The 72,089-nt window shown below is 42.4% G+C and overlaps 1 protein-coding gene across 1 annotated transcript; it reads right to left on the bottom strand.

Moving 5' to 3' along the window:
- Nucleotides 1-31,644: 31,644 nt before the first annotated feature.
- On the bottom strand, nucleotides 31,645-68,188 carry TMEM47 (transmembrane protein 47). Its single transcript, XM_034754626.1, has 3 exons — nucleotides 67,735-68,188; nucleotides 49,111-49,251; nucleotides 31,645-35,392 (listed from the first exon to the last, which is right to left on the bottom strand). The coding sequence occupies exons 1-3, from the start codon at nucleotides 67,958-67,960 to the stop codon at nucleotides 35,214-35,216; spliced, it is 546 nt and encodes a 181-aa protein (XP_034610517.1). The 5' UTR covers nucleotides 67,961-68,188; the 3' UTR covers nucleotides 31,645-35,213.
- Between the last annotated feature and the right edge of the window lie 3,901 nt (nucleotides 68,189-72,089).

Below are 72,089 nucleotides of genomic sequence, written 5' to 3'. Positions count from 1 at the left end.
AAGTCTGCCCAGGTTGAGAACCTGTGTTCAAGAGTGTAGGAGGAAGGCAGCAAATTGTCTTGAGTGGCCTCTGAGGAACACCTAATTTGCGAATCCCAGTAGGGCTTAGGCACCAAGCTGTTGGGCAGTGTCAATTTAGGCACTTCAGGGGCTTTACTGGCAGAAACTTAGATGCCCAGGGACTTTAAGTGACAGCTGAGCAGTGGTTTTGTGATGCCAATGACACCTAAATGTTGGATTTAGGTGCCCAAAGTGGCAGTTAGGTGCCTAAATCCCTTTGTGAATCTAGCCCTCTGTCTCTTTCTTCAGTTCACCAATAGCCAGCACAGAGAGCTCTTTGGGTACGTCTATACTTACCTCCAGGTCCGGCGGTAAGCAATCGATCTTCTGGGATCGATCCCGGAAGTGCTCGCCCTTGACGCCGGTATTCCTGCTCAGCGAGAGGAGTATGCGGAGTCGACGGGGGTGCCTGCTTGCCGCGTGTGGACCCACAGTAAGTTCGAACTAAGATAGTTCGACTTCAGCTACGTGAATAACGTAGCTGAAGTTGCGTATCTTAGTTCGAAGTGTGGGGTTAGTGTGGACCAGCCCTTTGTCTCTAGAGCGCTAGCCACAGATTATAGGAGCAACATCCAAAAGGAATGTCAGAAACCAAAGAGTGTTGTGTGAAAAGAAATAGACTATTAGCAATGGAACATTTCAACTCCCCAGACAGAAACTAGAACACACTACAGTAAATGCAAGAATAAAATCAATGAATCAATAACACACTATATAGAAAATAGAACTAGAAAGGGAGAGATTATATTATTTGCTTTTGGAGAATACATGGGGATACAATTCAAGCTGTAGAAGCAGGTATCCATAATTAGGCCAATTTTGTAATTAAGACCACAGTGAGCCTTGCTACTGTAAATACGATACGGATAACTTTTAACCCAGCGAGTTTTGCAAGACTTGCTGGGTAAATCAAATAAAATAAATCAATGCAGGCAAAGGGGCCCAGAGGGGAAATCTATATATAACTTATTTTTTATACAGGAGAATTGGGGCACCTCGGTGGAAAGAGAAACATGTCAATTAAGCAATCATCACGATTATCAATGGCTCAGAGGACTAAATGGTGCTGGTACAGCATATATCCTCTTTTGTTTTATACATTGCTTCAAAAATAAGCTCTGCACAAAGTATCTTAGAAACTATATTAATTTACGATTGATTTGTTTAGTTTTAGAGGCCATAACAGAGCTGAGAAGAAGAATTAAGCACTCGGCAAACAAGGGGGGCCACACAGCAAGAGACATATCCTCTCAAATACCAATTTGCACCTGTGAACTATTTCAACAAGGCTTGTAGACAATACCAGGTGTGCCATTTAAATTGATTTTTCACAAGCTGGTGTGCCAGTTAATCACTGTTTAGGGTCACTGAAATGCATTGCATTAAATATATCCCCTGGTGTGCCATTTATAAGGATCCCAATTAAGTGGATTCTATTGTATAGCAACCTTCAGACAAGACATCACAAATCATTCTGAGACTCCCATACAAGCATTTGTTTGTTGTGTCTGCTAATAAATTCAGTGGGATTTTTAAAATTCAGTGTGAATTTCATGAATGTATTTAGATTTAAATAACAAAAAGATTGCCTGTACAAGATATTTAGGCGCCCTGTCATAATTTAATGGTGCAGCAAGGCCATAACCCCAGCAGCATTAAGAAACGAACGCATAACTGGAACAAATAACTCAATTCAGTGGGCCATTTATAAACAAAAAAACCACCCTCATCTTCACCCCCCATCATTCTGGGAACGTATCCTCAACCCCCACGAAAAAAACAATTTAGTAGATGGGTTTTGCAGCATGGCTGGAAGGTCTCCAAATTCAAGCTATGGGTGAATAAAGCCTGCAAAATATAATAAAATGTCAGGAAAGGAGACTATGGAAGGCTCTCTTTAAAAAATTAGTAAGACAAAAAGGAAGCTGGGCAAGAACCCAGTTTACTGTGAGTGTGTTATACATTGACTGACTGCTGTCTTTCAAGACTGTCTCATCTGTCTTATGGCTGAAAGGAAAAAAGGCAAACAAGTACTTTGCTTGCAAACAACTGATGCACGCTGACTGTTTAGAAACACTGCATCATTTAGCATCTGAATCCTACGGGTGAAAACAAATACCTTAAGAATGAATGTTTCTGAAATGTAATTCCTGCCGCCATGAGAAAAGGGAAGATAACTGGCCATTGAAAAAGAGAAACACAACCCTGAAGGAAGCCCTCTTTCTAGGCTTGATCCTGTTCCTTATGAAAACAATGAGAGAGATGTCATTGCTTCAGTGGAAGCAGGAGCAGGCCTATCCTCCAATGGGAGTTGAGTGCACTACATACCTCCCAGGAAACACTCAATACATTGCAGGATTGAGCCCCAAATATAAGATGCAGACTGGTAAAAAGACACAACATATAAACATTGGTTATTACATTGGGGAAGGAGGGTAATGGGGCCATATGAAAGGGTACACAAAGGTGCCAGGTAAAGCTGTTTACAGGGCCAATTTACAGCAGCTAGGAAAAATCATACTATATCTATACCTGTTATCTTCCTCTTTAAAAAAAAAAAAAGTTATACGCAATTTTGTTTATGTTTTTTTTTCAGATTGTCCAGACAACCCAAGTCCATTTAGCTGAATGTATATTGTTGTTTCACTGTTCTGTAAGGAACTGATCCTTTTTAAAAAGTCCAAAATTCACAATAGAAAACATTGCTAAATGGCCTTAATAAGCCGGTAAACAACTGCAAAGAGATAAAAGTAAAACCTTCTAGAAAGTCAGCAATTCAAACCTGACATGATACAGAAAAAGTCTATATGATTAGTGACCAAATATGTTTGTATTCAGTAGATTAAAGGAGATTTCCCTTTCCACAATACAATTTTGCCTGATTTCCTCCTATGAATTGTCAAGCATAACCAATACTCTCTGGCTATTAAATCAACAGCTTCCTGTGCACACATCTATGCTTCCATAAATCTACCTTACACCAACACCAAGATTTTAAAAAGTAACTGGTCATTTTGGGTGCCTTCATTTTTGGATACCCAACTTGAGAAAACTTGATGGGTTCAGCACATTCTGAAAATCAGAGCCCCTTGCAGTGTTTCAAGCTGGACACCCAAAATTTGAGAAGCCCAGAAACATTAGTCACTTTTGAAAATCATGGTCTGAGACTTTTCAAGAATGGGTGCCTAAATGTAGGCTTCTAAATCCATATTTAGACACTTGGTAAGCGACCCAAATACCGAAAGTGCTGCACACACAGTAACTCCTGTTGACTTCAAGACCAAAGAACTCGGTTTTCACATAGGTCTAGCATGGTCAGTGGAAGAGCAAACATCACCATCTTGGCCAGCTAATGTACCATAATGCTGGCCTGGAAGGACAACTTCTATAGTTGACAGAGAAGCTCATTTTCTCATGGATTTGACTTCTCTGCTGAGGCTGCCAGCTGGGGCGCTATTAGTACCAGCTATGGGAGTGACTTAGTACCGTTAACACCTGTCAACTGGAAAACAGACTGCAGACTCCTAATTCCTTTGACATCGGACACTGAACAACTATCTGAAGGTAACGATTCCTTATCATTTCTGACTTCAGTCAGATATGAATGGTTGACCTACAGATGAAAGGCTCCATATTAAATTAACAAACCTCTGAAATATCCAATTGCCTTACACCTGCATTTCCTTTCACTAAGTAGTAATCCTTCACTGTGAGCATTTGCATTTACATTGGGACTTATTTATGATAACCAATGTGTCACAGAAGATTAAGGCTTTTCTGTCAGAAGATATTCAGGGGGATGGTAGCAGAGATTTTTTTTCTTGATAGAAATACTAAAATGTATTAGGAAAAAAAGAAACCCAAAGTTTAAAGAGAGAAAAGCAAGGAGTTAAAATAAGTCAAAAATGATTGCTGCTGTAATTGCACATGCCTTCCTAGTGGAGCAGCAGGAAGCTAGACCACTGCTATTTGCTAGGCAACAATTATATAAACAGAAGTAAAGCCCACAGAATTCTTAGCAAATATCATTAAAATAGATTAAATATAAACATAATCCACATTATAAATCATGTGGGGGGAAGGGAATTTATAAAGTATTCTTAACATTTTATGAAGTGCTGTAGGCATCAGACTGCAGAGTCTTAGCCACCTAGAGGAATAGGGGGATAGATTTTTCTCTCAGCTCAGTCTCCTTCAAGCATACTTGCTGAAGAACAAGAGACTAATTAATCCTATGACACTGATATATTTTTTTAAAATATAGTAAATTACAAGCAAGATGGGAAGGCTGCGGTTCACCACTCCAGGCCAATGGGGGCTGCAGGAAGTGACGAGGGCCGAGGGATGTGCTGACGGCCCTTCCTGCAGCTCCCATTGGCCTGGATCGGCGACCCGTGGCCAGTGGGAGCCGTGATCAGCCAAACCTGTGGACGCGGCAGGTAAACAAACCAGCCTGGCCCACCAGGTGCTTTCCCTGAACAAGCGGCGACGCAAGTCTGAGAACCACTGATCTAGACGACATTTCCCTACTTTGCTTATGAGAATGCGCTAGAGAACTGTGTCAAAAGCCTTACTAAAATCAAGATATATCACACCTATTGTTTCCCCGCATCATATCAAAGAAGGAAATTAAGTTGGTTTGGCATGATTTGTTCTTGACAAATCCATGCTTACTAATGCTTATTATTAAGGCTATGAGTCTGTAATGGAGGTCACGGACTCCATGACTTTCCAAGACCTCTGTGACTTCTGCAGCGGCAGGTACAGCTGGCCTGGGGACCACCTGAGCAGCTCGTGCAGCTCCCAGGCCAGCTGCACCGGCCACTGCTGGAGCAGGCTCAGGCCACCATGCCCATCCCCTCCAGCAGCAGCAGGAGTTCGGGTGTGAGAGGGGCCTCAAGGGGAGGCAGGGGGTTGGGATGCGGGATGGGGGAGGGCTCTGGGTGGCACTTACCTCAGGGGGGTTCCCTGGAAGCGGCCGGCATGTCTGGCTCCTAGGCAGAGGTGCGGCTAGGCGGCTGCGCGTGCTGCCTCTGCCTGTAGGTACCACCCCGCAGTTCCCACTGGCCCTGGTTCCTGGCCATTGGGCACTGCGGAGTGGGCACTGGGGGCACGGGCAGCGCATGGAGCCCCCCTGGCCAAGCTTCTGCCTAGGGCCACACGAACATGCCAGCTACTTCCAGGAGCCACGCAGAGCCAGGTAGGGAGCCTGCTAGCCCGCTGTATTACCCCCCCCCCCCGAACCAGTGGGGGTCCTGGGCCCCCCTGTCTCCCCTCCAGAGCACCCAAGTATTAGTCAGGGGTATATACTGCAAGTTATGGACAGGTCACGGGCCATGAATTTTTGTTTACTTCCCGTGACTGTCCGTGACTTTTACTAAAAATACCCCGACTAAAACATAGCCTTACTTATTATCCTCCAGGTGCTTACAAAATTGATTGTTTAAGAATTTGCACCAGTATCTTTCAGCTACTGAAGTTAGGCTGACTGGTCTATAATTCCTTGGGTTTTACTTGTTCCCCTTTTTCAAGCTAGGTACTCTGTTTGCCTTTCTCCAGTCTTCTGGGACCTCTCCCATCCTCCAGGAGTTCTCAAAGATAATTGCTAATGGCTCTGAGATTGCTTCAGGCCCTGCTGACTTCAATATATTTAATGTATCTAAATATTATTTAACATTTTCTTCCCCTATTTTGGCTTGTATTCCTTCCCCCTGATTGTTAACATTAATTGTGTTGAATATCTCGTCATCGTTAACCTTTTAGTGAAAACAGAAGCAAAATAGGCAGTAAGCACTTCAGGTTTTTTGATGACATCAGTTATTAGCGCTCTTTCCCTGCTAAGTAGAGGGCCTGCACTTTCCTTTGTCTTTCTCTTACTCCTAATGCATTTGGAGAACCTCTTCTTATTGCCTCTTTTGTCCCTTGCCAGGTGTAAATCATTTTGTGCCTTAGCCTTTCTGATTTTGTCCCTACCTACTTGGGCTGTTCTGTTTTACTCCTCCTTATCAATTTGATCATGTTTCCACTTTGTGTGGAGTCCTTTTTCATTTTCAGGTCATTAAAGAGCTCCTGATGGAGCCATATTGGCCTCTTACTATTCGTCCTACATTTCCTTGGCATCGGAATAGTTTACAGTTGTGTCTTTAATATTGTTTCCTGTTATATTGTCTCTTGTTATATGCTAGACACTTTTTATAAGGCAATGCAAATAGGAATTCTCTCGAAAGACGCTTACAGGAGATAACATTGTAAACTATTAGGTTCAGGATTGTATTCCTTGCAGCAAACATATATTCTTTGTTAATTAAAAGCAAATGTTCATGCAAGGAATGTAAATCCTTAAAACAATTAGAAAAATAACTCAGAGTAAGAAGACTCAGTTGCAGTTTAGTCACAGAGTTCTAAATTAAATTATTTGTAATCCCTTTATTTTAAAATGTTTCAAGACCTGTCTGGGTATAATAAAATCCTTTGAATTCAAGATATCAGATCCCCAGCTAGGGTAAACTGTTGTAGCATCATTGACTTCAACTGATACTGATTTATATTAGCTGAAGATCTGGCCTGCTTATTCTAGACATACATGTAGATTCCAACTCAGTTTTAAGAAAGTTTGATTCCCTAAAACCAAATCAGGACAAAGCACAATCCATGTCATTCCAATCTCCAACTTGTTACGAGCTTCCTCAGTTCCCTTAACAGCTGCTAAAGTGTCAATCTGCCTGTGTTTAGAAATCTCCAATTCTAAAATCCTTCTACAGTCCCAGCCCTGGATTAGCATGATTATTAAAAATTGTTTACATAGAGCTGTAAATTAAAGACAGCCCTTTATAAACAAACACAAATCACGTTCCTTGTTCTTTTATTCCTTATGAATGCTAAAAAGGGATATTCAACTGGATGATTCTCACTGGGTATTCAACAGTCTCCTTCATTTCTCTTTCAATGGCCTCTTACAGTTTTACTGAGTTTCTGCTGGATTTCTTGTGATTCAAACTTTCAAATAGACCAAGAGTTGAAGAACAAGAATAATTTTCATAAAAAGGCCAATTCTGCTCTCTGTACGATGCTAGGACTGATTATGGTGAGCAAGAAAAACCCTACTTGTGGATAGTAATTTCTAAACCTAATCCACATCATAGATGGAAAAATACCAAAACTAGCCTGAGGATCTGTTGGTGGGAAGAGTTTGAGTGAAATTATAAACTGGGGGACAGGGGGAGACACTCACACCACCAGAATATGGAGCATTTTGACATGGTTTCATGTGTACTGGCCTCCTTGGTTAAAAGCCTTTTGTCCTAACAAAACCCACAAAGCAGTCCAAAATGAAAGCGAGGCTATGGTGACAATCTAGGAGACATGCCTGTGTATGTGGGATCCTGTCTTCATGCACCATACCCTACTGCTACCGGGATTTAGGGCCCTTATATTCCTACTGTGAAATGCACATTGTTTTTTGGTGAGGTTTAGTTGTAGCTGTTTAAGGATAAGCTGCTCCTCCCCTGTCTGTGCAGCACACAACTGAGTCTCAGCCCATTACTACTAAGTGACACCTATTCTGCTCCTCATACACACCCTCATTACACTTTGCTCTTATGACGGCAATGGTAGCAGCAAAGATATAACCATATGGAGCCCAATCTTACTTCCACTGGAGCTGATGCCAAAAACCTTCATTTACTTCAAAGGTTGCAGGACTGGATCCAGTACAAAAGAACAGGGAGCACATGGGAGTTTACTTTTTATACCTACTGAGTAAACTTGGGCAATTGCTCTGAGTAAAGCCTGGTTCCTTCTTCAGAGTCTGATCTGCTCATTTTAGGGACTAAAATAAGTTTGTACTGTGTTAGCCCTGCAGAGCCAATACGGTGCATAGAGACAATTAGCTTCTTTCCTCCTTGTGCATCTTCAACAGATTTATTTTCTAAATTCAACTCAGCTATATTACTGGAGATCTATTCCGTCTATTTAGGTGATTATATGGTCCCCATTATTGTAGTATCTGAGCACCTAGCAAACAATGTTTTTAGCCTCACAAAGCCCACATCTTCCCCCTGGAAATAGAAAGGTATAGTCTTATCATCCCCGTTGAACGTATGGAGGAAGCTGAGACACAGAAAGGTTAAGCAACTTGCTCACGGACACACAGGAAGTTTCTGGAAGAGGCAGGATTTTCATGCATGTCTCCTAACTTCGAGTCCAGTGCCTTAATCACAAGACCATCTTCTTCTGTCTTTTGAAAGCAGTGGGTGAAATGTTCAAAGCACCTAAGGGAGTTGCAATGGCTGTTGGGAGTCTAACTCTATTAGGCTCTTTTCAAAATCCCACCCAATGCAGGTTCACAAGTGGGTCTAATTTAGCTTTCAGAATCTTCAGAGCCTCTCTTAACTCTCATATCCCAGGGTGAGTGTGCCGGTCTGGCAGTTAGGAAAAAAGTATCATTTTTACTTGTAAACCAGGGGTCAGCAACCTTTGGCACACAGTCCATCAGGGAGCTGCAGCTCCCATTGGCCGGGAATGGTGAACCGCGGTCCCTGGGAGCTGCGGGGGGCCATGCCTACGGACGGTCAACATAAACAAAATGTCTCGGGGCCCGCCAGCAGATTAACCTGATGGGCTGCGTGCTTAAGGTTGCTGACCCCTGTTGTAAACTAAACAAATTTCATCTGAAATCACTAAGACACAGCAAGCATGGAACCTCACAAGGCCACGTTTACAGAGTCACCTTTCAGAGCACAGCCACACTTTAAGCATTGCTTTCAAGTCACAAGACCAACCAAGGAGTCACGGGTGCTACCAACCGAATTTCAACGTTACAAAACAACAACAAGGTTTCTTAAATCTGTATTTCAATGGGATGAGTTGGCCAGCAGAGAGGCACATCTCCAAACAAATGTATAAAGCTATATCCCTGCTGCTGTAAAATATATGAGGAAAACTCTTTATGATGTAATAAAAACCAACAACCCCTAGCTGTTGACTGGTAATGATAAATGTTTTGAATGCTTTACTTAGAATAAATTATCTCAACCACCTGATTCCCACAATAAATTAAAAATTGGATCCATTTGAAATGTATGCTTGTGGGGGAAGATCAAAATCAGCAAAGTGTGACCACATCTTTAAAAAATGTGTAGGTAGTTCTCATCTTAAAATTATATGGGCTTGCAAAGATTAGATGATGTGCTAGAGTGGTTAGGAGAGGATTGGGAATCCTATCTGCTGTACTTCTTCAACAGGCTCAATTCTCAAGCTGACCTGTTAATAAAGGAAGCCCCTGGACCATGGAGAGAGTTGCTGAGGCATAGCGAGGTGTATTGGCCAAGTTCAGCATTAATGCCAATTGTGAATCATCTATTATTCATGACTAGTAGGAAAGGAAAAGGATATTTCTACTGTTAAGTAAATAGGGGATTGTTCATTTGTTGATTGACTTTGTATGACTAAGGGACATTTACTTCTTCCCTTTCAATAATCAGCTGAAGATATAAATTGCTCTTCTAAGCTTACTGATATGAAGCAGCAAACATTTTTCTTAGTAAATATCAAGGAGGCACACTTGAGGAAAAGGAAAATTTTATGTAAGAAAAGGATTTCTTACTGATAAGTTAAGTAAGAGAAAGATCAAGATTCAGAAGAGAGGGAGAGGAAATTGGACCAAACTGAACAAACTTTAGGGCTGTGTTCTCATTTGTGCTGTACCTATAGCATCTGTAAGCTATGTGTATGGGGTATGTGTGATGCCAAGTCAAATAATCTGTGTGCGAGCTTGTAATCAGTCCCATTTGCATTTCTAAAGGCATTTGACTTGTCCTGCTTGTGACTGGAGGCAAATGAAATATTATAAACCAAAGCAATTTACAACAGGATATTTCAGTTGTTCACTTTACCCAGGAAACAGAACTCCCCTAAAGAGTATGATCTCTGGGCTACCCAATACTAATAAACCTACAAGAATCTGGTCACGTACAAAAAGGAATTTGCACCAGAGTTTTATGAAGATTTATATTCAGCTGTAAGCATGCAAGATAGCAGGGAAGCTGTGGGGTAAAGATTTGTAATGGAGTGCACAAAACAGGAAATGCTACAAAACCCTGCTTAATATACATAAGATAATAATTAGTATGCATTGAATCCTGGGGAAGAAAGCAGATGCACAAGCATTTTTACTGTAGATAAATGAAGTGTGGCTGCTGCTGAATGTAAACCACAAAGGGCAACTTTTTCTTCTAACTCTTATTCATGCGTGATGATTTTGCAGCAGTTTTGGATGAGAATTAAGTAGATATATTATGGAAATTAATGTGTCACCTAGTCCACTTAATCTCATTTTCAGGATGGGCTGAAGTAAAGCATCTTTGTTTTCTGAGAGGCAGGGAGAAGATGCAGACCTAATGATTTTTGGCCTTTGACTGTATGAGAAAGCTGTAGAAAAAAATCACACAGAAAATCAGTTTCACAACTGGTGATCAAAATAATAATAAATAATAGCCATTCCCCAGCTTTCTCTGCTGCAGGCTAGGAATTTCTTGATCACTGTACTTCTGTGATAAACCGGGAAGAGTAGACATCTAGCATTTTGAGAGAAAGTAGTCTGAAGCACTGTAGTGCCACAAAAATCTACAAAGGAAACACTTCCTTATCTTCATGAAAATGCCCAGAGAAAGAATGTTAGTGCCTAGTTTCCACTACTAAAAGCCAGCTGGAGTTCTGAAGCAAGTTTGGGCAGCTCAAGATCCTGCAGCCAACTTTGATCCATCCCCACCTACTCCCAACTTTAGTAACTGAATTGATGGCCAAACAGTGCCTGGACTGTGGTCCCTCACCATTGAACTGTACAGTTTTCGAACGTGTAGCGATGCCTGGGATAGTCCGAAACATGGTCTTTGCGATTTGGCATGCACCAAGATTTGGAGTGCCAACAACGCATTGTTTTCTATGGTGCTCCACAATTCAAAAGGTAAGTATTGTGCAGGGCCATAACAAAGGTACAACCTGTGAAACGGTAAAACGGCCAAGAAAGGGATAAGAGCTACTTGCCTGTAACGTGACCCAGCCAGAGATTGAAAGGAAAGGTGTGTCCGCCTTTAAGGGCTGCAAAAAGGCAACAGAAAGGCCTCCGTAGCTTGGGTTTATCAGGGGAATTGCTTTGGGGTTTTTTTTAATCTTGAGTTTTTGTGCTTGAACAACACATTGTGCCCTGGGGCAAGGCCCTGAATATGGACTTGGGCTTGGCACTGGTTCTTTCCTGGGCTGTGAGACAGCCCACCATCTTACACAGCCAAAGTTCAACTTTTCATCAAGATAACTGATTGCTGGCCGCAGTGCCTGAGTAAGAAGATACTAGTGAGCAGAGGCACAGCGGCATAGAAGCAGGGGAATGGAGTTGGTAAAATCTAACCCAGTGTCAAGTCTTGCATTTATAGGACTGTATAAATGTGTATTAATATACATCATGGCAGGAGACATGCCCCACTGACAAGTGCCCCATCCCAGCTCTCAAAACTGTCCTTTGCCTCCCTTGCAAAGCCAACCTGGCCACCTTTCCACTTGCCCAGACAGCATGGAGATAAGTGCAGCATAGGAATCTGAATAGAGAATCGTTCCCTCATTCCCTCCTAAAAAGCCACATCAGTTCTTTCTACATGATCCCGCAACCCCAGTTTCTAAAACCCTCTCATTCAACCAGTGAACAGCACCCTTACCACAACTCCCTAAAGTTGCCAAAACCTTCCTTCTGCCCAGTGACGATCATCCTTAGTCCACTCCGTGCCTCATGTCATTCCCAGAAGCACAGATCTCAGGAAGTGAGTCTAGAAACACAGTGGAACTTAACTGGTATTCAAAAGAAGTACAAGTAGCACTGAGGTGTTTCTGAACACACCCGTACTCTAAAAATAACGCATTTCTTAAACCTTATCAGTCAATTTCCAAAACAAAGAGATGCAGCAGAATGGGGTAGACTGGCACTAAAACCAAATCCAACCCCTCAGCAGGGACACCTCATTTCTCAGCCAAGAGTCAATAGCTCAGTGCTGCAGTGAGGACTCATACTTCTAATAGCTGCTTGTGTGGGTATTTTTAAGTATACCCAGGTACATTTACTAGGACATTATAATGTTTTATCATGAATAATTAATTCCAAACTACAGCTCTCAAAAAAGAGAGAACAAAGAACATATTATGTATTAGTCTTGCAATTTAGGGCCAGACTGTACCGGGAAGACACTAGCCTTTGTAGGGGGTGTTGCACTTTCCAGTGGCACAGAGTATAGAATGGTGCATAGTATTCTCCTCTCTTAGCCCATCCAGGTAGGCTTGTTGATAAAATGATGGAGGTTGGGGTAGGGCCATGGTCCTTGATTCCCTACTATTCCCCAATGTCCATGGGATGCCTAGTGCCCCTTTGGGTGCTTGGACAAAGCAGTCCCTGTGCTACCCCAAGTGCAGGGACTGGGACTGGCACTGGCACTTCTGAACAATGTGAAATGGGGTTGGAGAGTACAGACTCCAGGCATCCCCTCCACACAGCAGGACAAGGCACAATCTAGCCTTTTGTGCATGTGTTCTGAGTTTGGGCAGAATTCTGCTCTCAAATTGCTTCCATACAACCCATTGAAATCAAGACACTGTGTAGACATATCTGGGAACAGAATTTGCCCTATAGTGACTATTCAGTGGGTCTCCCAAACATTAGTGATGTTCTGTTGTATACATTTTCCTTTCAAAAGTCGTATGTTATGTTACAAAAGGGAACAAGAAAGTATACAGTTTTGATACTAAGGAAAAAAACAATGTTCTCCACTAAGGCTCCACACTCCCTTCAGTGGGAACAACTTCTGCAGTGAAGGAGAAAAACTGTGACCTACGTCTTCCAAGGCTGGGGGAAGAAGTAGGAAATATGTTTTCTGTCCATGAAAGAAACCAGGGTTCTGTTATTTTTTCCAATGTGCATTACTTTACATGTATCCACATTAAATTTCATTTGCCATTTTGTTGCCCAATCACTTAGTTTTGTGGCATCTTTTTGAAGTTCTTCATAGTCTGCTTTGGTCTTAACTATCTTGAGCAGTTTAGGATCATCTGCAAACTTTGCCACATCACTGTTTACCCCTTTCTCCAGATCATTTATGAATAAGTTGAATAGGACTGGTCCTAGGACTAACCCTTGGGGAACACCACTAGTTACTGTGTCACAGAACCCTCCTTGGGAGCTGCCACCTGATGTGTCAAGACTACTTCTACCCTTGCTCTCCCTGCCAGCTCGGGACCGCAGCACCCTGTCTTGCTGAGCCAGACACTCCCGTCTGCTCCAACACAGACCCAGGGTCTGAATTACTTGCCCTAAAACTTGCCCCAAAGCTGCAGGTTTACCTGAAAGCAGCTAACAGAAGTGTTCCTGTTTTTAACACTCAGATACCCAACTCCCAATGGGGTCTAAACCCAAATAAATCTGTTTTACCCTGTATAAAGCTTATTCAGGGTAAACTCATAAATTGTTTGCCCTCTATAACACTGATAGAGAGATATGCATGGCTGTTTGCTCCCCCAGGTATTAATACATACTCTGGGTCAATTCATAAGTAAAAAGTGATTTCATTAAATACAGAAAGTAGGATTTAAGTGGTTTCAAGTAGTAACAGACAGAACAAAGTAAGTCACCAAGAAAAATAAAATAAAATACGCAAATCTATATCTAATCAAACTGAATACAGAGTAAAGCATCTCTGAGGGTGAGATTATAAGTTTTTTCCTCAGACTGGACACCTTCCAGGACTGGGCACAATTCTTTCCCCTGGTACAGCTCTTGTTCCAGCTCAGGTGGTAGCTAGGGGATTCGTCATGATGGCTTCTCTCCTCCCTTGTTCTTTTTCACCCCTATATATATCTTTTGCATAAGGTGGGAATCCTTTGTCCCTCTCTGGGTTCCCACCCCCTCCTTCTCAGTGGAAAGACACCAGGTTAAAGATAGATTCCAGTTCAGATGACATGATCACATGTCACTGCAAGACTTCATTGCCCACTTGCCAGCACACATGTATACAGGAAGACTTACAGGTAAAACACAGCCATCTGCAGACAATTGTCCTGGTTAATGGGAGTTATCAAGAGTCCAAACCACCATTAATGGCCCACACTTTGCATAATTACAATAGGCCATCAGAGTTATATTTCATATTTCTAGTTTCAGATACAAGAGTGGTACACTTATGCAAATAAGATGATCACACTTAGTAGATTATAAGCTTTGTAATGATACCTTACAAAAGACCTTTTGCATGAAGCATATTCCAGTTACATTATATTCACTCATTAGCGTATTTTTATAAAACCATATAGACCCCAACGTCACAGTTACCCCTTTCCATTCTGAAAATTTATCATTTATTCCTACCCTCTGTTCCCTGTCTTTTAACCAGTTCTCCATCCATGAAAGGATCTTCTCTCTTATCCCATGACAACTTAATTTACGTAAGAGCTTGTAGGGCAGCATGTGACTCTCAGGCCACATCTATACTATACTTACACTTATATTGGTGTAACTATGTCACTCAGGAGTGTGAAAACTCCACATCCCTGAGCGACACCACTATACTGACCTAAACCCCACTGTGAATAGTGCTATATCGATGGGAGAGCTTCTCCCCTCATCATAGCTACTGCCTCTCACAGAGGTGGATGAACTACACCAACGGAAGAAGCTCTCTTCATTAAAGTGCTACAGCAGTGCAGCTGCAGCATTTTAAGTGTAGACTTGCCCTTAGTTAATATATTTCTCTCAGGGATGGTGCAGTAAGTTGAAGGGTCATGGGGAAGGGAAAGGATATCCTTCTTTTTTGCTGTAGATTGTGTAACCATTTTATACTGATCATTATGAGTTTACTCAGTGCAATATGTTGGCTGCATGGGAATGCAAGCCTCATTCTTATTATATGTTACATATTTGGCCTGATTCAAAGTCCATTCAAGTCCATGGAAGTATTTCCATTGACATTACTGGGCTTTGGGTCAGGCCCATACTTTACATTTTACTTACAAATCAATATAATGTAAAACAAAATATTCACTATTCAAACCCATTCTGCTCTATAGGTCTACTGTGCACATGAGGGGCCCCTAACTGAAGCCTCACTGTAGCAGGGTGGTGACCCTTCCAGCCCGGAGGGAGGCTTAAAGCCCTGGAGAGGGCTGGGGCAGGGGGAAAAGCTGGGCTGATTGGGAAGCAGACGCAGCTGCGGCCACACCCCAACCAGACCCAGCTGGCCCTATAAAGGCCAGGGAAGCCAGGAGCAGCCACAATCTCTCTCTAGCCTTTGGAGAGGGAGGGACCAGGCTGCCTGGGGAGCTGAGGAAGGTACCGAGGGTGGAGCAGTGCTGGGGAAGGGCCAGGGAGCTGGGGAGCTCCAGCCTAACAGAGCCCCAGGCTGCAGGCCGAAGGAAGGGCCCACTAGAGGATACTAGAGCTACAGAGGGGCAGCTCTGCTATCAGTAGAGGCTGCAGGTCCAAACCTAACCTTGCCTGTGATGAGTGGCATTTACACTGCAGTCTGCCCCAGTGAACGTGGGCTAGGTGATGGCTGGCAGTGGCCATAAACTGAGGCAAGGTGGGGATAGTGTGTTGGGGTTCCCTGGGGAGGGGGGACCCAGAGACTGAGGGGTGTACTGGCAGGGGGCAGCACCCTGGTGTGCAAGGGGCACCGGGTCTGAGGGAGGGACATGGGGGCCAGGAAAAGTGGAACACTGGCCTGCAGAGGGTGCTCTGATGGCTGGAGAGCTAATTCCCAGAAGGTACCAGCAGCAGGTGCCACTGGGGTGAGTCTGCGCATGGTTACACTCACATTGAACGAATGAGACTTTCTGTAATTCGTATATGTTCATCAATGGTCATTACTGATTAATTGATTTCCTAGGGTATGAAATATCCTGCCATCTGCCTTTATTATATGCCCTTATTTTAGTTTCTCAGAATACAGCCAAATATCCTCCAGCTCAGAAGCAAGATTGAAAACACCCTGCTTTTCGATGACTGCCCAATGGAATAGAACTAATTGTAATCTGGATTAAAGAGTAGATGGAGTTCAAAGAAGGTGCACTGCTTTATAAGCCACAGATAGACAAAATGTATAGGTGTTGGTTCCAGGATATGAAAGAGACAAGGTAAGTGAAGTAATACCTTTTATTGGACCAACTTCTGTTGGTGGAAGATACAAGCTTTCGGAAGAATTTGGTTCAATAAAAGATATTACTTCACCTATGTTGTCTCTATAGGAACAGATACTGACTTCAGTTACACTGGATAATCTAAGGTTACTAGTCAGTAGAGCTCCTCTGATTTGTCTCTATGCAGCTAAGATCAGAATCTGGCCTGTAATAGATACACACTTCCATATACTGCTCATAGAAGGAGAAGTTTGGAATTAGGCAGTTAGGCAAGAAAAGATACCTATTGTTATGTTGCACACCATAATGCTTTATGGAAATATGCTTATGAATGTATATATAATATAACTGGAATATGTTTTATGCTACATATGCCATGTAACATCTCTGTAAAGTTATGATCTACTGAATATATTTATCCTATTTGTATGCATGTATCATTTTTATATTCAAAGCTATGAATATTGGCTGTGTACTTGATTGATTTTAAGTAGCCTTAGTAAGGCATTTGGTCAGCTTCTTAAAGGAATTTGCAAGTTAAGTGCCCAATCAAGAAACACTTAACGACAATGGAACCTTGGAAGACTCCAATCCACATAAGGAGTCTACCTGGGAATGTTCAAGGTAGCATGTGAGCAATGGCTGTCACCTGTGAAAGTTCTGAGTCATGCATGGACATGTGACTTACCCATGTGACTCCAAAACTCCATCTTGTAGCTGGGATTTTACACAGGGGGAGGGAAGGGTCTCCACCCACAAGAGAGTCTATTTAAGCCCCTGGGAGACCCATTTTGTCTTCAACTGGCTCAAGAGATAGCCTCTCCACCCCCAAAGGATACCTGAAAGAAACTGGAACAAAGAACAGTAACCACAGGGATATGAGTGATTGCTGGACCCAGACTAGAAGAAGGCTAGTCTGTAAAAGAAGCTTACTGGAACATCCCTGAGGGTGAGATTTCATCTGTAATCACTTTCTTACTGTATTAGGTTTAGACTAATGGTTTTTTATTTTGCTTGGTAATTCACTTTGTTCTGTCTGTTATTACTTGGAACCACTTAAATTCTACTTTTTGTATTTAATAAAATCACCTTTTACTTATTAATTAACCCAGAGTATGTATTAGTGGCGGGGGAGGAGGGGCAAAATGCCATATTGCATTGCAAACTCCTGACTAATTTGCTGTCTTTATCACTCCAATGGGTCTCTTAGTTTACTGTTTTCCTGAGATATGCTGGCTTGCATGTTTCCAAGATGAATCTCATTTTCTATCCATGCTTCTATTCTGTCTGTAGGTCCCTTCTTATTTATATTTCCCTGCTGGACATTGAAACTCCTCCTAATGCAGTAGAATATAAATTAATAGAACATATCTACTTTTTCTACTGCAGTTTATTGATGAAGATGTTTAATAAACCTGCAAACGCTTCCTACTGAGCCTAGTGCTCTCCACAGTTAGTAGCCCAATCGGATTATAATATAGCATTTGATGGATTGTCTCATGAAATCTTACACTCAAAATTAATTAATTTTCTGTTTGGATAGGAACATTGCCATGTAGATTGAAAATAGGCTTACTGGCTGTAAACAAGCAGTAATGCGAAACAGTAAATTAAATGAGTCTGGGGAAGAGATGTCTAGTGGCATGCCACAGGGGTCTGGGCTAGGTCCAGTTGAAAGGTCTGAACATGAGTAGTCCCACTGAAGGCAATTCAGAAAGAATTAGCTCTACTCCTTTCAATATGTGTTTCTAAAATCAGGATCTTAGAGAAAAGCAGTAAATGTAACAGCTATCCTAAATTTGTAAATCTGCCAGGAAAAGCATCCAATTTTTTCTGGCGAGATCTGCTTTTTATCAACTCTGTTTATTTCTCATATTACCGTCTAGAAGTTTATTTTTTTATTTTAGAAGATAATTTTCCTCATACTATTTATTAGGAATATGAATTAGACTCAGGGACCAGTCGATGAGTTTACTAATGTGAGTATCTTAAGAAATGGCACATTTCAAATGAATAGTAGAGAATTTTCATGGAAAACAAATTTTGAACTCAAACATTAGTATTCATACCAAAAACATGATCCCATGGGTTATGCTCATCTAATAAAGGTACAGAAACAGCAATGCCATGTGACTGTCTCCAGTCAAAAATGAACCAGCTCTACTTGAATTCCGAATATCCAATACTCACAGTAGATTGCCCACACACAGTCTATAGGCCAAGAATTATTTGTAGAAATTATTTGGTGAATAATTTTGAAGGATGAGCTAGTATCCCTGCTCTTGTCCTCTAGAAGAGTCAGTACAGACCATATGAGGGACAGATGCATGGCACAGCAGTAACTGAATCAGCTCTTACATGTACTTCACCAACTTTTTTCCTGCTCTCTTTACTAGGAAATAGCATTTCCCTTTAATAAATTAATCACTAAGGGATGTCTTTGCCCAAATTGTGTGCTCTCTATACCCATTGGCTTTCCCTGAACCCTTAATTTAAAAAATCCTCTACAAACTTTTTAATTTTACATGCCAGCAATCTGGTTCTATTTTGGTTTAGGTGTTACCCATCCTTTCTGTATACACTCTTTCTTTCCCCAAAAGTTCCCCAGTTCCTAATAATCCTAAAACCCTCCTCCCTACACCATTGTCTCATCCATGCATGGAGACCCTACAGTTCTGCCTGACATTCTGACCCTGCGTGTGGAACTGGAAGCATTTCATAGAATGCAAACATGGAAGTCTTGGACTTTAATCTCTTATCTAACAGCCTAAAATGGGCCTCAAGGATGTCTTTCCTACCTTTCCCTATGTCATTGATACATGCACCCATGACCACTGGCTCCTCCCCAGGACTGCACATAAGTGTATCTAGGTGTCTCATGAGATCTGCATACCTGGCAGGCAATTTATCATGCAGTTCTTCCAGTCATCACAAACCCAACTATCTATATTTCTAATAATCAAATCCCCCATTACTATAACCTTGCTGTTCCTAGTAACTGGGGTACCCTCCTGAGGGGTATCTTAAGTGCAAGAGGATTCCAGGACATCATATAGAAGAAGGATTCCAACTATGAGATTGTTTTCCCTCTACTCCAAATTGATGTTCTCCCTACCTGAGGCTTTCAGTCTCCTCAACAGCACAGTAAGATCCTCCTGGACTAGAACTTAGGGCGTTCGAGACTGCTGACACCACTACCTCACCACTGGAGGCTTAGGCAAGGTTCCTGCAGGAGGACTCTGTGAAGCTAGGCCCAGCAGGAAGTACCACTCAACAGGACCTGAGTGGCAGCTCCTCTTAGCCCACTGATTGGCTGGCACTGGTACTTAATCCAGGAAGCCATGACAGGGAGTTGGCTGACCAGTAGTACAGACTGCTTGCCTGTCTTCCTTCAGACCCTATGTGTGAGAGAGCCCAGACTCTGGCTTCTGACTCAGCCTGACTCCAGCCCTGACTGCCCACAGCTCGGTCGAGACACAGATGCTGTCACACTGGGACTGGGATCACTCTACTGTGTTCCTGAAAGTTTCCTCTATGTACCTTTCGGTCTTCCTTAACTCTCCCTTTCAGCCACTCTGGCCTCGAGAACATGTACCCTGTTTCTGAGAGCCTGTAGTTGCTTGCACCATATGCACATATATGCCACCTGCCAACAAGGCAAGTACTCATACATGCTGTGGTCAGAGCAATAAACTGGATTGCCCCCACTCAGCTGCTGGACTTCTGCCTGCTTTACTTTTACTGTTGCAGGTTGTTGTTCTTTTAACTCTTGCAAGCAGTTATTAGCCTAAGTTTAGGTGATGTTGGTTAGGGGTATTTGCCTCTCACACTCTCTCTTTAAAGTCCCTTGTAAAACTCCCCAGTTTGCCACACACCAGCCCCCAAACAGACCACACTATAATCTTCAAGCAAGCACACAACAAATAAACTAACAAACTCACCCCATTCTCAAAGATGGCATAGTCTCTCTCCTTCGCTTGCAGAACCCCTCACAAAACTCCCGTCTGCTATGATGGTTTTAGCTATTCTTTTGCCTCCTAAAACTGAAACCAACTAAATTTCCCAGAGTCTCATTTGGAAAGATTTTCAACACTAGTGTGTGGGCTTTCTTTAGTCTTTCTCTGTCTTCATTTTAACTGGCGAATAGCAGTGAACTTACTACCGTGTTTGCCAAAGTTAAGGTCACTGCAGCCTTAGTTTTTCAAAAAATACCATTTTTCTGTTTGTTCTGTTGGCCTGAAAAGACCACACATTACCCTTCTCAGCTGAACAGTTTAGCTTTTGTACCTTCTACTATTAATCTGCTAGGCTGATAGCAAAAATGTGTGAACCTCTACTATGCCAGATGATTGACAGGTAATTAGCAGCTCCTAGAGAACCAAGGCTTTGAATTCTATAGATATGTTTGGGTCTGGACGTAATGGCTGCTACTCTGACCTTTTTTTTTTTTTTTTGGTATACTTTCATTGCATTACTAAGAGCAGTGTCTCTACAAGAAGCAACGTGCCTGTCCTAGATGATGTCAGCTTCTGGAGTGCCACTGAAGCAAGTCAGTGTAATGCAGAGCTTTGTTTAGGTGGACTTTGCCCTAAACAAATAATTAATTAAGCAGTCACCATTCAGCTCTCACAGAAAGGATGTCTGAAAAATGCCTTGTATGGTTCTATCCTTGCTGTCTTCTGTCAATGGCTTTCATGACCAGATTTGCTCATTTTACCAATAAAGTTATCCTTGTTTATATTTAACTTCTGTTCCTGCAAACACAATCTGTGATTTGCCAGTCAAGCTGAGTTTTAATGTCTCCCTGGACAGATTCTGCCCTTACTCACACCTGTGCAATTTGTATTGGCTTCAGTGGGAGAACGGTTTCTGAGGCTCACCAAAACTGATAGTCACCTTACATTTTCCAACTCAAAGTGAGGCCAGGACTCCGCCAGCTACCACTCATTAAGACAGCTGTCTGGGAGTGGTGCAGAAGCAAACAGAACACCCAGTATCACTGACCAAGGCAGAACAATTTTGAGAGAGCCCTTAGTAAAACATTGGCAGCACATCTCTAGTTATGGACGCTCTTGGCAATTATGAAATAATGTTAGCATTTGTTGCAGTTCACATATCTTGATTTGAACAGGAAGCAGGAGAGATGAGTTCCTTACTATCTTTTTTTGTATATATACTGCAGACTGTTGCAGGGCTGGTTAACAGAATAGCAAACATCTATTTACACGGTGATGCCTTTGTAAACACATATTTGCAATAGAAAAAAATAGCTGAATGTGTATAGAATATTCCAGAAGACCATTCAACTTTTTTTTTTTTTTGCACAATTTTTGCATGTCAATGTTAGATTGTTCTTAGGATTGTGTCGTGTGTGCATTTCAGTGACCCCATTACAATCTTCCTCATGCAAGTTGTCTAGGGTTACCATACGTCCAGATTTTCCTGGACATGTCCGGCTTTTTGGGCTCCAAATCCCTGTCTGGGGGGAAATCCCCAAAAGCCAGACATGTCCAGGAAAATCGGGCCGGGCCGGAAGTGCGGTGCCGGGCCGGGGGCTCGGGGGCCGGGCCGGCGGAGCGGTGCCGGGCCGGGCTGGGGGTCGGGGGCCGGGCCGGCGGAGCAGTGCCGGGGGCTCGGGGGCCGGGCCAGCGGAGTGGAAAAAAAAAAAAAAAAAAAAAAAAAAAAAAAAAAAGCGGTGCCGGGCCGGGGGCTCGGGGGGACGGGACGGGGGCTCGGGGGACGGGCCGGCGGTGCGGGGCCGGGCCGGGAGCTCAGGGGACGGGCCGGCGGTGCGGGGCCGGGCCGGGGACTCGGGGGACGGGCCGGCGGTGCGGGGTCGGGGACCGGTCACACCCCCCTTACCTGCTTCAGGCTTCCCGCGAATCAAATGTTCGCAGGAAGCAGGGAAGGGGGTGGAGACTTTGGGGAAGGGGCGGAGTTGGGGCGGGGCCGGGGCTGGGGGCAGGGCCGGGGCCCCGTGGAGTGTCCTCCTTTTGGAGGCACAAAATATGGTAACCCTAAAGTTGTCCTAAGAAGCACTTGATAAGCAGCAGCCCTCTATGGCTATCAGACTAGGCAAACAGAGTGTGCAGTGATCCCATGAAGTTTGTGCGGTTTCATTAGGCTGGACACATCTTAGAAACCTACTGAACATGCTCCAAGTGTTTTTGTCATCATTTATAGAGTACTTTTAGTTCTCCCCATGAGTACCGAGTCTCATGCCAAGTTCCAAACTTCAGGTTCTTTTGTAACTATTCCAGAAAAAGCAGGATTCAGAACTTTTTTACCATACAATGTGAAAAGTTTTTTAATCCCCACTCTCCTGTAAATCAAAAGCAATGGAACGTGTTTTATATTCAAACTTTACCCAAACACACAAAATCACACTGTTAGACAGAGATCAGCATTGAAAATCTTATAGCTGAAGGTGAATGCCTCAGTAACAATTTTGAAAACTTCGCTATAGCAATTACTAACAGAATCCTATAATAGCAGCACTAGTCTTCAGGAACTTCTGGTGTGGAGTGCCTGTGCCAAAGGCACACAGCACAGTATAAAATAGCAGGGGAAAGAGAGGGAGAGTTCATAAGACAATGGAAGGAAATAAAAACAAAAAATCCCACAACGCTTTTCTCCCCCAAAGTGCCATACATTCTTTATGCCTGTGCAGGACAGACAGGACCTCAGATTTTAAAGAGTAAACTGCACGGAACTCAAACTTCCTTGCGAGGATGAAGGAATGAGCTGACTGTGTTGGGATTTGGAGGATGCTATAAAAACCTATATAGAATAGAACAGAACCTGTGGTTTCAGAGAGCATAGGGTATTTAAAAACCTGAGGCGTAAATCACTATGCTGTCCCCCTTTGCTTGCTTTAAAAACTGCCAGACAAATAAAAAGGTGTACGTGTGTTAGAATTATAAGACGTTTGGTGCAGAATATATTTCTGCTGCACTTAAACCAGGTAAAGGCTGTCTGCAAGCAAGTGGAGTACAATCTGCGCATGCGCGCACACACACACACACACACACACACACACACACCCCTTGAAAGGTCTTTCCCCTTTCTTGCAAGTTGTTTTAATTCACTGTGCATGATCCACTTATCAGAAAACACTTTATACTTCTACTTTAAACACAAAAATGGCTATTCAATGTGGGATTAAAAAAAAAAAATACTGAATTCAACAGCCACAAAGCTATTGAAACATTTCATACTTGAAATAAGTTTTTCCATGCAGGACTTCTCGTTCTGTTATATATAGCTAGATTTAAGGCCTTTAGGAAGGCCTACTGGCTTCTCCTCAAGTAATCTTTATTGAAACAATAATTTAAGCTGCTTCCAGCTAGGCTTCAGAAATTACACGTGACAAAGATTTCCTTTAGAAATATGTCAACTTAGTTTTACAAGTGCTTTGTTAGACCTTTTTATAGCCCCCACACTTACACTTTTTTTAAACAGAAATCCTGTAAGAAATATTCCTAATTTTAGGGCAAGCAGCATATAAATAGAAAAAAAAAAAGTGTGAGTGGTGCATAGTTCTCTATTGCTAATCCTTTTACTTATTATCGGATGTTTCTGTAATTAGGTAAGCCCTCAACTATGTGTTGCACAGATCTAAAACTTCTCACTGAACCCCATTATACTAAGATAAAGTCAGCATTCCATTTTCTCATTCCGGCTTTCTCATTCTGTTGATTCCCAAGCAGCTCATGCTGGTTTCTCTCTTTCCTGTTGATGAGGAAAATAAATAAGAAGTCAAAGAAAAAAACAAAACCAGAAACAACCAGTGCAGCAGCATTAATTTTGAAACAAAGATGGTGTAAAGGAAAAACCCTGAAAAGAGTCTTTTAAATAAGCATTGAGAATAATAGAAATGTAGGGCTGGAAGGGGTCTCAAGAGGTCATCAAGCCCAGCTTCCTGTGCAGAGGCAGGACCAAGTAAACCTAGACCATTCCTGACTGGTGTTTGTCCAACCTTAAAAACCTGCAATGACGGGGATTCCACAACCTCCCTTGAAAGCCATTCCAGTACTTAATTGCAGAGCGGGGCATGGATCAGCATTCATGTCACACTCCCTGTCACTACCCAGCCCAGGCCAGGGAAGCTAATGATCCAGCCAGTAGACCAAATTTGGAGATGAATCCTGGTCATGTGTCACCTGAGGCATGTTGCACATACACTAAGTACTTAACGGCCCTTATAGTTAGAAAGCTTTTCCTAACATCTAATCTAAAGTTCCCTTGCTGAAGATTAAGCCCATTTCCTCTTGTCCTACCTTCAGTGGACATGGAGAACAATTGATTACCATCCTCTTTAAAACAGCCCTTGCAGTATTTGAGGTCAGTTAATAAGTCTACTATGAGTTGTCTCAAGACTAAACATGTTCAGTTTTTTTAAACTTTCCTCATAAATAAGGTCTTCTAAACCTTTTCTCATTTTTTGTTGCTCTCCTCTGGACTCTTTACAATTTGTCCACATCTTTTTTGAAGTGTGGCACCCAGAACTGGACACAGTGCTCCAGGTGAGGTCTCATCTTTACCAAGTAGAGGAGGACACTTACTTCTCTGTGTCTTTTACCTACGACACTCCTGTTAATACATCCCAGAACACTAGCCTTTTTAGCAACTGCATCACATTGTTGACCCATATTCAATTTGTGAGCCATTATAATCCCAGAGCCTTTTCAGCAGCACTATCACCTAGCCAGTTATTCCCCATTGTGTAGTTATGCATTTGATTTTTGTTTCATAAGTGTAGTACTTTGCACTTGTCTTTATTGAATTTCATCTTGTTGAATTCAGACCAATTCTCCAATTAGTCAAGGTCATTTTGAATTGTAATCCTGTCCTCCCAAATGCTTTCATCCCCTCCCATCTTGGTGTCATACACAAATTTTATGAGCATATTTTCCGCTCCATTAGCCAAATCATTAATGAAAATACTTACTAGTACCAGACCCAGGCAGACTCCTGCCAGACCTCACTCAATAAGTCCCTCCAGTGTCACAGTAAAACATTGATAACTACTCTGAGTATAGTGTTTCAACCAGTTGTGCACCCACCTTAAAGTAATTTCATCTAGACTGCATTTCCCTAGCTTGCTTATGAAAATGTCATGTGGGACTTAGTCAAAAGCCTTACTAAAATCAAGATCTAGCACATCCAGATCTTCCCCCTATCCAGTAGGTCAGTAACCCTGTCAAAGGAAATGAGGTTGGTTTAGTATGATTTGTTCTTGAAAAATATATGTTGGCTATTATCTCTAGATGCTTACAAATTGATTATTTAATAATTCACTCCAGTACCTTTCTAGGTATTGAAGTTAGGCTGACTAGTCTATAATTTCACAGGCCCTCTTTATTCCCCTTTTTAAAGATATGTACTACATTTCCCCTTCTCCAGTCATCTGGGACAGCACCCATCCTTCCTGAGTTCTCGAAGATAATCACTAATGGTTCTGAGATTGCTTCAGCTAGTTCTTTAAGTATCATAGAATGCATTTCATCAAGCCCTGCCTACTTAAATATATCTAACTTATCTAATATTCTTTAACCTGATATTTCCCTATTTAATGAACTATTATGAGATAAAACAGAAATTGGCCTCAACTAAAAGAGATGAAGGCAATGTCTCTGATTTTCCCTCCTGCCACAGCTGTACTCAGCACAGGAACTTAGGGTGTTGGGGAAGGTGAGTATTTCATCCCAATGTAAATTAGAGCAGTCTCAGGGCTACTCTAATTTTTCTATTATCAAGTTATAGACTTACATGGGACACACACTGTGGCATTGACAAACTGGTCAATTTATGTATGACCCATAACAACTTAACAAGAAGCACTGAAATGTAATCAAGACAATCTACTGATATGTTAATTTCAAAGTGATGTCCTAGACCAGCAATCATTAACCCATTTATATGTATTAATATATATCAAGGGTAGATGCTAAATGTATTTGTCTGTGTTAAACTTCTAACAAGATACAGGTAAACAATGTGATCTAATTAGCTTGTAGATGCTAAAATCCTGTTCCTGTCTTATAATGCTTCATTACTGTATTCTATTAACTCAAAGATCAAAAATGTAAGATACTACAGGAACTAATAATATTATTTACATTGTCTTCAGCTTAATTATGTATGTTATAATGAACTGCCTTGATTGTTTGAATGACTAATTGCATTGTGTTAATGAATACAACTAGTTTACCTGTGTATGCACAGGAAATAGAAGATTAGCTTCAAAGCAACACTCTGCACTGCCAATTCTTCATCGGAGAAAGGTCATGCTGTGACAATTGCTGTCAAGAAGTGTATTAGCTTGTTAGACGACTATAAAGAAAAGGCCTGATCCTTTTTATCTCAGGTCTGCTTAAACTTTGACAGGGAAGGTCTCAGGCACAAGACTGAGGTCTCCAGATTTACTCTGGATTTACCCTGGAATTCTCATGGAAGAATTTGAACAAACTCTACACCTAGACTGCCCAGTGGACTAGAACCTTTTACATTGATTCCAGAAAAACTTTTGCAAATCAGCAGCCTCACCACCTCAGCTATGAAACTGGCCACAGGACTTTTTACATATCTGTGTATATATATTGAGATCTTAACCACTGCAACGCTCTTCCTTCTTTTTCCTTTTATTATTAAAACCTTCAGTATTAGTTACTAAAGGATTGGCATTTGTGTGATTATTGGGTAAGTTTTGAAACTCATACTGACCTGGGGATCAGTGTCCTGTCCTTTGGGACAGGTGGACCTAACATATGGTGAATCTGGTTTTCAGTAATCCCACTATATTAGACTTGACTCTGTAGGTGGGGGTCAAGAGCTGGCATGCTTAAAGGGGACTGTATTTGGCTTCTTGATAGTCAGCGTGGTACTACAGAAGCTATTTTGTTACTGGCTTGGTGAATCTAATTATTGAATAAACTACCAGGTTTGGGATTGACTGTCCTATTCTTTGCAGTCTGCCCTGAGTATAGCATCCTCAGTGTGGCTCATCCAGTCATCCAGTCTCACACACACACAAATCATTACAATATCTAAGACCTTGCCCATTGTATGGCTTTTTGTATCTAATCTAGCTAACCAGTGCAAACCCCAGTGTAGACACATTGCACAGATGTAAAATGAATTTTCACTGCTGTGGCTTATCCCAGTTTCAAATAGTTTAACACTGGTGATGCAAAGACAGAAATTTCTCAGGAGTCAGGCCAAGACTGTAGCATGAACTCCAACAGAAACTAAGGCCCATCACAAACTTTACCACTTTCTGTTCTAAGTGCAAAGTTCATTTCCTTGACTTTGCTTTCTCTACCATAAATATATAGCAACATGTAAATAAAAAATCCAGAACAAGACACTCCACCACACACTCCTCCCTCTGGGGAGAGGATGAGAACAAACATGTGACAGATGTTAGTCCCATCGTTTGCTGCAATACTGAAAGACACTCAGATACTATAGTGACAAGCACGGCATAAAAACCAATAGAGAATAGAATTGAATCTACACTGGGGGGGTTGTACTGGTGTAAACGTACCTGATATAGACAAGTCTTAAGTGCATTGAACAGATTTAATGTATTCATCCTCACAACACTTAGGATGTCAGAAAATGCTACTAACCTCCACTTTGAAGATGGGGAAACTAAGGCACAGAGAGATTAAGTGACTCACCCAAGGTTAACCTAGCAGTCTGCTGCAGAGCCAAAAGGTGAACCCAGGTATGCTGAGTCCCAGTTCACTTCCTTAAACACCCCATCTCTCCACCTGTCCTAGAATACATTACAGCAGCCGAGAGCATTAGGAGCATTCTAGCCCCCTCCTTCTGAGCACACACCATCTGCTGGGGCTGGGCGGATGGGTGAAGTAGAGCCAACTATGCCACCTCTCTGCCTTTGAGGGAAGGCCCGATGCTGGGGATTTTCCCTGGTGGTGACATTGTGGCAATTCTGGCCCCTTTCCACTATCAGAGCAGCATAAACTCTGCATTGGCCCTAAAGGAGGAGAGAAAAATGAGTGAAAAAAGCAGCACGATATAAAATAGGAGATGGGGAGTGTAATTATTATAACATTTAGCTGGAGGGGAAGGTTCTTTGTATGTTTATATTAATATTTGAGAACTCATTCACTCGTTACAGAAGATTTAGTTCAATAAAGCTTCACAGCTTTGTCATAAAAATCCCTCGCTCTACCCCATGTATCCCCCCCAAGAGTGGTATAATTGCCTCATCTGCCTGATACCACACAATTTGTCAAATGATTGGCACATCTATATCAGAATGCCCCCCTTAGCAGGTCAAAATATTTGTTGGAGCTATTAGTTGAATATGTAGCACTCCTGTGGGAGATAATGCAGGGTCCTGTCAAACCTCAGTGCCCCTTTAATTTCCAGGGGACATTGTGAAGCCAATTTGTGTTTGAAAAAAAAGTTTGACAATTGTATTTCAGCAAATGTGAAGGAAAATGGGAGGAACGAAATAAGAGACACACAAGAAAACAACACTCTTTTATATACTCAGTCAGAATTTAGTCATTTCCATATCATGAAACATGTGGTGGGGAAGTACTCTCAAACATATAGAAATAAGTTTTTTGAAGTGGCAAATTTTAATTAAAATAATTCTGAAGGACATTTTTCATCATCCTTTTGGAGCTGGAAGGCCACACTATGGCCAGTATTTCACAACCCATAGGATGGAACTTATACACATCTTCTGTTTCCATGTTGCCATCTTGCACTCTAGTGGCATATATGTTCTTGTTTCTAGTTTACTATTACTACCTTCCTACTACCCCTTGTTACCTCTCTTTGAAAATTCAAGGTTTCTAAGGAATCCTGGTTCTCCTCCTTTATTGGCCCAGTTTTCTCTTCTGAATTCTTTTCCCACCACTTCATTTCCACACCCTCTCATGTGCCCAGATGGTAGTGCTCATGAATCCATCCATCCTCCATAAACGCAAAAATAGGTCTGTTGCCTTTCAAATTATTGAGGGCCAGATTATCCACCCCTTTCTTGCTTTGGAGAGCAGTTACTCCGGATATGTCTGCACTGCATACTGTACCCTGCTCTGGGCATCCAAGCCCGTGAACCTGCACTTGCCAAGCTCACCTGCTAACGTCCATGCTGCAGCAGTATGAATGCCTCACCGTCTCAGAGTGAGGTACAGCTCTGGAACAGTTTATGCACCTGATGTGTGCTGCCATAGCTGTGGATTCTCCACACCGATTCTGAAGCAGGGTCACAAGCATAGACTAGTGGGATCTCATTGTCATGAGGTGTGAGATGACTAGCAGTAGGTCCAGAACTTTTGCATTAGGAAACACACCTTTGCGAAGCAGTGTGAAGAGCTTGCATCAAGTCCCCCATGCCAAGAGATACGCAGGAGGGAGGCCATACCACTCCAGAAGTAGGCTGCTGTGGACATCTGGAAGCTGGCTACTCCAGACTACTACAGACCCCAAGTTAACTGTTAGCGTGGTGGAGCCTTGTGATGCAATTAGGACTGTGGTTTACCCAAAGATGGTGGGCAAAACTAATGTGCCCAAAATAACTGCTGGCTTTGTAAGAATAAGCTTCCCAAACTGCACCATGGCTACAAATGTGCCCACAGTTCGCCCTCCACAAGGAGCAAGCAACTATGTCAACTCTTTGGTCAGCCAAGGCCTACATAGTGATGGAGTAGTATCCTACAAAGGATACTACTCCATTGCTATTAGGGATGTAAAAGGTTAAATGGTTAACTGGTAAGCATTAGGCTTACTGTTAACTGGACCTTAACAGTTAACCCCTGTGGCTGGCTGCGTTGGGATGGCCAGTGTGACCCTGAGCGCGGTCGCGTCGGGCCGGGCGGGCTGGAATGGCCCTGGCCACACCGGCGGGACTTCAGCCCAGGCCGGTGGGCTGGAGTGGCTCCGGCCCCACTGGCAGAGCCCCGGCTCTGGCCACACTGTGCCAGCAGGTGGGCTGCAGCGGCCCCGGCTGCGGTGGGCCAGTGGGGCCCTAGTTCTGATGGGAGCCCTGCTGTCCCACACTGCCCCACTGCTGGAGTGAAATCAGTTAATGGTTAAACGATTAAATGATACAATTTTAATCCTTTCACTGGTTAACTATTTTAACCAATATTTCCATCCCTAATTGCTATGTCGGCCTTGGCCGACCAAAGAGGCAGGTTTGTGGACACCAGTGCATGCTGTATTGGCAAGGTGCATGATGCCACGGTGCTAAGATCTGGCGTTTACTGGTTTGGACAAGCAGTGACCTTATTTGCTCCAAATTACATGATTATCAATAGGGTCTCTGTGCCCACTCATGACAGCAGACTCTGCTTACACTATCCTGCCATAGCTCATGAAACCGTACCCTGAGCTCAAAGAACCTGGCAAAAGAAAGCTCAATAAATGCTTGGCAGTTGCAGGCTGGTGGCTGAGTGCACATTTGGCAGATTCAAAGCAAGATGTTGCTGCCTTCAAAACTGTTTGGACGCAAGCGTGGCCAACACTGTCCATCTTATTGTGGCATGCTGCACACTGCACTATGTTTACAAGGTGAAACAAGAGCATTTTCACATGGAGTGGACTCAAGTAGATCTCAGCTTACCAGTGAGAGAAAGGGGTTGACAAGCTGTAACCTGAATGTTATGGAGATCATAATACATGTTTTCTTTATTTAAACTGTGCTTTTAAATACACAGTTCAATACACCCCTCCAGGTTAAAAAGGAAGAATAGTGTAAAAGATTATTCAAAAAGTGAAAAAGTAACCCATACTTCAGGTTCATACAGAAAATAGCACTATATAATCTGGAAATATGGAAAAGAATATTGAATATATCACATTAATTTACCATTGAAGTAGTTGGAGTGGTACATTCTGAATGCCAATACACTGCTTTTTATTTAACAAGTTAAAGGGCTCTGTCATTCAAACATTACAATATATTGTGTAAGGGCATTTTGGGCTGAATAGTGCCGAGATGTATACCACAGTCAACCCCACAGGATACTAACTAGGGCAGAATTTAGCTATATTTTTTTTATAACATGCCCTTATTATGATATCCAAGTGTCAGACAAATTAATTTAAGTAAAAACAGAGTTCTGGTTTCTTACTCTCCCTAACAAAAACAGCAGCAGAACTTTTCAGTGTTTAAATATTCTACACAGGGCAAAACGAGTGCATTTTGTTAGTGTAATTTTTTTTTATTTTAGTTACTTTTTCACATATAACTTCATGTAAGCTACAAAAGTTGTGAAATGCAAAAATGGTAATAAAACAGCAAACTTAAAACAGTTTAGATAAAAAACATGTGTCTTCCCCCTAACAATGACCATTAAAAATGAACCACATTTTGATGGATTCATTCAATAAACATACCATACACTTTTCAAAAATAAACAGAACAACATTGTAGAAACTAATACCATCAACAGCATGAAGTATTTAGTTGACTGATTTGTAAAGACAAATGAAATCTCTAGGCACAGTTTTAGGCATTATAGAGGACACAGAGGCAACAGGTTAGTGTGCACTGTTCTGTACAAAAATACAGTCTGAATAAATTACATTGCTAGCCATAAGATTAGACTTCACTTACCAGTTAGTTCATTGCATGTTTAATAATATACAGTTACATGCTAATCCATATATCATTCATATTTCAAACACATAGGTCTCTATATTTATGTCTTTAAAATTTACATGTTGAACTTACAAAAGCTAAATGTAGTTGTGCAAGAAATTCAAAAGAGTGGGTTGGTACTTGTCGCACCGGATAGTATACTTTAAGCTTAAAAAATAAAAATAACTAGCCCTGCTTGCAAGTTCACTATATATATTTGGAAGAGAAATAATGGGTTTGTGGTGTGAAAAATTAGCTTGCTAGTGAGATAAAGCCACATACAACTGAAATTATGAAGGCCTGATGTAAGAATAATATATAAAAAATGATGTCTATTGTATATACACTCCAATAAAGGAGTGTTTTATTCTATGGGTAGAAAAAATATTTCCGCTTTACATTGTATTTACTTTTTGTTTGGTGCCAAAACATACAATATTCGGCAATCTTGGCCATGGTAGGGGGAAAAAAGCAGCAGCATAGGCTAAAATTAGGTGCCTAATCCCACACTTGGGCTACTAAATAAAAAGGACCCGATTCTCATAAGTTTCCCCACACACAAACCCCACTAATTTTATTGAGTTTAAGGCCAGAAGGGACCATTAGATCATCTAGACTGACCAATATAATACAGGCCATTAAATTTCACTCAGATGCCTCTGACTTAGACCAAAACATTTCAGTCCTCAGGAAACTAAACTTTGTCCCACAAACAGAGAACAGAAGAGACCAAGGTGCCACCAATGCCCACAGCCCCTGCAGTGGCAGTGAACTGATTATGTGATTATGTGCTGATCACCTGTAGATCCCATTAACTTCAATGGAAGTTGCAGGTATTCAGAACCTCTGAAAATCAAGCCCCGACTTTTGATGCCTAAATATGGATATAGGATCCTAACTTTAGGCACTCAAGTTTGAAAATGTTTGCCTAACGGCCTTTTATGTTATGAATTGTGTGTTTTCCAGTATATGTGCAACTTATGTATATGCATTAGCCCACTGAATGTGTTCTCTAGCTATACAGAAAGAGAAAGAGGGAGTTTACTAAGATTAGTAGATATGACATAGGTCTAGCATTGTACGGCTTCCTCTCCTTGTACTAAGCAAAGTGCTGTGTAACTGTCAGCACCAAAGCACTGTTTCCCCTAGAAAGGAACAGAGATCCACTCACAGTAGACTTAAAATTAGCCTAATTCCCATTCCATCACACAATGTTCCTAATGCTGCTAAATAAGAGCAGTGTTATGCTGCAGTCCAGAAAGATTTGCAGTTAAAGCCAAGGCCTGGAATGTGGTTAAGTCACGCAGGAAAAAATGCAAAATTCCAAATATTCTCAGCTGCATGCGAGATAAAGTGAAAGGTGCTCTCCTTCTTTCCCTCATGCCCTTTTACCCTCATCCTTCAGCAGGCCGCACAAAAACATTTAAGTGAAGCTATCATTTTGCTCTGTCATCCTAGTCTATCTAATCATCACTGATCCAGGGAAGAGTGCTGATACTGACGATTCTCCTCTGATATTATACACTCTATCCCAGAGAGGGCTAGGTTTGTTAAGAACTGGGTCTTGTTTTTTAAAGTATTTCTGTCAAACAACAGGCTACAAGCAGGTTTATGCTTCTTCTATGCCTATTGCTGAATTGCCTCTCTCTGTAAACTGTGGCAAGTACATTTAATAACATTAGGACCACATCCTTTTGCAGAACCAGCAATACATCAAGCATACGAATGCATGTTTACAGCTTCAAAGTCCCTGCTCTTACAGGGGCCCAACTAGGATATATTTTAAATTTCTCCATTAACAAAAATAATTATTTCTAAAGTTGTATATTAGAACTGTATAAAAATATGTTCACAATTAATTCAAAGTACCCAAATAAGCAAATATTAAACAAAAATAAAAGTTATGCTGTGTAAGTCAATTTAAAACCCTAGTTTAACTTGGCTCTCATTTCATTTGTATAGCCTCTGGAAGTTTTAAGTGGGAAATATTCAGCAAGTAGTAATTAGACAGATGTCAATCAACCCTTTATACTCAGAGAAAAACAAATATCTGAGCTTACATACTGTACTGATAACATTTTTATACTGTACATAACTAGATCTCAGCTACGTTCTTTCAATTAGAGACAGAAAGTAACTGGATTTTTAGAAAGTGGCAGTCTCTCTAATAAACAGCTTTTTTAAAAAATAAATACTTTTAATAAGTACCAAGCAACTAGTTATTTTAGATTTAATCCAATTCCATCTCAAATTTATATGAACTTTTAGGTATTTCCCATCAAAACAGAGCATAAGGGCATACAGAGAGAGCAACCAATTTTAAGATGTTTATTTTGCATTACTGACCCAAAATGGAGATCGCGATCCAAGCCTCGTAAGAAGGCATACAAAGTTAGTGCTTTAACCACTGCACCACAGCAAACATTACCATTTTGAGATGTAATGTGTTTCTTCCTCTGCGTATGTTTATATATTATATATATATATTCATTTATACTAACAAATGCCTTCTATAAAAATAGTTGGACTTGTTATTTATGCATTTTTACTGCACAGTTTGGAAATTAAAAGGGCATGAAGACAAATGCAGCTCATACATGCATTTTATTTGCCTCCGGGAAATTCGAGGCCCCATTACCCCTCACCTCACCCCACAATACTCAGAGCTGAGACAACTTCCAGCCACATAATTAGAAGCATATGTCTCCAGGTTTTGACTTCCCTTCAGGGATCTGCCACAGTTGGCAGGGAAGATGTGGATTGCCAATGCATAAACTCCCATTGTTGGTTTTTTTTTTTTTTCAGCAGACTGTCCAATGCAGACATTAGGAAAGTCATTGATCATTTACATTCATTGCCCCCAACACATGGTCATTTGCAACTAATTCCTCAAGAGCTTTTTCTAGCAAGTGACCAGGGCCCAACACCACTTGATGTAAGATGGCACCACCTGCTTATCATGACATCTGAATCCACCATGATATAAGGAAACTTCTAAATGGAGCTTATGATAGCTGCTCCCCTGCAGGTGATGGCAGAAGCAGGCACTGCGTTTTCATTCCAGCAACGTCACTCACAATGATCGCTGTATGTAGATCCTTTGCTTGTTGTCAAGAAAAATGACATTAACATATCAGCAGCTTCCAACGTTTGCCTGTGTAAGATTAGCAATCTTTAATTTTCGCAGTTGTCTTAAATGGATGTAAAAGCTAGTTATAGTGTTTGCAGCCAAAAGGCAAAGGCTATTAAATCAACAGAGCAGACTGCTTGGTGCTCCACAAGTATTCTAAAAAACAGCGAGTTAGAAAAGATGGAGAAATCCTTTTGTTATTTCTTTTCTTTTTCTCAAACTAAAGTAGTACTAGTAGTAGTCTTCATAGATCTTAGGGTTCAGGCAATAAAGGAGGGCACCCCCAAATGAAAATATAGTTGCACCCCAAGCCAGGCCATAACCCCAGTTGAACTCATGGTATATTTTCAAGTTGACTGTCTCGATGAACTTGACTGGATAAAGGACTAGGCTGCACGCCTGAAGAACAACTGAAAGAGAAATTAACCAAAAGTCAGAAGAGGGTTTTACTCATTTACATAAAACACACCAAACATTACATTACCAACACTCACATTAAAAATGTGGTTTTTGGTTACATGAACCTATCTGAGCTAGCAGTGAAAGAAATAGCAGCTTATCGGTGTAGAGAACAATTAAATGAATTGCAAGAAATTTGGACCCCACTTCTTGATACATTTGTGTAAAGAATGTTGAGATAGCTCAAGTAATGCTAAACTTCCGTTCCATCTGACCTCTCCGCTTTTCCCCTCCCTCTGTCCATCATCCAATCTCCTCCTTCCCTTTTAAAAATATTGTTACCCCCCCCCCCCATACACACTCACTCACACATTCCAACATGTTATTTCTGTGTAATATCATCTGATTTTGTATTGTTTGGTATTGCAGCTTTAACAAGTTGTAAAGTTGCATAACTGCATAATTTAATTGGCTATCTTGTGAAATGTGAGGTATTTGATAATATGCACAAGCAGCAAGTCATTTACCTTTTTGTATTTTTAAAAAAATAATCATAAAAATGCCTTTGGTCCAATTTTTATTTGTATATATTGCTCTATTTGTATGTAAAAATAAACTAACACAAACTATAGAGCGTATAGCAACTCCAATATATTCCCTAGGAGATGAACAAATGTTATTGCTATTGTATAATTATATGATTCTATTTGTTCCCTGGAGATTTAAAGTAGCAGCAATCTCTTCCCAATGTCCTTTTTACTACCTTTTTTTAAGTCTGGAGTTTGGATTCTTTCTGTAAATAAAACAAAAATGACTAATCTAATAGATACTACAAATAGAACACATTGAAGATGAGGAGGAATAAAGGAACCTGAAGAAATACAGTCCACACTCAACCATTTTATTCTAAACAAGAAGTAATATGGGATATTAATTAATATGTCCAATTACAATATAATTCTTATGGAATTATATATTATGTAGACATCACCCACTGTAATCAGGATTAACAAAGGAATTCATAAAACTTTGTCACCTATTGTAAAGTCATAAAACTCTAATACGTGGAAAAATATTTGCTGCATACGGTAAATACAGAGAGGAAAAATATGTCTGACTCCGGCTCTAAACTGATGAAACAGAGCAAATACTAGGAAGTGAGATGCTTAAAAATAATTATTTTCCAGGATACTGCTCCTGAGAAAGTGGGAAGATTTCATACAGCAAGAGGTATATGCTCCAAACACATTTGCAATGAAATTCAATAAATGTGATAACTATTGTGTTGTATCCTGACCAGATGTAATAAGCTGCATTGTGTGTGCATGCAAGGATGAACCTAATTTTCTATTTGGAGAGCTCAGTTTTATAAGGGTCCATTCTTCCCTAATGCAGGTACATAACTACCATTAACATAATTGGGATAAACAGTTATTGGGTTCAATACAAGGATAAGTGGGTGAAATTTAATAGTCTGTATTATGCAGGAGGTGAGACCAGATGATCTAATGGTCCCTTCTGGCCTTAAACTCTACGAACTGCATGTGCACAAGAGGAGAAAAGACACCACAGCAATGTGATTTCCAGCCTTTTTTCATCCTAAATACAGTGTGCCCCTGATCTCATGAACATTTAAGCAGATGATTAACTTTGTGCACAGGAGCAGCCCCATGATTTCAGTGGGACTATTCATAACCACAATGATAAGCACATGCTTAAGTAATTGCAGAATTGAGGCATATACTGTTAAAAGCACAGAGCTATCTGATATGATAGCACTTTTTTTTAAACAAAGAAATATATTAAATGTAATAAAAATAAGAAAGCTATTTAGAGATAATTCTCTATGAGCCCCGTGCCAGATTAAAGTTACACTAAAAAAATGACTATTCTGAATTACAGAATTCTGTCTGAAATTACATTGCAAAATTATAACAACATGAAATACATCTTAATTGTATTACCCTGGTGTTTAAACATTTATTGCACAAAAAATCATTTCAATTTTGCTTTTTATATCCTCCCTGTGCACTCTTTCCCTCTTTTAAGTAAATGGCTTTAGTGCTACCAAAAGATGCCAATTTGAGTGCACTAGAGACAAAAGCCCTCAATTTACTGGCAGAAAAGGAACTGCAACAACAATAGTGCAAAACTGTCCTGCCAATGCATCTCAACCCAACATTGTCTCATAGACTTTAAAGCCAGAAGGGACCATCCTGATCATCTAGTCTGACCTCCTGCACATCACAGGCCACAGAATCTCACCCACCCAGTCCTGTAATAAACCTATAACCTCTGGCTGAGTTACTCAAGCCCTTAAATCATGATTTTAAAGATGTCAAGTTACAAAGGCCAGGTCTACACTACACCCCTAATTCGAACTAAGGTACGCAACTTCAGCTACGTGAATAACGTAGCTGAAGTTCGAAGTACCTTAGTTCGAATTAGTTCGAACTTACCTTGGTCCACACGCGGCAGGCAGGCTCCCCCGTCGACTCCGCGGTACTCCTCTCGGCGAGCTGGAGTACCGCAGTCGACGGCGAGCACTTCCGGGTTCGACTTATCGCGTCCAGACTAGACGCGATAAGTCGAACCCAGAAGTTCGATTTCCAGCTGTCGAACTAGCGGGTAAGTGTAGCCAAGGCCAAAGAATCTATCATTTACTCTAGTTCAAACTAGTGAATGATGCATGCCCCATGCTGAAGAGGAAGGTGAAAAAATCCCTAGGATCTCTGCCCATCTGATCTGGGAGAAAATTCCTTCCTAACCCCAAATGCAGTGATCCTGCGCATGTCAGCAAGACCCACCAACCAGACACCTGGGAAAGAATTCTCTGTAGTAACACAGAGCCCTCCTCATCTAATGTCCCATCTCCAGCCATTGGAGATATTTGCTACTAGCAGTCAGTTGGGCCTCGTGCCATGGTAGGCAATCTCATCATAGCATCCTTTCCATAAACATATCAAGCTCGTCTTGAAGCCAGTTAGGATTTTTTGCCCCCATTGCTCTCCTGGGAAGGCTATTCCAGAACTTCACTCCTCTGATGGTCAGAAACCTTCACCTAATTTCAAGCCTAAAACTTGTTGATGGCCAGTTTATATCCATTTGTTCTTCTGTCAACATTGGTGCTTAACTTAAATAACTCCTCTTCCTCCAGGGTATTTACAGAGAGCAATCATATCTCCCCTCAGCCTTTGTTAGGTTAGGCTAAACAAGGCAAGTTCCTCAAGCCTTCTCTCGTAAGGTAGGTTTTCCATTCCTCCGATCATCTTAGTAACCCATCTCTGCATCTGTTCCAGTTTGAATTAATCTTTCTTAAACAAGGGAGATCAGAATTGCACACACTATTCCAGATGAGGTCTCACCAGTGCCTTTTATAATGATACTAACACTTCCCTGACTACTGAAAATACCTCACCTGATGCATCCTAGGACTGCATTGCCTTTTTTTACAGCCACGTCACATTGGTGGCTCATAGTCATTTTGTGATCAACCAATATACCCAGGTCTTTCACCTCCTCTTGTGCCAAGGTCATGAATGAAAATGTTAAATAAGATTGGTCCCAAGACCAATCCCTGAGGAACTCCACTAGTAACCTTCCTTCAGCCTGAGAGTTCACCTTTCAGTCTGATGCGTTGTAGTCTCCCCTTTAACCACTTGCTTATGAACCTTTCAGTTTTAGTATTGATCCTCATCTTCTCCAACTTAACTAATAAATTTCCCACCTGGAACAGTATCAAATGCCTTACTGAAATCCAGGTAGATTAAATCTACTGCATGTCCTTTGCCAAAAAAAAAATCAGTTAACTTTTCAAAGAAAGATCAGGTTGGCCTGGCATGATCTACCATTTGTAAAACCATGCTGTATTTTATCCCAGTTACTGTTTACTTCTATGTCCTTAACTACTTTGTCTTTCAAAATTTGCATACATCCTAGGTCAAACTAACAGGCCCGTGGTTTCCTGGATCACTTTTTTTCCCTTTCTAAAAAATAGGAACTATATTTGCAATTCTCCATTTACAGATTCATTAAAAATCCTTGCTATTGGGCTTACAATTTCATGTGCCAGTTCCTTTAATAGTCTTGGATGGAGATTATCTGGGCCCTCCGATTTGGTTTCATGGAGCTGTTTGAGTTTGACTTCCACCTCGTATGTGGAAATTTCTACTTCCATTATCTTCATTTCTATTAGCCACCCTGTCACTACCACTAACCTCCTCATTACCCATACTAAAAAGTAGGGTAAAGTATTAGTTTAGGTGTTGGGCCATGCCTAGATTATCTTTAATTTCCACTCCATCCTCAGTGCTTAGTGATCCCACTTCTTGTGATCCCACTTGTTTCCTTGTTTTCTTTTTATTGATATGGCTAAAGAATCTTTTACTATGGTTTTAATTTCCTTAGCTAGGTCCAAGTCTGCTTGCCTTTGGCAGTTCTCACTTTTTCCCTACATCGTCTGACCTCCAAGAGGGAGCTTTCCTTGCAGAGCCTTCCCACCTTCCATTCCTTGTAGGCTTTCTGCTTTCTCTTAATCACTTGTTTGAGATGCTCTCTCATCCAGTTTGGTCTGCAACCCTTCCCTATGAATTCCCCCCCCCCCCCCCGATTGGGATGCAGTTTTCAGATAGTTTCTGCAACTTTGACTTAAAGTAATTCCAAGCCTCTTCCACATTCAGTTCCTTGACTTCTTTGGTCCAGTCCACTTCCCTAACTAATTCCCTTAATTTGTTTTAAAAGTTAGCTCTTTTGAAATCAAGGACCCTTGTTGCAGATCTATTTTTGTTTATCCTTCCATTTAGTTTAAACTGAATTAGCTCATGATCACTCAAACCAAGGCTGGCCTCTACAAACAGTTCTTCTATGTGGCCCTTACTACTCACTAATATCAAATCTAAATTGTTATCACCTCTTGTTGGTTCTGTGACTATTTGATGAAGAAATCTGTCAGCCATCACATTTCAGGAATATCTGGGACCTGACGTTATTAGTAGCACTTGTCCTCCAATCTATATCTGGAAAATTAAAACCTCCCATAATCTTACAATTCCCAGTAATATTTATTTCATTATTAAAGAGGTCTCTATTCATATCCAAAATGGATCCCGGGGTCTGTAGCAGACCCCAAGTACTAACCCAGTGGAGCCTCTGTTGCCTTTCTTCCCCCTAAGTGATTTTGACCCCAAAAGACTGTTTTATCCATTCTATCACTTTTAATTTCTTTAGAATCTACCTTGTCATTAATATCCAATGCTACTCCACCACTTTTACCTTTATTTCTGTCTTTCCTGAACAGCACATACCCTTCAATATCTGTACTCCAGTCTTGACTAGTGTTCCACCATGTTTCTGTTATCCCTGTAATATCTGGTTCCTCTTCTACACCAGAAATTCTACTTCCTCCATTTTGTTACTGAGGCTCCTTGCATTGGCCTACAGATATCTTAGTTGTTTCTACTTGGCTTCACCCAGATTCTTCACCTGATTAGATATGGTCATTCTACTGCCTACCTGACTGTTGGTGTCATTGATACTGGCACTTTCTTTTCTCTTGATGTCCATTCTCCTACCCTTTATTTTTCCTTTCTCCACTGCTGTATCCTCTCTTACTTGATTTTCCTCCAGCTCAATGTTAGAATCAGGTATGGAGATTGCATGAACATCTTCCAGCCATCTCCCATGAATTCCTAGTTTAAAGCTCTTTTAGTCAGTTGTGCGAACCTCCATCCCAGAAATCGGTTTCCCTCCCTACTCATGTGGAGTCTATCCCACAAGAACGGTCCTCTGTCCATGAATGCCTCCCAGTGATCGAACATCCCAAAGCCCTTCTTATAGCACCACTGCACGAGCAATCTGTTGATCATCATAATCTTGTCTTGCCTTGCCTTCATTCTCATCATCTAGGGACAGGCAGAATCCCACTGAATATCACCTGAGTCTCCATTTTTAATGCATCTTCCCCATCCTGGCATAGTCTCTTTTGATGCATTCCAGCGAGAATCCAGTTGTGTCATTTGTTCTCACATGAAGGACAATCAGTGGATTATTTCCTGCTCCCATATCTTAGCTCCCAGCAGACAGCACACCTTTCTGTTCTCCAGATCAGCTCTGGTGACAGGTCCCTCTGTCCTTCTTAGTAGGATGTCCCCAATCACATAGACCTGCCTCTTCTGATGGTTGCAATTCTTTGGCCTTCCTCCTTCCATTCTCTCTGACTGCAAGTCCTCATATCTTTTGTTCTCTCCTGCAATCTTCTGCGAGTCATCCTCTATCTATCTGCTCTGAACTTTGGCTATCTCAATCGACTTTTCCCTCTTCTTGTAGAACTAGCTGCTCTTTTCTTCCTTGTCCTCCCACCTTCTGTTACTGCCTGCTGTGCCCCTTCATTTTCCAACTCAGCAAACCTGTTCCTGAGCTCTACTTCTCCTTCAGTAGCCAGTCTTTTCCTCTGGCTGGTCCTTGTAATCACATGCTTCCACTGGCCACTTTCCTCATCCAGCAATCTACTCTCACAGTTCTCCAGTCCAGCTTGCATCTGCCAGTCCTGAGTTTTCCCTTCAGCCTCCTCTCGTCTTCCCCTTCCCCTAGTGCGCTAGTCCTTGTTACAAACTGAAATATTCAAGTCCAGAACACAGTGCAGGGTTTGTTTTTATGAAGTATTCTACTGCATTTCAAAGACTTCTTTCCTGGAAGTGGCATTTGAACCAGCATTTTATATAACACTGTATATGCAGAACAACAACACTTTTGAAAATAGGAAAAAAGTAATCCACTAGCTTTTTTCATCTTGTTAAAAAATTTTATGGTATGAAGAGTTTGCTGAATAACAATCAATGCAGCCTTCTATTTGGAAAATGTTTATGAAAATGGAGGTACTTGTATGTAAATACACCTCTACCCCGATATAACGTGACCCCATATAACACGGGTTCGCATACAATGCGTAAAGCTCTGACATGCTGCTCTGAGCAGCGTGTTAAGGGTGCCGGGCCGGACCGAGGCCGAGGGGTTGGATAAGGGGCAGAGGGTCTCGGGGGCGGTCAGGGGCTCCCCCCGCAGGGTCTAGGAGGCAGGAGCTGTGGGGGGGGGAGCAATTTTGGGGGCCCAAAAGTCCCAGAGTAGCCCAGGGGATTAGCAGGGGGCCGGGAGCAGCCCACTCCACTTCCCTCACCCTGCCCCAGCGGTGTCGCTCGGGGGAGAGGGCTTGGGGGAAGGGATCCCCCCCACACTCACCGGCAGCGGCGGAAGCGGAGCAGCCCGGTCCCAGCCCGCTCCACTCTGCCAGCTCCCAGCCACAGCGCTCCGCTTTCCGCCGCAGGTGAGTGCGGGATGTTTCCCCAACCCCCCTCCCAGCGACACGGCTGGGGCTGGGGCAAGGAAAGCTGAGCGGGCTGGGGCCGCATCGCTCCGCTTCCCGCCGCCGGTGAGTGCGGAGGGCGTCCTTTCCCCAACCTCCCCACACTCACCAGCAGCGGGAAGCGGAGCACCACGGCTGGGAGGTGGCAGAGTGGAGCGGGTTGGGACTGCGTTGCTCTACTTCCCATGCAGGTGACTGCGGAACTTTTCCCCAACCTCCCCACAGTGACACAGGTGGGGCTGGGGCCAGGAAAGCGGAGCGGGCTGGGGCCGCATCGCTCCGCTTCCTGCCGCAGGTGAGTGCGGGGGAGGCATCCTTTCCCCAACCTCCCCGCACTCATCAGCAGCAGGAAGCGGAGCAGCCCGGACCCAGCCCGCTCTACTCCACCAGCTCCCAGATGCGACGCTCTGCTTTCCAATGCAGGTGAGTACGGGGGGCATCCTTTCCGCAACCTCCCCGCACTCACCGGTGGCGGGACGTGGAGCGCCGCGGCTGGGAGGTGGTGGAGTGGAGCAGGCTGGGGCCACATTGCTCCACTTCCTGCCACTGCCGGTGAGTGCCTGTCAGGGGGCAGGAGGTGTGGATAGGGGTCGGAGCAGTCAGGGGACAGGGAGCAGAGGGGTTGGGTAGGGGGCGATCAGGGAACAAGGAACGGGGGGCCAAAGTAAGTTCGATATAACACAGTCTCACCTATAACGCGGTGAGATTTTTTGTCTCCTGAAGACCACGTTATATCGGGGTAGAAGTGTATACGGCTTCTCACCTCCCTCCTCTCCCCACTCCCCCCGCATACACTGAGTAATACCACACACTGAATAATAACTGCTAGGTGCTATAATTTCAAAGATTAGCACACATGCAAGATATAGATATGAAACAACTAAGAACAAAGTCAACCAAATCCTGTGCATCATGCCCTTATAGTCACTAGATTTGGAATCTAATGAGCTGAGAAGGGAAGTGAATTTCAAAGACATGGGCCCTCGGATAGGGAGCGTGTGCCCAGTTCTCTGTCATGAACTGTTGAAATCCAGTCTCTGAAAGCAACCATTTCCTAACTGATCTCCACTGCCTTGGAATTGTATAAGGCAAGAGAGAAGGGTCTCTCAGCTATAACTGGTCCCAAACAGTCTGAACAGGGCTTTAGGGTACTATTCAGGGTTTTGGTGGTGGCCTTTAAAGAAAATTCCTGTCATAGTCCTAAAATTTATCAAAGGGGTGGGATTTCCTGCCAGCTCCCTAGCCAACCATTGTCTGGGAGCAGAAGGCTGACCCTACTTCTTGCTGCCCAATCTCCTCAAACTGAAAGAAGAGATTATTCAGGGTGCAGGACAAGAATCTGATCTTTGGGCTGGGAGGCCGGTCTCTAGGTATGAAACTGTGACAGTGTGTACCCCTATTATCACACCTTTTAGAGGATCATGGTAAAACTTGTACAAAGTATGAATTGTGAGGGATCATTTGAAAACGTATGGCACACTGATCATTATTGTCTTGGTAAAATGTGTGGCCATATAGTATGTGAAGTTATAAAATTCCACTGTGATATTACATGTTCCAACATGTTCCGGAGTGCAGTCACAAACTGCTTCTCCAGAGACAAAAAGCTAGCCAATGCCTCAGCCAGGTGTCAACGAGATCAAATGGACCATCACCTGATTAAGTGGCCATTCTTCAGCATGGGAGAGGCTGTGGGCAAAGAATCTGAATTTTGACAAAGAAGCAACTTGAGGTTCCTGTCCACACAGACTTTCTGTCTCCTGCACCTCAGCTGGAGACAATTCTTGCACAAGAGAAATAACTACAAGATGACAGAGCAAACGCCCCAAATCATCTCTTCTTTTCTCTCTACCAATGGCATCAACAACACCTGAAGAAAAAAGGAGTAGCATTGGACTGGGGAGGGATCCTGACTGAAACATTCAGCCACTAAGACAGGGGGAACTTGTGATGAGTGAGACCTTTGCTTTGAAGTCACTTAACTAATACCTAACTTAACAAGCTGTGTATTACTTTTTGTTTTTTTTTGTAACCAATTCTTTTATGCCTCATTACTTGTAATCACTTAAAATCTATCTTTCTGCAGTTAATAAATCTGTTTTATCTAAACCAGTGTGTTTGGACTGAAGTGTTTGGGAAACTTCATTTGGGATAACAGGATTCAAGCATATCATTTTCTATTAATGAAATGACGGACTTTATATGAGCTTGTATTGTCCAGCAGGGCAGGTGCAGAGCAGTATAAGATGCACATTTCTGGGGGAAAGTCTGGGACTGGGAGTTTACTGGTGTTGCCCTGCGTTGCAATTCATTAGTGGCTGGCTATAGCACTCAGACAGTATAACTTAGCGTGACTTACATGCTGGAGGCTGTGTAAGAGCAGACCAGCAGTGGTTGCTCTCACGGCAAAGCAATGGAAAAGGTACCCCAGATTGGAGAATTGAGGAGACACAGCTGTCCAGTGGTCCAGATTGTACCCTGGGTAATGTCACAGAAACTATATGCAAGAATTGGTCAGAACACAAAGATAAATAGGAGCCCTGACCAATATTCCCTCTAATTTTTTCCATCCAGGTGTGAAATAAATTTTGTTATGTGTCCCGAGGTAATGTTCGGATGTGCGCCACCAGTAGAAACAAAATACCTAGATATAATATATATTTTTTAAAAGTTACCATAGAGATAATTACTCTAGTCAGGAAAGGTTAGGCATTTTAGAACGCACTACTCAAAGCATTAAATAAAAATTATGAAATGCATAGACCAGTCAAAAAAACTAAAATAACACACTTTGAAAAACTAAAATTACAGAGAATATATGTTCACTGCAGGAAGTACTAAGAAGTAACAACAAACAACAACAACACAAGTATGTGTTGGGAGGTGAGTGTGAAAGACTGCACGTGTGTGTGTGTGTGCGTGTGTAGAGAGAGACATACAAACTGCCTGTGTGTGTGTGAGAGAGAGAGAGACAGACAGACAGAGATTGTGTGCGCTGCGGAAGTCTCTGAGAGACCGTGCGCTGTCTCTTTAAGGTAAAGGCACTCACTCACCACCTGGAACAGCATTCAGACCTCAGACCCTTGAGGTTGTCCCCTCTCCTCTGCTGGAGTACAGGGGCAGGGGGACATCCTGATATCAGCACCCCCCTCCCCATCCACTCTGCACAGACAGCAGGAGAGTCCCAGGAGTAGCAGGGCTCCAAGGCAGAGGGCAGGAGCAATGTGAAGCACTGAAGGGGGCGGGGGGGGGGGGGGGGAGAGAGGCACCTGAATACACACTGCCAGCTGGATGTGAGCAGCTCTGCTAATCAACTGCACGGCACTTCATTCAGTCCTGAGCGGATGCCCCAGCACACAGCTTAGAGGAAATACAGGCCCTGACACCATGGCTGAGGGACTGATGTCAAAAGGGCACTTGGACTGTGTGTTTGCTGATAAAGGTGTTGCAGTGATTTCAGGGTGAATTCCTGTCTCTCTAAAGGCTGTAGGATGAGTCTCTGCCCCAAAACAAGTGGTAAGAGTTTGGAACAAGTAGTTTCCCAAGACAGGAGCCCCTACCAGGGAGTGTAACTCAAAATACAAATGAAATATACATTATTCTAAAACTAGATCATGCTTAAATACTCACAACTAACTAATGCCCTACTATGGAAATCCCTTTGGGGACGCTCTTCAAGTTTCAGTGTGTAAAGCTTCTGACACGTCCTGGAAACAGGGGGCAGCATTTGCCTGCTCACTTTATTAGTAGTTTCTTATATTGCCCAGTGCTCAGAAACAACTATCTGGATGAGAGCTCCATTATTATAGGTGCTGCACGAGGAAGAGACAGCCTCTGCCATCGAGAGTATACAAACTAAAAGGCCAAGACATACCAAGGGTAGTGGGCTATACAAACAAGCAAAGTGATCAGGTGATGATTGACTAGCATCTTGTTTGCTTCACAGCGTTTTGTAGGGAAGGGGCTTGGTTTTGTTCTTATTTTTTTTTAAATATAACTTGTCCTCAATTGCTCCTCTACTTACCCATTGTTAATTTCAAATGTGTACTAAAATGTAAACTATCCCTATCTGCTGTTCTAGCTAACCTTCTGCACTGTGTTGGCCCACTCTCAATAATTAGCCAGGGTTGCTTCACTACCTGTTGTGCCTCTGCCTTCCTACTCCCCAAGTATCCTACTACACACACACATACTTACTAGCTAAGGCCTTTTGCTGGGAGAAAAAAATAAAAGTGGTAGCCAACCACAAAAGCCCTCAACAATTATCCAGAATCTAAAGTCTTTGGAGGACACTCTCACAATGTGACATGGAGTGGGCTGATTCCCATCCTTACACATTCTCATCTGCCCCCACCACACACAGTCAGTGGCTCTAGGCACTTCTTTTGTTCCACCTGGAGTAGATATCTCCATCTGAAGGGAGGGGGAATAAATTCTTAAGCACAATCACGCAGGTTCCTGGAGCTGGGGACCCTACAACCTCTAAAATATTCTGAAATCCACAAAGACAATCTGAATCTAGAGACATCTGCATGGAAGGCAAACGCCTCTGTGCTCCAGCCTAGATGTCCCCAATAGCATCACAGGTCTCGCAGGGTGATGCCTGGCCCCTGTCCAACTCCAAAGATATTTGAAAGAGCTGTGACCCTTAGGAATAAATGACAACGTCAGCATTAAATCCCAAAACCATTCCCCACAGATTTGCCAGGCAACGTTGCACAGGCAGCTCTTCTTGGCCTCACCATATCCCTCCCTCCATCACATTTTGGGCCATGGCTCTTAAATACAAACAACCTAGGGTAAAGGAAACAGGTAAATTATCTTCCACATAGTAGAGCATTAATATAGTCATACTGATGTAGGTAAGTGTGAAGAGCAGAATTGTTGTAATAAACAAGCAAATTTATTTTAATCCCAGTGGAAAACATTGGGATTCTTTCTCAGGCTCTCTCCGAAAAGAGAAAGCAAGGTTTTTATATAAAAAAGAAAAAGCTACAAAATTTAATAAGATATTAATTAAGCAATAAGTCATGATAGACAGTATATTTCTGGGCAATTACTGCACAGTATTATGAGACATGGAGTCAAAGGCCAAATGAGAAACCACCAGAGAAGTACAATAATCCCATTTCCCTAGAAATTAACTGCCTGGAGTGTTTTATAATGTTATGGTTGAAGGGGAGTTTAAAAAAGAAAAAATAAGAGAGAAACTAGTGCGTTCATTTAGTGGGCATGTGTCAGTTAATTCACACACAGATCAAAAAGATCCATTTCTACTCAAGATTTCTGAACCCATTTTGCATTTTCTCAGTAAAAACAAATGAGACAGACAACAGTAATATTACATGCATAAAAGTGTGTCCCTATCCCTGCTAAATTGCAGCAGGCCAACTGCATTAATACATACAGCAGGGGGCAGCAGGATCCTTCCCCAGAGCTTTGTTTCAGCTCTAAATACCCTTCAAATTCTAAAAGCCTATCTTTTCATATCCTTGAAAATGGCTTTTTTTAAAATCCATCTAGCAGACTAGATGTATCTGTCAGTCTCTTCATTATGGGCTATCAGAGAGGCTTAATCTGTTGGCTCCAGCACAGATATGATTGACAGGATGAAGGGAAGCCATGCTTGGTGGATCTCGCGGGGGAGGGGGGAATGTATCATTTACCGGCCAAGCCAAAAACACCAGAATGCATAATAGGACAGGATTTGGTATGGCAATTATATACTGTATTGCAGAATTCTTGGGGCCTATTTGTTTTAAAGGTCTTTCTTGAGGTCTCACTGTATCTCTGCATAAACTGTTCCATTTTGGTGCTTTGAAAATCAAAGAAGAGCTTTACAGTATATAACAACCGTTAAAATTAATAACTAAGAGTTAACCAATTAAATTAATTCTCTGGTGGTGCAGGAGCAGAAATAAACACCTTTAAAATTTAATCCCATTTATTTTCATCTTTATGGCTTCGGGGTTCATTCACCATTACGAATTAATTGTTCAATCTCAAATTTTAAAAAAAACATGAAAACTTATCAGAATGGGCTTCAAGAAGAATAAAGGGGGACATGAAGCAACACAAAATAACCTACTCAAAAAGCTGGTACTTTTGAGTTATTCCCTGCAGTCCCTCATGCCACAGGTACTTCAGACAATAATTATTTGTTTGCATTGGATTTAGAAGCTGCAAGACTGCAAATGTAAAAATTATTGACCTATTACAAAATTGATATCCCAAAAATGCTTAATACTATTTAGCATAAGACAAACAAAATGTCTCTGAACTATTATGACTACAGTGGACATCTACTGCATGAAAGTGAAGCTGTGCTCATAACATTTTAAACACAGTTCTGGAAGTGATTAGTTTATTTACCTGCTGCAAAGAGCATGACTGCGAGTGGTCTGTAGAACCGCCTCCGAGACCCCACACAGATCGAGATCAAACCAATCAGGAAAGCTATGAGAATGATGGTAGCACCGCCCAGAAGCAAAGCGAGAGTCGCTATCTGCCAGTCTAGAAAGAGAAAGAAATAAAAACAATTGCAGCAAAACAACAAACACTTCCCCTACAGAGGAAAAGGAGAACTATGAAAGGTAACGAGCATATCAAGCCCTGAGGAAACTCACAACCATTTTTTCTTTTTGTAAATGAGTGCAAATCCTTCAGGAGTTTTTAAATGCTTCATATGATAGATACAAGTTTAAAGACAAATCCTGCAATCCTTTCTCCAGATTCAACTGGGGGTTTTGCCTGAGAAACAACTGCAGGAGTTGAGTCTTTGGCTTTGTCCAGTTTAGGAAGAGAGGACAAGATTAGGTCAGGATTAGTTAACATGTGTTAGTTTAGTCCAATCTAATTTACAGCTTTCCCCTAGTATTAACCTTTATTCTACATTATTCTACGTGTCCTTTGGAATGGTGGTTGAAGCATGAAGGGACATATGAATCTTTAGCGCATCTATCATGTAAATATCTTGCGATGCTAGCTACAACAGTGCCATGAGAACACCTGTTCTCACTTTCAGGTGACATTGTGAACAAGGGGGCAGCATTATCTCCTGCAAATGTAAACAAACTTGTTTGTTTGAGCAATTGGCTGAACAAGAAATAGGACTGAGTGGACTTGTAGGCTCTAAAGTTTTACATTGTTTTATTTTTGAATGCAGGGGTTTTTTTGCACATAATTCTACATTTGTAAGTTCAACAATCATGATAAAGAGATTGCACTACAGTACTTGTATTAGGTGAACTGAAAAATACTATTTTGTTTTTACAGTACAAATATTTGTAATCAAAAATAAATATAAAGTGCGCACTGCACACTTTGTATTCTGTGTTATAATTGAAATCAATATATTTGAAAATGTAGAAAACATCAAAAATATTTAAATGAATGGTATTCTATTATTGTTTAACAGTGCGATTAATCTCAATTAATTTTTTTAATCGCTTGACAGCCCTAGTTAATACCTTGACCTGAGCATGTCAAAGCTGACCCTCATGAGGAGCATTGTGGGGTCTGATCACCCATTTATGAGTATGAAATGGGAAGTGAGGTAGCCACACAAAAAATTTCTTGAAGGAAAAAAGAAGACACATTCAATAACCTGAATCATAAGACTCAGAAGAAGGAGGGAGATATTACAAGCAAGAATTCATTTTGAACTAAAAACAAGGATAAATCCAGAAACTTCCCAGTGCCAAAGTAATGACTGTAATAAGCAGAATGGGCTAAATCCTAAAGTTCTTACTCTAGATGCAAATCCTTACTTACAATGAAGTCAATGGGAGTTTCGCTTAGATATAACTGCAGGAATTGGCCCAGTGATAATTCACAATCATCTTGGCAGTCTGGAATCACGTATTTCTGTACACTGTAAAATCCACCCCATGCACAGGGCCAGGTAATCCCAATTTGAGGGTTTAATCTGAAATTGAGGGGGCCTTGTGCTGACCATGTGCAAAGAAGCGGATTTCAACCTTAGTCCCATTGCAACAATGTGGATCATAGCAACAACTCCAGTCATTCAGAACTAGAAAAGAGATAATCACCAACACAAATCCCTACAATGAGTTAGTGGGGAGAGAAAGAGCTATGGATACTTTGGATCTCTCACTGTCTGGCACATCTAGTGCTGATATTTCACTTGGAATAGAATAGCAAAGTGTATGACTATTAACTCTGTACCACAGAACTGATTTAGGACCTCATTCTCAGCATGTATTTAGAGATCAAACATTACCAGTATAAGATCAAATCAAGAAGAATAAATTGCCCAGAACCTTTACATTTATTTTTAAAGGCAAGCAAGCAAAATATGTTCAAAATTAAGCACATTTTGGTTTCAACAACTAGTTAGAAGGACTCCTACAGTATGGATGATGGATGAAAGAAATGAAGAGGAAGCTGTGAAAAAGGAAGTTTGTGAATGCATTTCTAAATGAAAACAGTATTGTTTTTTGAAAAGCCATATTTGTGCATGTTTTATTGTCATGCTATTTAAATGTTTATGCATATATTTTGTCATTTTAATTACTGAAAAACACCCAAATAATATTTCAAACTATTTATTCTTTGTTTTCTTAGCTAAGCAATCATTAGGAAGACATATGCTCAGGTGATATTGTGAATTTCAGTTTCTCACACATAGAAATGAGCAAGAAGGACATGCCTCTTAGGCCCTGTCTACAATGGTGAAGTTTGAACTGCTGTAACTACACTGATGTATTTATGCCAGTGTAAATACATTCTACATTAAAACAATATATACATAGTACACAACTGATTCAAACCCATAAAGTAGACACACTGCAATAACCTGAAGAGGGGCTTACCACCCGCATGACTTATCCCAGTAAATCACCAGTAAGTCATGTATGAGTGGAGCATCTCTTTGCTCATGGGTCTGCGCCAGCGTAACTATATAGATGCAGTTACATTAGAGAAATTTGTAGCAATGAAGACAGGTCCTCAGTGACTGAGGTTCAGATATTGGACTGTCTATGGCCTGGGAACCAGGAACTCTTTAAGTCTCCTACCCTGACTCAATATATGCAGTTAAAGAAGTCATTTACTCTCTCTGTGTGTTTTTCTATTAGTGAAATGGAAATACTGTCTTATTTACCTACAGGAGTATTACGAGGACTGATTGATTAATGCTGATATGACAATGAAAATTTTAAATGATGATCATGTTTCTGATTTATAAGACAGACACTTTTCTAGTAACAGAATGCTGTGCAAAATGAATATATAAACATAGCAGCACCCACAGATATCAAATGGAGGAGCATCCCACCAACATGGAACCACATCAGAGAAAACCCTACACTTAAAAATTGCACTGGTACAAAGACAAGACAAGTAATTCATCTCACCCAGAAGGTAAAGCCCACCGAAGAGTGCAAGTATAAATCAAATTGCATACACATGGAGACACTAAGGAATGAAAATTTTCAATGCTTACAAATAACAGGAGATTACATGTTATCTTCAGGATGATCAGAAGCCAGAATGTCTCCTTAAATAAAGGTGTGTGACACTGGAGCTACAAGGTGATGAGAAAGTTAAGAATGCTACTGCTTTCCAAAGGGATTGCAAATAGGTAATAGATAAGGCAGGAAGACAAATCAAGTGGTAACAATAGTCCAAGTACAAGATGTGAACTTGGGGTAACATCTTAGCCACCAGCTCAGACACATTATGGATTTTGGAAAGGTTAAAAACAACGATACCACCATGTTTCATTACTGATGTGGGCTGTAAGCAGACAAATCAATGTTGACAAACACCTATTTTCCAGACTAAAAGATTTAAATTCAGTGTGATTACTCACATGTATAAAGTGATGGATGTGACTGAAAGTTTGAAAATTGAGGCCTTATTGATCAGTATTAGTTTTATTGGTTCTGAAACATGATCCACTTACATTGTAATAGTCCAATACATCATAGCAGTGCATCACATCAACCAACAGAGCAAGACTTTGGTGACTGCAACAAAGTTGTTAGAAATTGTGCTAGTCTTTTCACTATGCCTAAATGGTAGACATCTTATATAATTTGGGATTTAAAAGAATGGTCTCCTCAAATTTGAACCCAAATTTAGAAACTTAGATTTTGAAAGAATGGCTTTTTAAAAATCTACACCCAATTGAAATATTTCCAGGGTATTTTAAAAGCTTAAAAGAAAAGGTATTTTCACTCATAAAGTGTTTGCAACACAAACATTGCAACACTGAGAACCTGAAATTGGTCATGAACAAAAGTGAAACTGACTTAATTGATTTTCATTGGACAAGCTGAGAGAAATGCAAAAAGAAAAGTAATAAGTAAATTATGTTTTAAAATTATTTCAGTTTTGAAATCTAAGTTGTTGTTAGTAACAAGTAAAGAATTACATTAAATGTGTCATAGAATCATAGAATATCAGGGTTGGAAGGGACCTCAGGAGGTCAACTAGTCCAACCCCCTGCTCAAAGCAGGACCAATCCCCAACTAAATCATCCCAGCTAGGGCTTTGTCAAGCCTGACCTTAAAAACCTCTAAGGAAGGAGATTCCACCACCTCCCTAGGTAACCCATTCCAGTGCTTCAACACCCTCCTAGTGAAAAAGTTTTTCCTAATATCCAACCTAAACCTCCCCCACTGCAACTTGAGACCATTACTCCTTGTTCTGTCATCAGGTACCACTGAGAACAGTCTAGATCCATTCTCTTTGGAATCCCCTTTCAGGTAGTTGAAAGCAGCTATCAAATCCCCCCTCATTCTTCTCTTCTGCAGACTAAATAATCCCAGTTCCCTCAGCCTCTCCTTATAACTTATGTGCTTCAGCCACCTAACCATTTTTGATGCCCTCCGCTGGACTCTTTCCAATTTTTCCACATCCTTCTTGTAGTGTGGGGCCCAAAACTGGACGCAATACTCCAGATGAGGCCTCACCAATGTCGAATAGAGGGGAATGATCACATCCCTCGATCTGCTGGCACTGCCCCTATTTATACAACCCAAAATGCCGTTAGCCTTCTTGGCAATAAGGGCACACTGTCGACTCATATCCAGCTTCTCATCCACTGTAACCCCAGGTCCTTTTCTGCAGAACTGCTGCCTAGCCATTCGGTCCCTAGTCTGTAGTAGTGCATAGGATTCTTCCGTCTTAAGTGCAGGACTCTGCACTTGTCCTTGTCTTTTGGCCCAATCCTCTAATTTGTTTCGGTTACTCTGGACCCTATCCCTACCCTCCAGCATATCTACCATTCCTCCCAGTTTAGTATCATCTGCAAACTTGCTGAGGGTGCAGTCCACGCCATCCTCCAGATCATTAATGAAGATATTGAACAAAACCAGCCCCAGGACCGACCCTTGGGGCACTCTGCTTGATATCAGCTGCCAACTAGACATGGAGCCATTGATCACTACCCGTTGAGCCCGATGATCTAGCCTTTAATTCACACCTGCTTGATCACAATTAACATACCTTAGTATGTAACTAGACATTCCTCATGGAATGCCTCTGGGATAGATATGCTAAGCAAGGGGACTACAACTCCTATCAGCCCTCTCCCCACTTCAGATCTCCTTTCCCCTAGCCAGGAAAGGGGAACGGTCCTGAACCAGGAAATGGCTGGACTCTGGCCACTGAGGTCAGGGAAGTTGAAGCAGAAGTTGCATGGCTAGCCAGAAGCTGCACAGAAGCTAGATGCAGAGAGGAATCCCCAGGGACTGTACACAGAGCCACCTGTGTCCAGGCTGGGATGCTGGACGATAAAGCCAGGTATAGGTCTGCGTGGTACTTATGTGGGAAAAGCAGCAGCTGGGCAGAGAACCAGTGCCCCCATGAGAAACAGTAACTGAGCCGGACCTAGAACCCTGCAAGCTCCTATGTGCTCCAATAGAGACTGGACTGGAAAGGACACCTCAGGCACTAGGCATGAAGAGCCCTGACTCTTGATTTGTACATGCCATAGGAAACAATCACCCCTACACTGATCCTGGTGGGTGTTTTTATAACAAAGAGATTTATTAATAATGTTATTATTTTAGGGGTATCACAAAATTTGCAAAGTCTATGTGATTTTTAACCAGAAGAATTTCATACATATTTTCATCATCCAGAATGTGCCATACAAAACAGAAAATGAGCCTTTAACATACAAATGCTCTTCTCAATTAAATAAAATAAAAATAAATAGTCCTGGCCCCTTTGACATTAATTACTTTCTTGCAACTCATATTTAAGTCTTTGCCTTTTCCCATCTGAGGATAACTTCAGTTTCATATCTATTTAGAAATTCTGCCAATTTTTTAGCTATTTATAAGCACAATGTTAATTCGACCTCCCTGCCACCCGGTAAAGTGAAGTGAACCTAAGTATTCAGCTATATCTTCATTCTTAATTAAAAATAGCTTTATTTGTCCAATTTCTTTGCCAAAATAGTACTTCAGTTTTAGGATAACATCAGCAGAAGTCATAAAAGAAGGATAAAATGTCTCCAAGTTCTGAGAATAAAAAATGTATTTCCTTTTAATAAAGAGGTCATTCACGGTAAATATGTGAAAAAGCCATGCAAATGTTTTGTGTTTCAGTACTTCAGTGTTTTGGGGCATTCCTGGAAAAGAAAATATTTTTCTCTCCACAGAACTCTGGATTGAAAGTGGCTGTGAAAATACATATTGTAATATACTGAATATTAACATACATTAGCTCTTTCATATACTGTAAGTAAACTTAGTTAATCTATTTTTGGAAAACAAGAAAGATAAAAGATAAAGCCAAGGATGTACAAAATTTGATTTGGACAAAAGTTCTCCACTGAGCCCTCTGCTTGTAAGGAATGAAATAAGCGAAATTATTTGTGTCACTGACAGTGGTAATGAAACATTAGAAGAATTTCTGAACAAGAAACTTTAATATTAGAGAAAATACTATTTTCCTTATTCTAATATTCTCTCAGCTTCTTAGTAGAGCTTATACCTAGGACACATCCCAGCCTCCTCCTGTTTAGCACTCTGCTACAGATTTAAATAACAGTACACATCCTCAGAGTTTGTATTCTGTTATATACAGAATTTAGATCAAAGAATGATGAACCTGAAAGAATGTGCCAAGTGAAATGCAGAAAAATTGACACACCTACACCAGATGCAAAAGAAATTAAGTATAACCCACTGAGTGTCATAGCAATTAACTAATAAAGCAAATAAGATAATGAGAACATTTCTAATTACTTTAAAATGTCAACAAGTGATTTGTGCAGTTATAAATAGCTATATATCTCTCCTTTTGCTACAATTACAAACCTCCAAAAACAAATTAATCATAAAGAAACATAAATCATCATTAAAACAAAACATAAAGTAGAGTATACTTTCTAAAAAGCTCTCTGACCAGCAAACTTGTCATCTCTTTTCTTAACATTATCCATATGCAAAGACTAGCATGGCAGGCCTGATTCTCTTCTCATACCCAAGTAAATTAGGAGTAACTCCATTGAAGTCAGTGGAGTTATTGGTGTAAAAGGAATATCGTGACCACCATAAAACTCTTGTGGTGAAATTACTCCACCCACATAGAGACCAAGTATGTAGACTCTACGTGAGTGGAGCACAGAACGCGCAAAGAATTTCTTGGAAAGGTTATTTGGATTCTACGCAGGCAGAGTGCAGAACTGTTAATGACGTGAAATCCACTCCCCACCTTTCCATCCCCACCAAGCCTGGGCCAGGCCATGGGTCTGCTATGCAGTCCGTCTCCGCAGCTATGAGCGCAGAGTACTGGGGCCACCAAGATCAAAATAAAGATGGATCTGCAGCCTCTGTCCTTTTGGCTCTCTTCACAGAGGTCCTTTGCACATCTTGCAGAGGTGCACAGACACCCCTGTGAAGTCACTCCATCAGCAAACCTCCAAAGCAGTCCCTTACACAGGCACTCCATACTATAGGTGACTTTTCTGTGCTATTTATGTGCTTATATTGTTCTCATCATCATGCATGACTGGTGCTGCCCCTTTTGATCTTTGCATGTTGTAGCAGATTCTTAGGCACTTGGGAATATTTTACCTAAGGCCAATCCTGTCTACATGAAGCCATTGTCTGTGAACCAGCCCTATTGTGGCTGTATAAATAGTTTTCTTAGGGTTGAATACAAATACTTTGTTGAGTCATTGCTCTGTTTGTGACATGAAACTGAATTTTGGCACTCAGTACAGCTATCTAAGTCTACAGATGCACTGAAAGTAGCCACTCATGGGAAAATTCAGAAGTATTTTTATAAACCAAACCCACCAAGTTCTGCTGCTATCTTAGAACAAGAAAATGTGGAGACAATAAGTATTTTATTAAATACCAAACTCCAAATAAGGCATATTAAAAGAAACACATATTTATTAATTAATTGAACAAAATATTCCAGAATATATTTTTGTACTTAAGACTCACAGCTAAGGGGTGGAGAGTTACCATTTTCATAGAATTATAGAATTGGAAGAGACTTCGAGAGGTCATCTAGTCAACTCCCCTGCACTCAACTAGGACTAAGTATTTTATACACAATGATCCAAATATTACTTGTTTTACTCACATAAAATGCCAGTTAAGACCTCCAATCTACAAACTGCTGTTGTGATAGTTGGGCCTACAAATTTAGCCTAATTGTGAGCTCAACTGTAAAAGATATGTAAAAGTTCATAAAATGTCAACAATAACCTATAATAAGTTTTGATGGGAACAGTTGTGGAAGGGAGACAAAAAAACTGAATTAATCCAAACAAAAAGATCTCGTGATATAATTCAAGACTTTTAAAATCATAGTAAACAAGGAAACAAGAACTAAAATTTTAGTAAATGAGAAAAGTGTGAAATCAGTGAATTAAAATTGTGTCAGAGACTAGGTCTAATTGGTGGACAAAATATGAGGAGATAGGCTATTCCATCCATCACTCCCTCTCTGGGTCCTTAAACAAAGAGACTTTGTGGGGGAAATATGGAAAAACAGAGGGAGGCTACTGGAATGATCTTCACTGTCATCCCCACCATTTGCTGTGATCCCAGACCCAGGGCCAGTGCTACCATTTAGGCAAACTAGGCAGTTGCCTAGGGTGCCAAGATTTGGGGGCACCAAAAAGCAGTGCCCCCAATTTTTTTTTTTTTTTTTTTTTTTTTTTTTNAGGCAGTTGCCTAGGGTGCCAAGATTTGGGGGCACCAAAAAGCAGTGCCCCCAATTTTTTATTTATTTATTTATTTATTTTTTTTACAGCGTTCCTGGGCTGGGCTGCTGGCAGCATGCTGACACGTGCAGCTCCGACTCCCTCTCCCAGCGCAGCGGCCGCTCCACTTCTCCCGCCTCCCAGGCTTGTGGCGCCAATCAGCTGTTTGGCGCTGCAAGCCTGGGAGGAGAGGAGAATTAGAGCAGGGGCTGCGTGCTCGGGGAGGAGGCAGAGCAGAGGTGAGCTGGGGTGGGGAGCTGCCGCAGGGCTGGGGGGAGGGGGGAAAGTGCAAGGTGGAAGTTTTGCCTAGGACGCAAAAGTTCCTTGCATCAGCCCTGCCCAGACCTTCATCCTAATTCTGAGAGATGTCCCAACCAGACCAGGCCAGAAAGAGGGACCCAGATGACATCGCCACCTCTACCGGCTCCAGCTTAATCCCAAACACCACCTGGGATGAAATGGGATCGGACTATAATAGGAGCAGCTTCAGCCCATTTTAACTAACTTCTTCTCTCAGGTTCTTACCCACGAAAGCTTATGCTCCCAATACTTCTGTTAGTCTTAAAGGTGCCACAGGACCCTCTGTTGCTTTTTACAGATTCAGACTAACACGGCTACCCCTCTGATACTTCTTCTCTCACAGTGGTTCTCAACCCACTTACCATTGTGGGTTGCATATGCAGCTTTTTGTGTGTTATCTGAGCTGCATCCACACAATATATATACTACAGGTCTGGCCCTGAGGATGTCACATGGGCCGTAGCTGTGTGGTGATTGGGCCGCAAGTGGCCCACGGGCCACAGGTTGAGAACCACTGCAGGAGGACAGTTATTACTATCTTGAACTAGGATCGCCAACTTTGTAATATTTAAAAACCGGACACTCCAGCAGGAGTGGCGGAATCACCCCTGCCCCGTCTCTTCCCCAGAGTCCTCACTTCTGCTCTGCCCCCTCCTCCTGAGGCCCTGACCCCGTTTGGTCCTCTTTTCCCTTCCCCCTGTCACTCACAGCTCTTCCCCTCTCTCCCCCACCTCAGCCCGGGTTGGGAAGGACTTGCCTCCCTGCCTCCCCTGCCTGCAGTAAGCTGACTTTGGGTATCAGGTCAATAGATCTGACCGGACACTATCAGGTCCCCTTTTCGACCGGATTTTCCAGTCAAAAACTGGGCACCAGGCCACCCTATCTTTAACACCATCAGAGAGACTGTCAAACTAAAGGTTTTTTCCTTGTAAGATGCTCTCCAGCTAAAGGGAAAGAGAATAAGGAATGTTGTTAAAATAAAGGTCTTATGTTACATTCCAAATGCTTTAACTGGTTTTCCTTATTTTCTGTATCTTTAATAAAGCTTTTAAAAAGAAGTGTAATGGTTTGTTTGCCATAGTGCTAAGGTCTCTGCATGCCAAACCCTGGACCTTATTTAACATGTTTGACAGTGACTGGGTTACGTTAACACCTTTTGTCCATTTATTCCATCTAAATTAATACAACACTTGCTCCATGCAGGCAGCACCTGGTGTTTATCTGAAATGGCACTGTAATCAATGGGGGTCTGTGCAAAGATCCATTTGCACAAAGCAGCATGCAGGATCAGGGCCTTATTCAATAGGAGTTTTGCATAACACAAACAGGATTTGCAGTACAATTTTCAAAAGCACCTAGATGACATAGGAGCCTAAGTCCCACTATTTTCAATTAGACTTAGGATATGTCTACTAGGGTTACCATATTTCCACAAGCAAAAAAGAGGACACTGGGAGGGAGGAGCCCCGCTCTAGCCCTGCCCCTGCCCCTGCCCCGCCCCATCCACTCCGTCCCACTTCCCACCCCCTGATTGCCCCCCTCAGAACCTCCAACCCCCACCACTCCTTGTCCCCTGACTGCCCCCTCCTGGGACCCCTGCCACTAACTGCCCCCAGGACCTCAGCCCGCTTCTTGTCCCCTGACTGCCCCCTCCTGAGAACCCCCCACCCTCACTGCCCCCCCTATGACCCTACCTGTCCCCTGACTGCCCCAACCCTTATCCTCACCCCCACCCCATATTCACACCCCCACCCAGACCCCCGGGGACTCCCATGCCCTATCCAACTGCTCCCCACCCCCTGACAGGACCCCCAGAACTCCCAACCCATCCAACCCCCTCTGTTACCTGCCTGCCTCGATCCCTCTTCACACCCCTGCCCCCGACAGCCCCCTCAGAACCCCAGACCCATCTAACCCCCCCTGCTCCCTGTCCCTGACTGTCCCAACCCTTCTCCACACCCCTGCCCACCTGACAGCCCCCCCCCAAACTTCCGACCCATCCAAACCCCCCTCCCTGTCCCCTGACCAGGGCCGGCTTTAAAGAGCCCAGGAATCGGGCTGCTCTCCGGCCGGCGCTGCTGGGGTCTGAGCCGCCGGAGCCGGGGCTGGTGCCGCTGGGGCCCGAGCTGGGCTGGGGCCGCCGGGCGCCGCTCGGCCTGGGCCGGAGGGAGCCACTTGGCCAGGGCCATGCCTCCCCGGAGCTCTCCTCTCGCGCCCCCCCGCCCCAGCTTACCTGTTGCTGCCTCCCGCTTGCCCCTGCTTCTTTTCAGACTTCCCACAAAGATCTGATTCGCGGGAAGCAGGGGAGGGGGAGGAGCAGATGGGCGGAGCGTTCAGGGGAGGGGAAGAGGGGGAAGACAGCTGCAGGGCCAGACAGCGTGGTAAGGCTGCAGGGGATGGGGGGAGCCGGGAAGGGGCTTTGGGTGCCCAGCAGCGCTTGGCCGCCGCTTTTCTGTCTATAAATGTCCGGGATTTCCCCCCGGTCGGCTATTTTTAGATTTTTTAAAATCCCCCCCAGACGGCTATTTATAGACCAAAAAGCCAGACATTTCCGGGGAAATCCAGACATATGGTAGCCCTAATATCTACACTGCAGTCATGGGGTGTGATTGCTGCTTGTGTGTATATATCCAGCTAGCTCTAATCGTTTACCCTTAGTCTTCAGAGAAGAAAGTCAAATCTATCCCAAAGATATTAACATCTAGTAGTTGGTAAATAATACAGATTTGCATGTAAAAAAAAAAAATGGTGCCAGGATGCATAAGTTTACAGATGTATGAACGACTTGAGATGTACCATGCACTTGATCATTTGGCCATTGATGTATTGCTCCCGAGGAAAGTAAAACAATGTTTATTTAATAAAAAAATCCCCCAACACAATTGGATACTACTTTTCCTTTTTAAGCCAGCTGCTCTCGCTTTTCCAACCTCACGGAACACAAGCTTCTAAGACCTTGTGGGATTATTCTTTAGGTGATGAGGAAAAAAGTGTTTTCATCAGATGAAAGAAGATATACTTGATGTGAAATGCTTAACACTTTTTTTAAAAGGTGCTATACATCAGACATCTCTTCAGCCAACCAATCTTCAGACTACAAGACAAGCACAGTATTACAGGAAATCATGTAATCTATAATTTATTCACCGTGTAATGTATGCCTAGGAATTTTCTGCCCCAGATACACGACCTTGCTCTGAGATTCATATAGAATGTTTATTGTGTTGAAACTAATTGCTGGGCATTCATTCCAATAATTACAGAAACCTAGAAATCTTAGAATTACAAGTAGCTAATGCAGAGAAAGGGAGGGAGACAAAGAGTGAAGACATACTTTTCAAGGTAAAAAGAATCTAATCTCTCCTTTTCTGAGCTCCTATATACACACCTATGCATTTGGCTTGTAATATTTCAACAACTAGAAATGGGGGCGGGGGGAGATGAGAGAAATACACTTCACATTGCAATATGAATGTCATTATTTGCCAGAATTATCATTATTTACCAGAATTAGCAGAGTGCTCAAAGCTAATGAGCAATTTTTTCCTAACATTTGTAAAACTCATTTCAATGTACCCTGTGAAAAACTATCAGCACTTCAAAATCACTCAAAGAGCATTTTCCATCAAAATGATGGTCTTAATATTACTAATCTGGAGCAAGCAAAAAATGAATGAAGCAATACAACCTGACAGACCCTACCCCCTCCTACTTGTTAGATTGGATCCTATATAATCATCTTTGGCCAAGGTTACAGTCCACTTGGTTCTAAATATACGTCTCATCAAATATTTAATCACTTCTATTATCACTAGCTTTAAGAGCATCAAATTTCTGAAACCATATATTTTTTTTTCAAATAAGCACCCTTTAATAGAAAAGTAAGCATTATAATTTAAAAAGTGATAATGCACAAAAGCAGTTGTTAGGAGACACTTTACTGAAAATATCTTTCTTGCTTTGAAAAAAAACTGTTGGGTGTCTTTCTTTATTTGAATACATGCACACACACACCCCTTATGTGTTTGCTTAGCGGGAGTATTGCTGGGTTCCATGTATATACTTCCAACTTGGGTGACTGGAGAACATGTTTGTCTTTGGCTTTTCACTCCAAAAGGCCCAGAAACACAGTGTGTTTCATGGTATGCTGTAGTGGGAACATGTGTGGCCTAGAAGAATGAACATAGGATTTGCTGTGAAAAGGCCCTGAGCTCTAATCCTGGCTCTGTTAGCCAGAGCACGGTCTTGGACGAGTCACTTTGTCAGTTTCCCTACCCATAAAACAGGGAATATACTATGCGGCTGATGGGATGACTAATTAGTTAGCGATTCTAAGGCACTTCAAATATATTTCAAGCACTATATAAACACTAATTATTATTAACAGAACTTCATTGATGGCAGGTTTGAAGTAAGCTTTTTACTTTTATACTGAGTCCACGTAAACTGCCAATTTAAAAGAGGTGAGCTTGTTGAAGGATGGATTAAATAACCCAACAGGCACCTTAGCTCCAACCTGATATTTTGAATTACTGTATGAGGATTAATGTTTCTTTACCACTGACAGAAAAGAATGCTGAAAATGTTTGTATCCTCATAGGTCAGTATTACTCCTTTGGGCGGGGGGGACAGGAGGAAAGAATGTGTATGTTCTGGAATTATGGAAATCTGTTAAGAAAAAAACACTAAAAATCAATTTTCTGTCAAGGCAGAAGAGAGAAATAAGCTGCACTTGCATTTTATTTAGTTTGGCATATAACTTTTTTGGATACATCAGTAAAGTACAGAAGTTTTCATGCTAGCTATGGGACTGAGTATTAATTTTCCATTCCCGTTTAACTACCCGTTTTTAGACTTAATAAAATTACATTTGTTCTGCTTATGCTACTTTATAGCAAGCCAGAAGAGGGTACTGTAGTGACTACTATCTTGCTGAGCTTTTTGCAAATATGTGTCAATACCTACTCACTTAGAGCAAAGATCCATAGCTTCCAAGGACAAAGTCACTTTCGAGCTAGCAACTTTGCTTTGACGCAATTGCTCAGAATCAAAATAAGCATGTATGTGTCATCCAAGACTATTGACCATGTTACTTTAGAAATTTTCACCTAGTGTATAATTTAGGTTAAAGTCATGCAAGTAATCTGACACCAAACAAGGACAGTCAGTTCTACTTCATTTTTTTAAGAACAGCTTATTACATTAGAATAGGATTTGAAGCACAAAACTACAGTTAAATAATTTTTAATATGCACTATGTTCCAAGTTAAGGATGGATTATCAGCTTACCTTCAATGACTTCTGACTACTAAATTTAAACATCTATAAAGACCTTGTTGTATTTATTCCCTTGGGTTTGTTTTGTCTTTTAAACCTTCCTGAAAGATTGTAAAGAGTATAATTTTCTTAAAGGGAATTAAATGTTGCAAATATGTGTATTTAGGTGGTTTACTAAAAAGAATTAATATGTGCCCTATAAACCAGAAAAGCTTTACACTTGTTAACTATATTCATTTATATTCATAAATATTTTTATGTGTATTATTGATGCAATAAGCCATAATGCTCCCCGAGGAGCCATTTTGGTCTATAAAATACAGATGTATATATTTAAACCAAAATACACATTTACCTGATATAATTGGTTCCTTCAGAACTGATCTGTTTACCAGTTCATATTTATATGTATTTTTGATTTGACAGCATATGTTGGCTAAGGTCTATTGTAAAAAAAGAACCCAGGTTATATAGATGTGTCATACCATTTTTATATAAGATGCATTTAATTATATAGAAATGTCATGAGAAATTAAGTGTGCAGGCTCAATAACCCCTATTTAAACATGAACTTCTTTTGCCTTAAACACATTATAATTTAAGAAAAGCCTAACCCACATCAGAATAATAATCTGCAAGATTCTGTTTAAAAACAAAGCCAAAGAAAGCATCTGAATCCTGTAAATCCTTGGTTTCAGTCCCACATATTTAAAAATCAGAAGGATGACGTTTTAAAAAATTTACAGACAGATTTGCACATAGGCAAAACTCTGCATGTTAAGTTTTTGCCCCAGACAAAATTTGTGCTGCAGCACAACTCCTAAAATACTTAATTGGCGTAACCAACTCTTGCAATTGTATTGGAAGTCTTGTGATACTTTGTGACTTTTCCTTAAAGCCCCAGCTTCTGGAAATGTGTGATTAGATAAGAATATCAGCTTTCATTTGAAAACTAAATTAAGGTTCTAGCCCTCAGGGTTGCTGAGAAAAAAATCAAAAACATGACCCAAGTGAACCCTAATGACTCAAAAGCCAGGAGCCAAATACAAAGAACCCTAAAATGTATTTACATTTTTTAAAAAAATCTCATGCTTTTTAAGCCAATCTCGCGATTTTGTTGGCCTGACTCATGATTTTTGAACACATAGGGCTGGCAATACTAGGAAGTATTCACACCGCTCTAAGTATAACAATGCTAAGAAAGATATGGGGTGCTTAGTTAAAATTATTTTAAAAAATCCTCAAGAATAGATGTATACTGTATGTCAAGTGATGGAAGTATTGACATGAATGAAAACAGGCAAAAGAAATTATTTTGGATTACCGCCCATGCAATCACTCTCTGTAAATTCCTTGATACAAACACAACAAAGTAGCTCTTTTGACAGCAGTTGGGGACCCTAAGCCTAGTTATGACAAAAGTTTCCAAAATTTACTGCTTACTATATTCTTCATGTAGTAAGAAATTGCACTGCAAGAACTCATGATGTCATGGAATATGGGTCTGATCTAACTCTCACTGAATTCAGCGGGAGCCTTTCCATTGACTTTAATGGGTTGTATCTGGCTCTGAAGAGAAGTGGGGCAGAAAGAACAGCACAGTTTCTCATATTTCAGGTTCCCTTTGAGAGCAGGATCATGTGCCAAACATGAGGAAAGTAAAGGTCTTGTTCTAGTCACCTCAAATAAAACAATCATTCATTTCTTCCCTAGTAGCTTGTGAAACCTGGCTCTCCTTAAAGGAAAATGAGCAAAGCTGTTTCAAAGAACTGGAATAGAATCGAACAGTCAAGAATTTCTGCAAGGGGTAGAGAAAGGGTCAGGTGAGGGCAGCAGATCTGCTTTGATTTTTAACATGCACTGCCCAGCAAGGCTGCATTGACATCTTAACCCATCCCCCTTTCTCCACCCACCTGCCTCCCTCTGTCTTCCATAAAAATAGAAAAGGTAGATGACTGACAAAGCAATTAGAGACAGATTAACAACCCTCAAATGCTGCTTTGCACTATCCAGCCTCTTTTAATTCTCCACATTCTTTTGTGGGGAAGGGGCAAACACACAGTGAAAGAAAGGGGGGAGGAGATGAAGCCATCTGAAAAGTCTTTATGCAATCAAGGGGATATTATTTCAGGACACTGAGAAGGGGCAAAGGATTCGTTGCTAAGGAGACACTTCGAAGCTGACATTCCTACATAAATTTACATTTATCCTGAAGAAGGAAAAGAAAGCTGTCCTCCAAAGTTTGTTTAAATTCCCTGGTAACTGAACCAAGATGACATTTTTAAGAGTAATTTTTGCATTACACAGTCTAAAACAAATAACACTAAACCCCACCATACGTTACCCCAGACACTGACAATGAATAAAATAATTTAAGACAACCAACGAGGGGAATTCTGTAATATTGTTTTCAAGCAGAGCTTAGATTGGTTCTGAGAACTACAAAATGATTTAGCAGAAGCCAGGAAAAGAAGAAATTCATGCATTAAAAACATACAGTACAAAACCAGGCTAACAGCTAACGATCTCTTCCCTTGCACGGTTACCAAAAATCTGAGGGCAACGACTGACACACATAGATGCTTTAGCAGTTTTTTCTGTGCGGGTTTTGATTTAACTTGTAAATGTTTCCATTGGGACTCCAGAAGTTTTTGCAAGGAAGCCTAGAAAAACCCGTTAAAAAGCAGATTTTTCAAACGAATGGAATCCAAGAGGCAGCTTGTTTGTTTCATTCACAGACCGTTTCTGAGTATCCCAAGCAATTTTTAAATAGGAAAGGTGCCCCCTCTCCCCCATCCATGAACAAAAGAGGCAAAAAACTGAAGAAACGCCAATAGACCAAAACGAGAGACGTGATTATAGGGCCAAAGGAATATGAAAGGAGAGGAAAAGCAGGGGTGAAAGCAAGATAAAAGACTTGCCGGTATGCGGGGCCGGCTCCGGGCGGAAGGGGCGGGGCTGGGGGTCAGCCTCCCCAGCTCCATGCTGACCGGGCTCCAGCCGGGAGCCCCGGGCCCTTTTAAATGGCCGGGCCCCGGGACAGCTGCCCCTTTTGCCCCCTCCTCCCCCCCATCGGCGGCCCTGCAGGTAGTGTAGCTTTCCTGGAAAGGACATACACTTGCTAAGAAGGGAAACACATAACCGGGGGGGCTGAGAGGAGCAAAGGGGTAACAGAATCCAGAGGGTGTCTGCTCAGGACAAAGTAAAAAAAAAAAAAAATTCTTATCTAGTCTGATCTGCAGATCACTGGGCTGGGAGCCCCAACTTTACAGACAGATCCTGCTGGTTACTTTGGAGGCGATATAAAAATTGCTCCTTCTTTGGTGAACAACCACCAGCGGTCAAAAACCAAAACTAACCAAAGCTCAGGACCTTTTGGCATAGCAAAGACAAATGCAGCCACCTAGCTGATTTACAGAAACTACCTATTCTTAACCCGCTCCTGCCTCCCTGACCACAAAATAGAGAAAGGGCTTGGTGGTACGTGGAATTGTGGAGCTCTCGGCACATATGCATTATTTAGACAATCACTTATCTATCCATTTGGAACTAGAGAGAGGGATGGGTAGGAGCAGAGGTGCAGGACTGGGATGCAGTATGGCAGAGTGGAACCTGGAAGGCAGCGCTAAAGGAGACAAGGGAGACTGGACTGCATTACTAGATAGCAGAGGACTGGGATTGGGATGCAGCACTGAGGAGGAGAGGCAGCAGAGAGGGAGACTGGGATGCAGGCTGGCTATGGAGGGGGAATGGGATTTGGAGACAATGCTGGCGGATAGGCAGGCAAATGAGGATACAGTGCAGGGTGGAAGGTTAGGGGACTGGGGTAGACTGGGTGGAGTAGTGCTAGGTCGGAGTGGTGGAGTGGAATGGCTAGGGTATAATGGGTGGGAAAGCTGAGTATGGGTGGATATTATGGACGGCTGAAGGGTGGGGGATGGATAGGGGTGGCGTGGCTAGGTCGGAGTGACTTGGGTAGAAGGGTTGGCTGGGTAAGGGTGGACATGGGCAGCTGAAGTGTGGGGTGCTGGGTAGGGGTGGATACGGGTGGATGAAGGGTGGGATGGCTCGGTAGGAGTGACTTGGAGTAGAGATGCTGCCGGCGGCTTAAGGGTGGGATCTCAATGGGTGGCTGGGGGAGATGCTGGGGAGGGGTGGCTACAGGCAGCATGGCTGGGGAGGGGGTGGCAGGGAAGGGAGGAGATGCTGTAGCTCACCGCTGTGCAGGGTGGACTCGCAGAGCCAGCTGTCCAAGTTGCCGGGCTTGCGGCAGGACTCCCACAGGGACAGGTAATACTGGTGGTCTGCCGTGACCCAGGCCGGGCTCAGCACGGCTCCCAGATCCAGGCACAGCGACAGGAAGATGCACATCAGCCCCACCAGCTTGAGCGGGGTCAGCACAGACACGCGCACCTCCTCCATCCCGCTGCCGGCTGAAGCCATGGGGGCCGGGGCAGAGCCGCTCCACCCGCCGGCCCGGCAAGCGCAGGAAGGAGAGAGGGGCAGCCGCGCTGGTGAACTGCAGCCAACCCAGAGCCCCGCGGCGGGGCGCGGTGCCGGGCTGGAGGCTGGACCCCTGCTCTGTCACAACGCACCAGGTGCGGCAGCAGCAGCTCCCGCCAGTCCCCCGGCTCTCTGAGCGCGCACAGCCCCGCTCCCCGGCTCTGCCCAGATCACTCCTCCCCTCTTCCCTCCCCCTGTCTGGGGAAGGGGGGGAGCTTGCACGGGGCCCCCCTCCGAGCCACGCACGTCACGCCCAGGGCTTCCTCCAGGGAGCGGGGGAAGGAAAGGCTGCTAGCCGCCTGCCTGGCCCTCCCCTCCGACACACGCTGATCTCCCCAGCCAATTGTGGGGAGAGTTGCCCCAGCCTGTTGCCTGGCTCCTGCGAGTGCCGTGGTGGTGGGGAAAGGGGCGGCCGTGCCGGGATGTTAACGCAGATTAACTCCCCCTGGCGGCTCCACCCCCCGGTTCGCCGCGATCCCCTCCTCTGCCTCCCCCCGATAAAGTTTTGAGGAACTTTTAGCTCTTCTCCACTTCTCCAACCAGGGCAGCCTCTCTGCTCACCTCTCTCTCCCACTCTGCGTCATCTTCTCCCCCTCCTCCCTTTCTTCTCGGCTGTGCCTGCCAGCCCCTAGAGATCTGCTCCCGGGGGCTATTTGAACCTGAGCAGTTTGGAAATCAATTCGCAGAGTTTCCAAATCAATCCTGTTCTCCAATTTACGCCACCTAGGGGTTGTCTTTCTCTCTTTTTAATTTGGCAGGATTCATTTCTTTAGCAATCTGTTCAGACACAAAACAAAACCCTTTCGGGACCATTAAATACAAAAGGTTTCTCTGGGGAAGGTTACCAGCCCCGCTGAGAGACCGTGCAAATAAGAAAGCACAGCACCGTACAGACGAGATCTCTTCTTCCCACCCGACCCAGGCACCCCTTACACACGGAACTCTCCACTCATAACTTGGGTAGGAGGTGACCTCGATTAACGCCTATGATCTCAATCGTCTGGGAGGCGTGAAAGTAGATCATGCAGTTGGTAATCTCGTAGTTAGATTTGTTTAACCCTAAATTTGTTTTCGTGAGAACTAATCCATCAAAACCATACTTGAAAAGATATGGTGGGTTTTTTAAAGAATGTCTCAGTCTGGTTCAGATGACGATTTCCCCCCCCCCCCTTTTTTTTTTTTTTTCTGGGACACTATTCTGAATCAGTTTCGGGCAGGGAGGGAAATGAACCCAGCGGACAGGCACGAAAACAAAAATGTGAGTGAGGAAGAATGCCTTTGAAGCTATGTTTGGAAGTAAGGCTAACAGTCCCCAACTGGTAGGCCTACTTCAAACACAATTATTTTGCAAAGTATATTAACAAAGAAATGAAAGAACACTTCTGGTTCAGGATTAGCAGCGAAGGGTGTCGACTATAATTCATGCTTTTAAGGATGAAACCTTCTGCCACTTCTAAACCCCAAAGGGTGTGTGTGTGTGGCTTTCAAAAACGGGAACATTAAATATTTTCTTGCAAATGTAGGCTAGTGTTTTCCATTTCCCCCTCTTTAACTAAATCTCTGACCCCAAATTTAGTCTTAAATTTTTGCTGCCGTGCAGGAGTTTTGTTTCTGTTTTGTTTGTTGTGTTTAATTAGCACTATAGTGCTGTGAATGTCAAGGGCATATGTTTTAGAGTCATTCTCAAACATTGATACTGGTCCTATTCACTTCACTTTCCAAATCAACTCACAGGAGAAAGATGGAAACAGACTGGGAACATTTCTGGTGTCAAGCAAGAATTATTTTTTTAATAAACTGATTAAAGTCCCAGAATTTCAAAAATATATTGATTATATATCATTATATGTATATTTGAGGTAGGACTATGAAAAATGGATAGGCGGGAGAAAGAACCTCAAGAAAGCAATAATCAGACTCTCTAAATACAAGGAACTGTTTCCTAAGCCATAATAATTATTTTGCATGCATGTTATCCATCTGTGACATAGCACCACATAATGCTTTATAGGAATATGCTTATGAATGTATATATGATATAACTGGAATATGTTTTATGCTACATATGCCATGTAACCTATCTCTGTAAAGTTATGATCTACTGAATATATCAGGGGTCGGCAACCTTTCAGAAGTGGTGTGCCAAGTCTTCATTTATTCACTCTCATTTAAGGTTTCGCGTGCCACTAACACATTTTAATGTTTTTAGAAGGTCTCTTTCTATAAGGCTATAATATATAACTAAACTATTGTTGTATGTAAAGTAAATAAGGTTTTTAAAGTGTTTATGAAGCTTCATTTAAAATTAAATTAAAATGCAGAGCCCTCCCAGACCAGTGGCCAGGACCCGGGCAGTGCGAGTGCCACTGAAAATCAGCTCGCATGCCGCCTTCGGCACACATGCCATAGGTTGCCTAACCCTGGAATATATTCATCCTATTTGTATGAATGTGTTATTTTTGTACTCAAAGTTATGAATATTGGCTGTGTACTTGCATTTGGTCAGCTTCTTGAGAAAGGAATGCGCAAATTAAGTGCCCAATCAAGAAACACTTAATGAACAATGGATCTTGGAAGGCTCCAATCCACATAAGAAGTCTACTTGAGGACATTCAAGGTAGCATGTGAACCATGTCTGCTACCTGTAAGTTCTGAGTCATGCATGGACATGTGACTTCCCCATGTGACTCCAAAACTCCATCTTGTAGCTGGAATGCTACACAGGAGGAGGGAGGGGTATCCACCCACAGAAGAAAGGACAGTTACCTCTTCCGTGGAACTGGCGTTCTTCAAGATGTGTTGCTCAGATGTATTCCACTATAGATGTGCGTGCTCGCCACATACACCGGTGCCGGAAGTTTTTCCCTTAGCAGTATCCGTACTGGGGGAGCACCGCTACGACCCCTGGAGTAGCGCCAGTATATCATGTCATAAAGGGGGCTGCGCGCTCCCCCCCCCCTCGGTTCCCTCTTGCCAGATAACTCCAACAGAGGGGAAGGAGGGCGGGACGTGGAACACACCTGAGCAACACATCTCAAAGAACGCCAGTTACGGAACAGGTAACTGTCCTTTCTTCTTCGAGTGATTGCTCCTGTGTATTCCACTATAGGTGACTCCAAGCTATCCATGATGGAGGCAGGTAGGAGTTTAAGTTTTAAGTCTTAAGGGTTACCCGGGCGGAGCACCGCCCTACCAAACCCGGCGTCATCCCTCGTTTGGGAGACAATTGCATAGTGCGATGAGAAGGTGTGGACAGAGGACCACGTAGCTGCCTTACAGATGTCCTGAATAGGGACATGAGCCACATAGGCCGCTGACGAGGCCTGGGCTCTTGTCGAATGAGCCTTCACTATAGGAGGCAGCGGAACCCCTGCCAGGTCGTAACAGGTGCGAATGCACAAGGTGATCCAGCGGGAGATCCGCTGGGTGGAAACCGGTCGTCCCCTCATGGTCTCGGCCGAAGCAATAAAAAGCTGGGAGGACTTTCTAAATGGCCTGGTTCTGTCCAGGTAAAAGGCCAGTGCTCTGCGGACATCTAACATGTGCAGTCGGCGCTCCTCATTGGAGGAATGGGGCTTAGGACAGAGGATCGGGAGGAAAATATCCTGATCCATGTGAAAAGGCCAGACTACCTTCGGCAAAAAGATGGGGTGAGGGCGGAGCTGAACCTTGTGCTTATGGAAGACCGTACACGGCAGTTCAGCGGTCAAGGCCCTGAGCTCGGAGACCCGGCAGGCTGAGGTGATGGCCACTAAGAACGCCACCTTCCACGACAAGTGGGACCACGAACACGTGGCTAAGGGCTTGAAAGGAGGCCCTGTAAGGCGGGAGAGCACCAGGATCAGGTCCCAGAGCGGGACCGGGGGTCTGGCGTAAGGGAATGCCCGATCTAAGCCTTTTAGAAACCGGGACGTCATGTGATGTGAAAACACTGAAAGGCCCTGCACCGGGGGATGGAAAGCCGAAATGGTCGCCAGGTGCACCCTGATCGAGAAGGGCGCCAGCACTTGGGTCCTAAGGGACAGGAGGTAATTGAGGACAAGCTGGATAGGCGCGGAAGAGGGATAGG

This window comes from Trachemys scripta, chromosome 1 (assembly GCF_013100865.1).
Source record: "Trachemys scripta elegans isolate TJP31775 chromosome 1, CAS_Tse_1.0, whole genome shotgun sequence".
NCBI classification, from domain to species: Eukaryota; Metazoa; Chordata; order Testudines; family Emydidae; genus Trachemys; species Trachemys scripta.
The sequence above is the reverse complement of the archived record's forward strand: the minus strand, read 5'-3'. Positions and strand labels throughout refer to the sequence as shown.

Excerpts from the sequence above, each read along its gene's own strand:
- TMEM47 (XM_034754626.1), bottom strand. The coding sequence starts at position 67,960 with ATGGCTTCAGCCGGCAGCGGGATGGAGGAGGTGCGCGTGTCTGTGCTG. Across the intron at positions 49,252-67,734 it reads CGAGTCCACCCTGCACAGCG|ACTGGCAGATAGCGACTCTC; the intron begins GTGAGCTACAGC and ends TTCTCTTTCTAG. Across the intron at positions 35,393-49,110 it reads AGTCATGCTCTTTGCAGCAG|TTGTTCTTCAGGCGTGCAGC; the intron begins GTAAATAAACTA and ends TTTCTCTTTCAG.